The sequence below is a fragment of the Embiotoca jacksoni genome, unplaced genomic scaffold (genome assembly GCF_022577435.1).
Source record: "Embiotoca jacksoni isolate LCO1_2020_lvr unplaced genomic scaffold, fEmbJac1.0.p SCAF_3, whole genome shotgun sequence".
In the NCBI taxonomy this organism is placed as follows: Eukaryota; Metazoa; Chordata; class Actinopteri; family Embiotocidae; genus Embiotoca; species Embiotoca jacksoni.
In genome coordinates, this window is record NW_027185381.1 from 9568350 (window position 1) to 9640438 (window position 72089).

At 41.4% G+C, this 72089-nt stretch overlaps 2 protein-coding genes across 3 annotated transcripts; one reads left to right on the forward strand and one right to left on the reverse strand.

Annotated features, from left to right (window-relative positions):
• Positions 1 to 2115: 2115 nt before the first annotated feature.
• appl2 (adaptor protein, phosphotyrosine interaction, PH domain and leucine zipper containing 2) lies at positions 2116 to 17247 on the reverse strand. Of its 2 annotated transcripts, none has more exons than XM_069163276.1 (21): positions 17170 to 17247; positions 15415 to 15513; positions 14641 to 14700; positions 13879 to 13950; positions 12812 to 12899; positions 12604 to 12645; positions 12456 to 12514; positions 11864 to 12010; positions 11208 to 11290; positions 10800 to 10952; positions 8500 to 8688; positions 8360 to 8402; positions 8050 to 8106; positions 6483 to 6577; positions 5392 to 5547; positions 5097 to 5149; positions 4806 to 4980; positions 3880 to 3916; positions 3582 to 3737; positions 3427 to 3474; positions 2116 to 2914 (listed from the first exon to the last, which is right to left on the reverse strand). In XM_069163276.1, the coding sequence occupies exons 1-21, from the start codon at positions 17224 to 17226 to the stop codon at positions 2783 to 2785; spliced, it is 2001 nt and encodes a 666-aa protein (XP_069019377.1). In that variant the 5' UTR covers positions 17227 to 17247; the 3' UTR covers positions 2116 to 2782. The 2 variants fall into 2 exon arrangements, with proteins under 2 accessions (XP_069019377.1, XP_069019376.1); XM_069163275.1 differs by having other exon boundaries at positions 6459 to 6577.
• A 5202-nt stretch (positions 17248 to 22449) lies between these two features.
• Positions 22450 to 32904, forward strand: LOC138206365 (overexpressed in colon carcinoma 1 protein). The gene is made up of 6 exons (XM_069163006.1): positions 22450 to 22819; positions 26098 to 26122; positions 27742 to 27777; positions 28519 to 28598; positions 29968 to 29998; positions 30111 to 32904. Exons 1-5 carry the CDS (start codon positions 22777 to 22779, stop codon positions 29970 to 29972), a joined length of 189 nt encoding a protein of 62 aa, XP_069019107.1. The 5' UTR covers positions 22450 to 22776; the 3' UTR covers positions 29973 to 29998; positions 30111 to 32904.
• The last annotated feature ends 39185 nt before the right edge of the window (positions 32905 to 72089 follow it).

Here is a 72089-nt window from a genome sequence, read left to right on the forward strand (position 1 = left end):
CACGACTGGATTGCAAAGTTGGAGGAAATCTTCTCACCGGCTGAGCCTCCAATCGGCGAGCAAACACTCGTTTAACTCGTCAAACTGGAAAGACTTTTCTTCGGCCGACGCGCTGAGCGCATTTTGTAGGCATTATTATAGTTTTATTAATGGTGTGAGTGAAGCGGCTCAATCATCACCGGAGGAGTGAGGACATAGGGTGAACAAAGTTTTCTACACAACATCGGATAACCCGCCAATATGCATTTACATCAGGCAACAGACAGAACGTTTGACATCTGGGAAATGCACTTATTTGCTTTCAGGCAGTCAAACAGTTAAGTTACTGTTCACTCGTGGCTGCTGGGGGGGGGGGGGGGCTCCACGAGTCACGTTCAGGGAATCAAGCCACTTAAAAAAAAGAAAATAAAAAGAAGCAAGGTTGTCTGGACGGCGGTTGTCGTCTTCGTACTGCGAGAGAAGCTCTCCGACTGCTCCAGTGAACTTAAATGACTGCACTCGGCGGTGCTGACTTGGCACACCTCTGCAAGCCTTTTCAGCTGAGCCGACAGGTGAGCCGCTGCCCTCGTTATGCGTTCACGCCTCAGCCGATAACTGGCATAAACATCCACACCATCATATTAACGGGCTTTCAGGTTTAAGACGCTGCGTTTTCATTTGGCCTGTCGAGTTGCTCCAAGTGTGCCATCGTTCTACGCGGCGGTCGGAGAGTGTAAATATTAAGCTGCATGATTCGCCCCAAAGGAAGAAACGTGGGCGGCGCAACCCGCTTCAATTTACTGAGGAGATAGTGACGCTGTAACGGCACTTTGGGGGAGGCTATCGAGTGTAATATTCTGACAAGAGCATCTTCTATTTATTTTTGTTTTAAATGAAGCTCCGCTGACTTGTGTGCGTAAGCGTAGAAAAAAACAACAACAACTGTTCTCGCTGTCAGACGTGTTGGTTGTTTACATTTGAAGTCGATCGACTGCGACGCTTCCAGCTGGAGTTCGACTAGGAAACGCGGGAGTTGAATCAAACGCGCAACTAATCCGTCAGTAACCATCGTTTAAACACTTGCTGTCCTTTCTTGTACACAAACGAGCTGCAGCTTTAAACGAGCGAGCTGCAGAAGTGCCGGGTGACTCTTTTCTGTGACTCCTTGTCAGAAAGCGAATAAGCGCACCCCCCCCCCCACCCAACCCCCAAATAAAAATACAAATAAAATAATGGACTGTTCCTTTTAATTACAATGTGCAGTGTCACGAGCAACCCAACATCAACAGAGCGGTTGGAATGAAAGGTGAAGAGACACACTTTGTCCTTGTTGAAGACGTTTCTGCCTCCGAACAGAGAAGAAGGAAAAAGAAACAGGCCGACACGACGCAACCTCTCAGCATGGAGTCCGTCTGCCCGCCGACGTCAGTGCTGCAGCTCAAACACGTCGAAACGGAACGATTTCACAGTTCACTATTAATTCTTCTGCCTCGAATAGCATACGTATGAGGAAAAGAGCAAATCGCTTCTCCTCGGGTGCATGATAACCTCTGCGTGGTCTGCCTACATGCGTTACTCTGACATTTCAGTTGATTTTTATTTTTTTGTTCTCTAGTATTACAGCTCAGCGCTCAAGAGTAGAGGCTTCAATCTTCTGCAAAGGGACGCCATTATTTAATCATGCACCGCAGCGGGCCGAGCGCATCGACTCTGATTAAACATCGTGCGGACACTCGGATGGATCATATTTACACGAGCTATCGAGAAAAGCGAAGTGGTTTTTTTTTGGAGGGCGGCTCGATGAGGACCTGACACGCAGATCATATAAAGACTTGTCATACAGGTAGTGGAAGGGAAAACAAAACAAAAATGTCAAGCATGACTTTAACTCAGTTTAGTGGGAATGCTAAAGTCAAGTCTGTAAATTCATAGTAGCAAGAATGAAGAAAGAACAACAATGACTCATGCCAGCTGGGTCCGCTGCTTCAAGACACGTGATCACCGGGGGTAACGTCATTAAACAATGCGACGGTCAGGAACTGACGTCTTTTACGTCCCTTTGTTGACTTAAAACCCTTCCGATTTCTCAATAAGTGCATTCTGTAGTCACCACGTGTTACTGAACCGATATAAACCTCCGAGGTATAATCGCCTTTTTTTTTTTTTCTGTACATGAATAATCAAGAAATAAATGCCAAAAGTTGTTGCATAAGAGCCTCGCATACGAGTTAACAAGTAAAACAAAGTAAAAGGGTTAAACACGCAAAAACTCCAAACTATGTAAACCTAAATATAAATGTAAACCTAAACCGAAGCCAATGATTCACCACCTTCTGTTCGCTGGCCTGGGATATTAGAAGACAACGAGGAGTATGCAAGTACCAGAGCGGTTGTCCCTTTTGATGCGCGTGCCGCCTACAGTGGCGCAAAGACGGAACTCCAAACCCAAAGACCGACGCGGCAGCGTGACCACGGAAAAGCAGATCTGATGGAGCAGCCGCGAGATGTGCTTTTTAATGGTCCTGCCAACCCCCCCCCCCCCCCCCCCCCCCCCCCCCCCTCCACCCCAAACTTACCTCCACCCTGCCGTCATCTGCCTTTTAGCACAGCGAAAGAGATGGAGATCTAGTAACACAGGGTCAACTACACTCTCTATTGTTGGTGTTACAGTACCAGAGTTTTAGGATGAGACCGTCATCCGGGGTCAGTCTTCCCCTCCTGGAAAAAAAAAGCTGGACAGTGGCCCTGGTCTTAGTTTTTTTTTTTTTTTTTTTTTTTTTTTGGGGGGGGGGGTTTAGTGGGACTAGGCCTCGGACTCCAGATCTTCTTGTCCTGCTCCATTGGTCGCGTCGTCCGTCTCAGGCTCCAGGAGCAGGAACTTGCCATCGTTGGTCAGAGGCATGTTCTTCATCAGCTGAGCCAGGGCCTCTGGATCCTGGTAAAAAAAAAAAGAAAAAAAAAGAAATAATCAGAGGCCCAGCTGAGTAAGAATGTACTTTATTCATATTGTGATTAAATTCCTCAAGTTGCGACGTTAAATTAAATTCTAAATGTACCTCCTGCTACCTTTATGCCACCGGGGCTGTAAGAGGTAAAGCATTTCCTCTAGAGGGTGAGTTTCTACTTATTTTAATAGTCACAAAATAAAAAAAGGTTTATTGTTGTGAAATGAAAACAGACATCAAAAAATTAAACTTGGCAATGATGACAATGTTTTTTTTGTGTGTTTTTTTTTTTAATCACAGAAAATGCCATCGATCTTCCTTACAGGGCAATATTACCGTGAGATCACTTCCTTGTAAAAAAAAACACCTAGATAATTTATATAATTGTGTTACAGTGTTTATGCCTTTAAAATAGTGTTCTGCATCAAACTACCAAGTAAATAGTTTTGACATTAAATGCAGATGGATAACCGTTTTGAGTGCTTCTCTCTGATGACGTTACCTTCTTGGCTTCTGTAATGTCCTTGGCCAAGTTTATGGTGTAACATATCTGTGAATAAAGACAAAGAGACGCAGGTGAACATTCACTTTGTGCTTTCCGCTAATACGCGTCATCTCCTTTTAAAACTTCAGAGTCGGCGATGTTGGTGAATCGACCTTTTCGCCTTCCGTGTTGCTCTCAAAGACGAAGGCGCTGAACGAAGGCTCTCCCTCCTCGTCTCCGTCACTCCAGTCTCTGCCTTCAACCACGAATCCCATCAGCCTCCCGTTCTCTTGGTGGGCGGCAAACTGACACACATCTCCCAGATGAAACTTGAGAAATGAAAGACGTTTAGAAAGAGTTTTTAAAAAACTTTTTTTTTATTTTTTTTTTTTTTATTAAACTACACGCATCATGACCTCACCCCTTAAAAAAAAAAAAAAAGTAGTGACTCCATCTTCTGGTGACACTTACACTTATTCTTGTGACTTGAGTTTGCGGGTCGATCAACCTGTTGAGAAGAGAAAATAGAAACTTCAGTGGAAATATACAAACACCTCGGGAATACTCGTTAGTGAGCTCGAGTCTCTCTTTCTGATTGTGTTCAGGCATGAACAAGTTTTAACAGCAACTTTCGGGGATAATCATAAACCGTGTGACTTCTCCTTCGTGTCTTAATATCATACGAGAAAAACATTGCTCACGCAAGGTGAAACTTCTTAACAAATATGAAAATCAATCCCGGTACTATGGCAGCTCGACACCCCGTCTGAAAATAAGTTCTTTGTTGCAAATATTAGTGTTTTAATGAGACGGTTCGAGTTTCACTGTGGTTTCGTATCTTGGGGCTTTGTGATTCCCACCACTGACAAGACCATAGAACTACGTGAAGTGGGATCAAATGTAATATTTAAAAAGACAGATTTAGCTCTAAAACCTCCTTTAAAAATGATTTTTTTTTTTCTTCCCCTGCAGCGCAGCATGATGCGGAATGCTTCAGGATTTTAGGACTATCAGCTGTGATCAAGGTCCAATTTAGACACATTTAAGTTTTAATGGAGGAAATGTAATTATAAAGACAGTTTTAATGATGATCAAAATAATGTCTAACTGAAGGCAGAGAGACGGTGTCAGATGACGTTCTAGCTATTGAAAACTTACAGGAATATCATTGGATAACTGTCTGTCGACCGGGCAACAGGACCAAGAACTTACTAAGAAATCCCAAACAGCACTAAGAGGTAGCTACAATGGTATCAAATTTGACTCCTGCAATATTGTAAAGAAAACAATAACTGAAGCATTTGTTTAGACATTTTCTATCGCTATAAATGGGGGATCACACCGATATGTCTTTGTGGTATTCATGTAGAAGTTCCTGAACCTGTGTTAAGTTCTACCTGAGGCTGCTGCTGGTGACCATGAGGTGGGACTCGGTGGTCCTGAAGATGTTGTGGATGGCTCGAGCGGCCAGCACCTGCCTCATGGCCTCGTAGATCACCTCCTGGTTGTTGCCACAGCGGACAGCCATGGAGCCCAGGAAGCGCACCGCGAATACCTGCTGCAGGAGGGAGTCTGCACACCCGCGCGCACGCACACACACACACACACACACATAATACATAATACTTTAAAAGCTCTTGAGAAAGAGTGGACCATTACAGTGCATTTGGGTTATGGGGAACAGTTACCATCACTCTCTGTTGAACAGTCATCATCCGTTTCTCCAAATGGATTTGTGCGTCTGTCAGGATGGGACCACAAACACACACACATAAGCAAAAAAAACAACAACAATTAAACCCCATGCGTGGAGCTATTGGGAAGCATTCAGCTTCCTGGAAATGATATAATGACCACAATGAGGCCAACGTTTAGGAAATTATACTCTACCCACTGGTACCCGCATCACTATCTGGTTCTTACTCATACACAAACAAGCACTCACACCAACGTCCCGCCCCAGCCGTCCCCCCTTCCCCTCACCTCCCACCACCTCTGTTCTGGTCCTGAAACTCGGAGGCTGGCAGCATGATGTCAAACTGGATGGGCGTCCCAGGGGCGATCAGGTCCTCTGGCTCCGGAGCAGCGCCTGTTTTCTGGGAACCGCTGCTGGCAACATGAACACCTCCTGGCTTTGCTCTGCAGGAGCGAGACACAGAATAAAGATGAGTTTTCCGGAATTAACCCCTAAAAAAACAAAAAAAAACATCCACTGCTCAATAGAAGATAAGTGCACATACTGAAAACAGGAACTATGAAAACATACACACTTTCATCAGACAGCAATAATAACAGCCTCCCCTCACCTATGCTGGAATTGCTTTAACAAATGATCTCGTTAGGGCAGCGCGAGCAGGAGGAATGATTACAGCAAGCAAAACCTGTTTGATGTCGAGAGCCGACTGTTGTTTTCAGACAGACTTGAAAAGCAGAAGTCTACTTGTCAGAATGCGACGTTAGCCGAGCAGCAGATCTATCAATAATACAGAGCGTACATTAGACGACCGGCCGGGCGACACGAGGGCCCCTTCAGTGCTCTGCCTGAACTAGAACACAGAGCTTCATTTATCGAACCGTTCTCTGAGATTTAGTACTGCCGGCTGGCCAACTTCGAAAATGAACTGTAAAAATCGGCCTTCTGTTTTTATGCATTTAAGGTTCGGAACGAACTTCCGCTGCAAATGAATACACCGACTTCTGCTGACAGTTTTAAGAAATAGCTCAAGACTTACTTTTATGAACTTGCACGTTTTTTTTTTTTTTTTTTTATTGCTGACTTGTGTGCAACAAAAATGCAGCTCAAAGCGCTTCACAGACGAAGGTAAAAGCAAAGACATGAAATCGGATAATCCTGCAAAGCACTTTGAGTTGCATTCTACGCATGAAAGATGCTGTACAAACGAAAGTTTATTTTTTTATTATTATTAAAGTGTAACATCCGTGTTCAACACGCAGCTAGCAAAGCAATGACGAGTGACAGTCTCGTCACAGTCAGATAATGAGCTTTGTAAACTTCAGGAGACGACACGGTGTATGTGTAGTGTTCTTACAGCAGCAGCAGCAGCGTGCCTGACCTGTCGGGGTTGGGCGAGCCTTCTTGTCTCTTCTCGAAGCTGGTGATGGGAGTGACGGCCTGGATGGCGCTTTGGTTCATCCGGATGGCCACGGCCTAACATCCAACAAACAGCATCGGCAGGCGAGTCGTTTAGAAAGTGTCTAAATATACCTAAAACGTTGGCAACCTCTTCACCATCTCGATCTCACGTTTGCTCGCTGTAACATAAACGGGTCTATTGACCAGCATCGATCCCTCAAAAAAAAAGCAGATTTCCCTTTTAAGCCTTTCAATTGAAGTCGGAGTCCGTGCTCATGTCATTGAGGATAGGATTTGCGGGAACTGACTAATTTATTAGTGTTCAAAACAAATTGACGAAGTAGTCAGGTGGATACAAATTGGAAAATAATTAGAGCTAATGCCTTAATATATGTGAGAAACGGTCATCTATTGAAGGGGATGTTTTAAATGAAGGGGTTATTGGAGACCAAGTTTGGTCACTGCACGGCACTGGGTTTATATAATCTAATTCGTGGAAACAACACCTAGACTGTATCAATAATGAAATCACAGAGACCAAAGGAGGCGCAGAATACAGATCAATAAATGAGACAACTGAGGGGGAGTCCGGGCTGTTTCCCAAACACCCACGTTAGAAAGAGAATGAGGGCAAATCGTTTTAATTTGAACAATTAGATAATCTTTGTTATTGTGTCGGCAATCATCCTCAATCTTCTGCTTGGTGCTTTATACTTCATTACCAGCGTATCTTGTGTTTTTCCTTTGTGTGTTTTGTTCATAATCTTTATGTTGCATGAACTGGAATGACAGTCTGCATTTTCTTTTTCTTTTTTTTTATTACCGTCACTGCACTGTCTCAATTCTGTCTCGTGTCCTTAACAATTGACAAAATAAAACAGTATTCAGCAGCCTCTGTACTGTGTACAAACACGCAGCTGTTCGCTTAAAATCCTGCAGCGCTGTGCTATTTGCTCCTGAGGTGATAAACGCATAATTTTCAGGTGACAGTAACTGATGTAAACCCTGATGATTAGTGTCTGAAATCTGTAATAATGACTTATTTTGATGAAAAACTACACGGTGAGGAAATAATTAAGTGAGGGAGAGGGTGATTTTGGAGGCAGTTACAGGAGAGTTGTTTCTGAATAATAAACATTTCATAGAGACAAGCCTCCGGCAAACATGTAAAATCCTGGGATTAAGTAGCTGTAAAGGCAACGACAGCTGTGAGATACAAGAGGAAGGAGGGAGGGGGGAAGCGGAAGGAGGAAGGGAAGGAAGGAAGGAAGTTGGACGGACGGAGGAAAGGAAGGACAGAGGGAAGGAAGGAAGGAGGGAGGAAAGGAAGGAGGGAGGGCTACATAACAGCACTGAAACAAAACAATTACTTTTTGTTTCTTAAGCAGAAGATAAGTTCCCTAAACAGGCAGAAAATAGTCACCGACTAACCGAATGACAGCAACATGGGTAGTTAAACTACCGTTAACTTTTATTCCGTCTGGTTTACTTTTTTTTTTTTTTAAACTTCCATTGTGTATCCGTGCGACTGGGTACGAAGCTTTTACCTCTGGGTTGTCAGTCAGGTAGATCTGTCTGGAAATGTTGTTCACAGTGCAAATCCACTGAAAAAGAAACACAAAGCCAAATTAAGACTTCCGCCAGCTCCGGCAAGAAATCACTTGACTGAAAGCAGCTGTGACAGGTCAGTCAGATGTGTCCAAGCACAAGATCCACATATGAAAACCACACAAATGAGTCTTGACAGCTCCTCCATTGTTCTATGACAGATACTTGTAGCAGCAGATTTCTTTGTGATGAAGATGTGAAAGAACGAAGATCAAACACAGCTGTTTGAACGGCCTTTTTCACACTTACTTCTTCATACTCCTTTTTGCTCTCGGCTTGTAGAATCATTGACCTGGAGACGTGAAGAGAGTTTAATAAAGCACATCCAGTCACTTATTCATGTTTCTGCATTGGTCTAATTGTTGGATGTGTGGAGAAGGCGGGCGTACGTCTTTCCTGAAGGGGACGCTATCTGAAAACAGTAGCGTCTGTCCTCACACTCCACAGCCATGACGGAGCTGTTGTCCAGGTCCAGCACCATGCCCCCCGCCACCGCTCCACGCGGCTGGCACATGAGGTTCCCCCCCTGGGTGAAGAAGTATAGTCGGTCCCAGGCTGTGGTCACCAGGCCTGTTTTACTGAAGAAGAGGAGGAAAAGGTGTGTGAATCAAGGCAGTAAATACACAGTCCAGACCATAAGTATTTAAACGGTTACATAGTTTTTGTTCTCCCGGCTTTGGATAAAATCATTTTTGCGCACACGCATGCGTGTATACGGTGTTTTAGCTTTGTGCAAAGTTGTAAATACACGAGTTTCTGTCAGGCAGACAACAGCTGAGAAGTGCAATACTGATCAAATACTGCATGGACCATCTGTACCAGGCAACATGGAGCATGTCAAACACAGAGCCTGATAAACATAATGTTCATTGACCAGCTATGAACACACAAACACTGCATGTATTTCTTGCAAAACCATCAGCGTTCATAACATCCACGGCTCCGGGGCGAACAGCCCTCTGAGCTGAAGCAGGTACACTTCTTGGAATGATTACAATTTTCTTATCGTTACTTTTTCAATCAGTGTAGTTGAAAGCACAAAAGCAACGTTTCATGTCGATCTCCCTTCTCTTGTTGGGGAGTTTTCTTCCCCCCCTTTTCTGTTCTTGAACTACAGCACTGTATATTGGTGAGAAAAGTGCTTTTGAAAAATTATAAAGGCGACAGTGAAGTTGTACCTTTAGTATATAAAATGTCTCTTCATCATCATTTCAGCCTCTTAGACATTTGTCATAAAAAACTGATAAAAATGTTTTGGTCATAATTAGTGCACTAATTCTACAGTTATGATCACAAATGAGTTTTGTGAGAACACAATTATCTTTGACCATCAAAATCTGTTCATCCTTTTGTTCAAGTGGACGTTTGTACCACAGTCCAAGAAATTACTTCAAGGCATTCCTGAGGTATCACGTTCAAAAGACTGAGGCAGACAGATGGCCAGACAACCCAAAAACATAATGCCTCTTTTTATGTCGCATACAAATATGGAATTATTACATTCAGGTTGTGTTTACAAGTCATTGTTTGGCATCATCCTTTCTCTTTGATCAGCAGTCTGGTCTTTTATCTTGCATAACAATATCTATGCATTTACATCTTGTTTATGGTAATGAACGGTGTATTGTTTATTGTGAATCCACATCTCCAATTTTACACCCCTGATCAAATAATGTTTGTGTTGCATAAGGAATCAGCCACATTACTTATTTAGATACATGATTTGATATTCAAAATCTAAAACGGAAATTACTTTTCATAAATAAATGCCGAGTGTTCCTCTGTTTTTTACTTGTCATCTGATTTTAAGGGCGTTTTGGTTTTAAATTTGTTTTGTCGAAACATGACAATGCAATTTCAACCCTGAGTCACTTCATTCCAAACCCAGCTGCTCCGTATGACTCATTTGAATTGCTTATCTGGAAGCCTTCTCCTCATACAGTCTGGTCACAAAATATTCCCAGATAAATTTGCCCTTGATTATTATGGCTCACGCAGCCCTGTGTGACTCAGACCCTTAATATTGGGAAACCATTTGAAATAGCAAATGTTCTCTGGCCTCGGCTCCATTTGACAAGCGTCTGAGGCTGCTGGCAGTGTGTCATTAAACAGGATGGCATTCTGTGGAAACCTTTTTCTCTGGTGTCACGGACATTTGTCAAAGACTTTGGATGTATATGAGGGAGAGACAGAGTTTGACAGCTCTGACATTTCACTAAATCACAATGTGAGCTACGCTGCAGTTTTATCCCCTGAAGCCATTAAGGAAGTTTCCCCTCTCATACATCTACTCTACAATAAGCTGACAGCGCACACTGTCAACATGTTACCTGACCCACCTCGTCTGCTGTGACAGACCTTTTGTTTACGGAGTTTGTGCGGATTTGAAGCGACTCTAGCAAGAGAGGAAAACAATTATTTTTCGGTTGTGTTTGGGTAATTTAGACATTCATATTCTTCTGTAGCCACTGTGTGTTGACTGCACCATGTATTGCGCCACATTTCATTTCCTGACAAAATCCAAGATGTCAAACAAGTGAAACAAGGACAGATTTAAAGCTTGTTCCACAGCTGTTCAATGTGTTTTCAGTTCAAAGACACCCTTTAACATATTGACTGTGAAACACTACATGAATAGGAAGTGTCCTTGGATTTCAGATAGGGCCATCATGATTGTAATTAATCTTACTTCCTAATGTTTAGGTAGCCAGCCTTCTGGATAAGTGTGCGATTGACAGGCTCGTCGTCCTTATCTGGCATATAGACAGTGTCCTCCACAGACAGAAGCTCCCTCTGGGCCATACGCATGGCCTCCGCCTCCGAGTCCAGCTGGGCCTGGATACTGGACAGAGAAGAGTTTTAATACTGGTGACATCTGTCTAAACAGACGTTCAGAAATTAGATTATGTTTTTTTCTACAAAAGCATTCAAATACAAGACAAAATCATAAAGCACAATGTTGTAAAATCAAAAATATGGGATTTTGGGGAAATCAGAGCATGACATTGAAATTTGTTTTGTTTAGAATCCTACCAAACAATCACTTAATCACTTCTATGAGACGCATTAAAACTAAAGTTAATGAAATATTCTTTACCTTTGCGTCATGTTGGACACAGAAGAGAGAAAACAGTCCATTTTCTTTGACACCAGCTCAATGCCTTTCTTGAAGAAGCCGATCTGAAAGAAAAGACATCACAGCGAGTCGTTCATATGATATTTCATTTCATTTTTACAGCTGTCACACATAGGGCTGCAAGTGACTATTATTTTCATTTTTTATTTATCTCCCCCTTATTTTATCAATTAATCAATTGTCTGTAAAATGTTAGACAGCCAAAGGGGATGTATTTAAATACCTCCTTTATTAATATTGATTTAACAGTCATAAACCCAAACACATTCAGTTTGCTCTGATATATGAAACAGAAAAGCATTAAATCTTCACATTTGAGAAGCTGGAAACAAAGAATGTTTGGCATTTTCTTCTTGAAAAATGATTAAAACCATTGCATCAGCATAAAAATAGTTCCAGCTTAATTTTCTTCTGATTGACTAATCAAATAATTGAATAATTGTGGCTTAGGACAGTATCAAAGTAGTAGTAGTTCATATTCTTTCAACACGTTACACACTAACAAGTGTCCTTTGTAAACCAATGAAGAAATCGGGTCTCATTTTTAAATATTGACTTTGAATACCGATATGACGACCAGGTCTGGCTCGGTTTATATGTGTGCGGTAGCTCAGTACCTGTGCCTGAGTGTAGCCCAGCATCGGTTCGAGCATGGCTACTCTCTTGCGATACTGCAGGGCGTTGAGGGCGCAGTAATACTGCAGCGAGGCCTGGTGCTGCTTCCTTCTGGTGTAGGCCACCTCCTTCACCAAGTCGGCCTTCAGCTGTCCGGACAGGAGAGGGTTAAACATGCAAATGTAGAAGTGTTCGGCATAAAACGCACTATCAGGCTCTGCACACGCACTCATACATATGCAAACATTTGTCCTGCTCTCACACGCATACAAATAAGCAACAAAGTCGCATTATCCTGTTTGTTTAAGAAGACATGCTGACACGCTCAATACACGCAAATAGCAAAAGAACCTTATCTTTGCAGCCATGATAATGTGGAGTGTTGGTAAGGTTGTGTTACCACGGTGAAGCCTGGTAGCTGAGGATTATTTCATTTTTATCTCTGTGCTTTTTCCAAACGCTTATAAAACACTCCAAGTGCATTAACACTGGCATTAATGCACTGCAAGTCTTTTTACAGCTTGTAATGGATGAGAAAAAAAAAAAAAAACCGCTGCATCATGAAGCTGAGAAAGCACTTTGCAGTTACTCTACCTTCTCATTCTCCTTCTTCTTGGGCAACCGGCTGTACTTGACCATAGCTGCCTCATGCTCTGCACAGCACAAGAGAAAAGACACAAGTGTCAGATAATAACTACTGCCTTTCATTTATTTTGTCAAACTCATAAAAGTGTGTACTTACCATCAGTGGCGATGCCAAATATCTCCTTCAGTGTACTTATCTCTGCAAAAATTCAACATTTAGCACATTTTGTTAAAATATCAACAACAGATGTTTAAAAGTTCATTATCGTTTTGTTTTGTATCTTTATATTATCTTTCCTCTACCGATATGAAGACATGCACTATGATAATGAGTATTTTTTTTGTACATGTCTGTGCGACTCTACCTGTGAGGTCTTTCTCTCTGAACTGGATCAAGGGGAAGACCATGCCGTCAGCCATCTGGTTGGCTAACTCGGAGTGGAGCGAGTTCAGCTGCACCACACAAAACAGATTACACATATCTCAAGCACCGCGCAAGGACACAAACAGCAGATGAACCCCTGCCAAACATCTTGAGGGATTTCAGTGTATTTTAATATTTACAGAACCATTTCCTGCCAGCAAGCCGGAAAATTACATCTTCAGTGAAATGTGGCCATAACGGCAGACGATGCCTCCCCTACATCATAATAAACCCATACTGTGGAAGAGCGCATTTCATAAAGAGAATAATAAAACTTACTGTTTACTCTGATATTGGAAACGGGCATCGCACAAACGAGCAAATCCTACAGTTATTCCCTGCAGCTATTCCCGACGCTTATCAACAAGCTACATGGCAACGTCTAACGAGCCGACATCCAGTTTAATCTGAATGATTTAGCAAGTGCTGAAGTTCAGCAGATTAGGTGAAGTCGTGGACCTAATTCTCACTGTGAAATGAGCTCTCCTCTGTAGATGATGAGGTAAAAGGTCAAGCAAACAATCAGCCTGTGTCCTCTGAGCAGTTGTGTGTGTGTGTGTGTGTGTGTGTGTGTGTGTGTGTGTGTGTGTGTGTGTTTCCTGAGTGCTGACTGGGCAGGCTAGTGGACCCCCACGGCTGACAGAGACAGGGCCCATCTGTTCAGTCTACATTCGTGAGCCTGCACAGCCCCACCTTCATCTACCCATCCAATAACCTGCTGCTGCTGCTGCTGCTTCATCCATCCGGGGTGATGCACATCATATCCACCCCACCATTCCCCTCTCAGACACTCAGTTCTGGTCTTCCAGGGATGATAGTCCTGAGGTCTTCTCATTGAGGTCATTCTCTCCAGCGTGCTCGAGTAAAACGGGTGTAATATCCTTTGTAATGTGATAAAAGGACCAACTGCAGACTCTGCGGTAGTTTATCATCCCTCTCTTCTGCTGTGCACGCACCACACCTGAATATACACACATGGAACAACAACGTCGAGAGCACAGGCCTCACCTCCCCGACGGTTTTGGCGAAGTTCTGCAGCGTACTGATTACCTCCTCGTCACCTTTTCCAAGGGCAAAATTCTAGACAGAAACAAAGACGTTTTAGCCATGAAACTGCATAATGTTGCGTCAAGCCAGCCCATACTACAGGCTGAGAAGTTAAAAGTTCTGCCAGGATTTCTGGCACATCACCGAAATGGAACGAGGCCAAAGATGTTAATGAACCCAGTGCTGAGATGCTGAGTTATAACCCTTGTTAAATGAGCTAAAAGGTTGCAGCAGTTGCACATCAATGCTTTGTTTTTTTTCTTCTACAACAACGTGCACTCAGTATGTCCAGCATTTGTCTTTCAGCTTGATCCACATATCATTTTTTTTCCTGCATGATTTAAAATAAATGCTGCACTAATTTCAGCAACTATTGTACTCTTTGCTTCTTGTCAGCTGCAGAAAACATCATAGATTACCCACAGAGGCACTTCTGCAAGTTTTTTTTTTCATGCAGAGAGATTTCACAGAGATCCACATGCAAAGATGGCGTGAGGCATACTCACATGTTAGGAGATATTCAGCAGACATTTATTATCCTAATAGGTGTGTCACGACAACCCATCCTGACACGGCTCATGATAGAAGTTCTATTTGCTTCATGCAGTCACATATGGAGTATAATTGTTGCAGCACATTTGCAGAGTTACTTGAAGGATTTCGCCAACACTCGCCATGAGAACACATCAAGGATTAAGTCACGCTGATGCTACCCATACTTACTTTCTTCTCGTAGTCCAGAAGTTGTTGTGAGAGCTGCTCTGTGGCCAATCCCATCTCACTCTGTCGGGGGAACAGATGGAGGGACAGCGACATGTTAACAGACTGGATTACTTAGGATTTGTCTCTTGCCTCTATATGTCATTTTGCTCTTCAACCTTATAAATGAATAAAAGGAAGCGAAGGAATAACGGGCGGATCAAGGCTCATGTCAAATAACTGCCAGTTGTACCAGTGGACTACGGTTGGTTCAGAAAAGGTCTAAAGCCATGTTAATATACATTTTTAGAGCAGCACAATGAAACATGTGATGTAACGGCAACAAGTGAGCATGCTGCTCAGTGAAGTCTCACCAACAGCTACACAATACACTTACTGGGGAAATGTGAGGACAAACTGACACCCTTTCAGTTTAAAAACCGCTTAAAATTAAATTTTCATCTTACTGGACATTTCAGTTTATATGATTTTGTTTTACAAAGTTCAAGAATGAATTTCGATACTCAAACGTTTCTCATCTGTTTCTACAGGGTGAGGTTAGTGTTTGATATCCTAGATGGGTATTTGTCTCATCAGAAACTAAGACTGAGGCGCCATCTTCAAATCAAAACAAAACTGTACTGGAGTTCACTGATGCAAATATGTCCAACCCAGAATCATCTTCGGTCAGGCAAATAAAATGAGGTGTGAAGTGTGTGTGTGTGTGTGTGTGTGTGTGTTTCACAGTCACACACAGCTGATGTGAGTGTGTCTGTATGTTTGTGTTTTGTTTAGTACCTGGGCTCCAAACACTCGCTGCATGGACTGGAGCAGCTTGTTGGTGTAGTCTGTAAGCATCCCCGCATCTTCCTCAAACACGCTGAGCAAAGAGCGAGTCTGTGAGACAAAACATTCACACACTCTTTTGATCAATATGATAAAGGCAGGAATAGATGAGAAAATAGTTGGATAACTGCAGACAGAACAAAAACGATTATGGTCCTAATGAACAGAGAGACAATTATTATTTTGAGAACTAAACTCAATCCTGTTTTTCTGGTTCCCAAATGTGAAGATATTTTGCTTTTTTTTTTTTTGTCCTACAAGTTGGTAAGCTGAATGTCTCTGAGATCAGGTTCTATTAATCAGACGTAGAAAGTCATTTGAAGACATCTTTCTGGTTTCTAGGACATTATAATGGGCATGTTTAGCTGTTTTCTGACCTTTATAAAAAAAATTACAATAAAAGCAAGTAGTCTAATATAATCTGCAGATGAACCAAACCATGAAGTTAATTATTAGCTCCAATTATAAATACTGGATTTTAACCACAAGTGCTAAATGGTCTGCACTTGTATCGCGCTTTTGGTTTGGTTGTGAACCCGTCATCATGAAAACTCAAGTTTAAAAACATTTTTTTAGAAGTTGAAAGAGGACATATGTCTCCGAGTGAAAGAAATGAAAGTGGCTGCAATATTGCAATATGCACACTGCTGTGCAGCTTTGAAGTGAAACTAAAGGCGTAATGATTTCACTGCAGGCTGGCTATGCAAACTGGGAAAATCCTGTCTGGGTGAAGCTTTTTTTTTTTTTTTTTCCATAAACAGGTGCAGCAATGCAGGGCAGATACGAAAACACCCATCAGGTAAAGTCTGTTTACAGTTCACTCCAGTTGACTTTCACCACAACGGGGACGGTGAGTCATTTCACATCGAAAAGAAATAACCATTGTCAACCTCGGCCATGTTTACATTTCACTGCAGAAAGACGCAGGGCCTTTCTCAGGAGACGTTGCATTTTGAAGGACAAAAAAAAAAAAAAAAAAAAAAACTCAAAAAGAGAGAAATGGCCCTGCAGGCATGAACCATCAGAGGTCAGCCCTGTGAGGAGGGAGAGTGACGCAACAGACGGCAGACAGCAGGCCACAACAGCAACCACCGCCTTTGGATTTAACATCGGCATCACTGAGATTCATGCGTGAGGTCTCAAGACTTAATGCACAACTTCCGTTCAGCATTACAAACCTGTGAGCATCAAATACAGTGTTTACTTAGTGATTCCTCCCTGTTGCAGGCCGGTGACTAATGCCAGGGGAGTCCGATAATGGAAACCCCTCCCACATCCAGGGAATCAGGCTCGGTTGACGAACAGGGTTCAGCCCCAAAATATAACTTCATAACGATAGTAAGAAATAAAATGTTCGTAAGAGGGTTGTCGTGGTTGTGAAGGAGGCTTGTGAGTGACACCGGTCTGGAGGCACGCCTGAAAACCGCCTCTGACAGTGGGAGGAAAACCCCGTCACGGGCCGGTGGCTTCCCAAATACAACAAAGACGTACAAAAGCAGATGGTGATGACGTGCTGTTGTGAATTAAAACAGCGTTTTGCAGGCTGCCGGAGGATTACATTCCCACAACAAACCGAGAGCTGTCATCGGCCGGCGGGAAGAGCCTGCACCGGGGAGCTGGATACCGTCCGGGCTAAGGAAGCTCGCTTTCGGCGCTCGTAACGCCCTTAACCTGACAGTCGGGGTCCCTAAACGTTACAAGGCCTACCTGAGGACTGTCCTGTAAAGCGTCCTCCAGGAGCAGTTTGTGATGTACGGCCGGCATCTTGTTAGCGGTGGAGGAGAAGGGAGCGGGAGCTGGAGCGATGGAAAGCGTGGACTCTGTTTCCCAGAAGTCTCCGCGCGGATGAGAGGAACACGTCGCAGTTGGAGGCGGGGCCAAGAATCAGTCTGATGACGTCACCGTCAACAGCAATTGGTGAGATGAGCAGTAAAAAAACAGACATATATATATATATATATATATATATATATGGTAAAAACAGCCAAACTCAAACTCTGGATTATATATTTGTAATTTCATATTTAATTTACTTCTGTTCTAAATATGTGATTTGTTTACAGAAAAACTCTGACGCTATCGACGAACTAAAGATGAAGTCGGGCTGGAATGTTTTCCATTTTACTGTCAACAGCGACCCTGTGCGGTCACATAAAGAATTGCAGCGTTTAATTTCAAAATAAGAAATTCTCCTCTTGTAATAAAAGTCACGCTCTTACAAAAATGTGTGATTGCACGTCGTTACACTCCAACAACCTTTAATGGGTTTTTTTAAGGTCCATAAATTATTGTTTGACCGATTGTGAGAACAGAATGAGTCTTCACTCAGCAGCACTCACATCTTTTACTGAAGCAAATTTATCATTAGAGCCAAGTAAAAATATTTAGTTGCTCGTACAAATTCTGGATTCAAAATGATATTGAAAAGAACAATATTACCAGAAACATCAGCGTATCAAAATAATAATTGAGGCAGATAGGCCTTGATTTTTTTCTTCAAAATTAATTCATTTACAAGCTTCACTTTCTGTTCAATCAAATCAAACAAATGTTAGTGGACAGCAAAAGTTCTGTTTTCTCCTAGAGTTAAGTTAAAAGAGTTATGTTTCTGTCAATCAATTAAACAATTAATAGATCTGATGTTTCAGCGCAACATCCATTTATGTTTTTTTTTTAATTTCTTTTTAAATGGGATGTCAACATTTTTAGCCTGCACAGTATTGCTAAGGTAGGTATAATATGATTGTTATAAGGCAATCTGGGAATTATTTTTGGCAATATAAATGGATATGAACCACAGTTGAGAGGGAGCCACATGTCTCTCAAAATCACACTTAAAAGTGTGGGAAGTGATCAGCTCTCCTCTTGTTCTACCTCAGTCATGATTCACAAATAATAGGCAGAACATGAGATGTGCTGAGTATTGTTGGAGCTACTGGTTCTCTAATTACATCACACTTCCTGTTGAGGCTGCACATGCACGCATGCACGCATGCGCACACACACACACACACACACACACACACACACACACACACACGCCACACAGACACGCACACACACAAAATGAACCATCTTTGATTTATTGATTTTTATCCCATCTTGGATGATAAAATCAGTCGTCACCATGCTGTTTTGCTTCTCAAATGTCAGCTACACTGATAAAGCGTGTTCTCTAATCCCATGCTTCCTCTTTTATTTTAATGTAATCTGATCTAATTAACACCCACCAACATTTGAACATCCTGTAAGAGCGCATGGTTACATCTGAATGACCCAACACAGCTTAAATGTTTTCTACTGTGAAAGAAAAAAATATATATATGTGCAAGAAAAACTGAACAATCAGACATGAATATACAGCATGATTCATTCAATTAAACTGATTACAGTTTAATTAATTAAATTTAATTAAATAAGTGAATTATCACTTATTTCCTGTCAACCGTGTCTTTATATTAGATTGTTGCCTAAAGCATTGCAGTAACTTGTTCATCAAGTTTTGATTCGATTGTACTTCTAATGTGGAAAAAAAAATAATTCTATCATTTGACTAATAAATAAGCAAAATAAAATAGCCTGTTGACATCAGATTACTGTATCTATCGTCTACATAGCTTTTGGTAATAACAATTAAAAATATACTTTTATAAGTGTGTTTCAGGATTTACCTTGAAAAAAGAATATAGTTTTTTTTTTTTATAGGCTGTCATTTGTGTTATTGATATATACATATATTTGATAAGGTAATCTAAAAAATAAAATAAAATGATATATATCCAAATACAAAAAAAAATAATACAAAAACAGCCTTACCAGTTAAAAACAAGGATGAGGTCTGAAGCATTATGTCAATATTTTTTGCCATTTGAATTTTTGTGATTGTTACATATATTCTATCACAGTACAGCCCAGATTTCTACTTCTTTGTACTAGAAATTGCTCATAATGCTGTTGTAACAATTAAAGAGTAAAGTGCAAGTTATGTGGGGTCTACAGACATAGAGAGAACAAAAAAAGGCTTCATCTGTGCTTCATGGACCTTTTGCTTTAAATAAGAGCACTCAAATATAATAACTTCACCTGTTTCAAATGCAAGATGATCTTTTTTGGGAGCAATTAAACATTGTTTTTTGGAGAAAGCTTCATAATGTAAAATTATGTTTATTTTAAAGAGTTTCTTAAAAGGAGACAAAATAGAAGATGTAAAACTCAATATTTTTCTTGAAGAGGTTGTATAACAGTCTTTTGGACTTCTTGTTGTGTAGTGTCTTGATAATGGAGGCAAGCCGCGACAGGCAGTGGCTTCTCATCAAGCTCCCAGGTAGCCTGAGCAGGAGCACATTCTTTCCTCCCCAGTGGACTTGCGCTGTTTAATTGGTTAAGTTGTGGCTCTAAATCAGACAAGGCTTTTCTTTCAGTTCTAACTTTGATAATTATGTTTGCAAGCTCGGCTAAGTCTGGTCTATAAAAAGACACGTAACCAACTTAGATTAAATAAAGCAGGAATCACTGAAAGTAGAAATGCTTGTGACTGGGACAGTATATTAGATCATCTTTTAATTACAAGTCATTTACCTTCACCTTCAATCTGTACCTTTGAGAGTAAATGTACCACATTTGGTCAAAATCTACCTTTTCCTAGACAAAACATGTCATATCAGGCAATATCAAAAGTCAAAGAGTCTACAGCAACTCTGTAATCCTGTGCTTTATTACAGCTTTGAGCAAAACGTCAGAATATGCTAATGTGCACAAGCTGTAATTTTGTACCATTTTCATCATTTCATTAATTTCTTCATGTTAACGTGCAAAAATTTTACAAAGTACAGCTGAGACGGATGGTTTTACAGATAATGGTCCCCTAAGTGATATGAAGCTGACATCACACTGTTGAATTTTGGGTAATGGGGCATGTTTAGGGGGTCCTGCTGCCTTTCTCTTGGTGAGTTGAAGCTAGGAGTTGGAGGCTATACAAACCTGAAGGATCTTTGTTATGCACACACTGTAGGACTAACCGCATCTCCATCCATATCCACTCAATAGATACTAACCAGATACTAACCCTATCTGCCCACTGCAAAGAGAAAAATAAACGCATTTCATAGACATATTCTAATGAATCCTTTAAATAATAATGTGACTGATCAAACTCACTACCTTTGACTCAGTAAAATAGTGACATGGCTGAATATTTGTGAAAGTTTTGTATTTTGTTTGGTTCAATAACTGGGCCGAAATAAGGAGTGCCACGTTACTTATTGTGAGTATGAGTCTGTTTGCTGCTTTGTGAATTAGCAAATATTACACCGTGCCACAGAAAAACTCATCATGAGCTTCTCAGGTTTTGTAACATTTAAAATGTATGCACTCAGTTCAAAAGTTACCAGATATATAAGTGTACATTGGGGAGGAAGTTTGTAATCCAGAATTGGTCTTCCTAGTCATATTTTTAATTAAAATGAGTTTGTCTGAATAGCGTTGCTTCCCATCGTGATTCAGTTTCTCCTGGTAGAATCCCTTTTCTTTTTCTGTTCCCTTTTCCATTACATTTAACTGTTTTTAACCTTTTACATAATTTTTCTAGTAAAGGGCTCTGGTACCATTGTGCGGTAAAACTCCTCACATGGTGCCCTTACCTCAACACGCAGCACGGTATGACGTACCTTCATGTTTCCTCTTTCAGTTCATCCTAATGAAGACATGAATGTGTGTTTCAAATTGTATGTCAATTATTCCTGTAGTTGTTATTAGTTAATGGATGAACATCCATGCTGCTAACAATCACCTTTAATCTGAGGACCCTCTGCACCCCTCTCTCCTCGTGTGGAGGCTGGCATTGCTAGAGACATTGTGGCTGCGGTAAAAGACTGTGACATCTTCTTGTCAGTGGGAAAACTGGTCCAGCAGTGGAACCATGACACTCTGCAGCACCAACACTTCCATTTGGTAAAGCACAACATCCATTCAAAGTAGCCACAGGTGGTTGCCGCTGGGTCTCTTTGGACTTCCTCATGACTGTTTGCAAGGTGGGGAATCGGGTGAACATCTGAGTTTCCAGCCGGCCTTTGGACATTGGCAAGATGTTACCTGTCTTTGTGCGAGGCTAAGCTAAGCTAACAAGCTGGCAGCAGCAAATTCATTTGACAAAACTACTTTCGTCCGACATCTCTATACTTTCGAGTCTTTAAGACACATAAGCATTTTGTTACATTTCATGATTTGATTCACCATTAAGAAGCACAGTGTACTCACTAGCCTGTATAGGAGCCTGTGGAAACCATAATTAGCCTGTCTCGCAACAACAGAATGATCATTTCGGATGTCATGTTTCTCATACCGGAGAATTTGTCACTGAAAACTCCTCATTAGACATCTTAACATTGTAATATAACACTACTGAAAGGGTAAAATGATTTCACTGTTAGGGAGTGGTAATGTCGTGCGTCCTGCCATCTTAACTCCACTCATATGATTGCACGAGTCTTGTATACAACGGCGTGACTGAAACAAGCAGAAGAGATACATTGAGGATTACTGACGGCTATAAACTGATCCAAGCACGACCCTCGTGGTTTCATACATAGATTGTTCAAGACTTCTCGGTCTCATTCATAGGGAAGAGCTCAAAGAAGTTAAGCTCTGGGCGAGAGTGTGCATGTACGCGTGCTTCCCGCCCATAGAGAAAGCATGAATAAAGGTGCTCTATGTTTTTGCACACAAAAGCAATTTGGGCTTGTTACAGAATGTCACACGCACATAGCCTGATATATTAATGCCTTTAAATGCATTCAATTTTTTTACACCTTTATATAAAAAGGAGGCTCCCCATTGGTTGAGTGTCACTCCACCCTCCGCCTCCTGTACCCTGGTTTCCTGGGCAACCATGTCAGGGTGGAGAAAAAGAGCAAATCGTGTGAGGGCAAAGCATCTGTCTCTGTCTCTCCCCCCTCTTTCCCCCCTCTCTCATTCTCTCTCGGAGTGTGTGTGTGTGTGTGTGTGTGTGTGTGTATGTGTGTGTGTGTGTGTGTGTGTGTATAAAAGCCTCTCTCTCCATGCTTTCACTCCACTCTGAGCTCTCCATTGCATTGCAGAGAGGATAGACGCAAGAAACAGGGGAGGGGGATAAGACCAGAGGGATCCCTGTGAGACATTTCTTTGACCTTCCCTCTCTTCTTTTCTCTCTCCCACTCTCATCTCTCCCTCACTCTCTCCTCTTTTCCCCATGTGTTGTGGATCTCCCTCCTTTCCTCCTTATCCTTCTACTTGTTAAGCGCCTTCGCTCTGCTTAGACGGTGGCTGCATCGATGCAAAATGGGTTGTGGCAATTCCTCAGCCACCAGCACCTCAGGAGGGGGTGAGTGTTTCAGGAATCTCTGCATGCATCTGTTTAAGTGTGTGTGTGTGTGTGTGTGTGTGTGTGTGAGAAGGTGAGAGAGACAGTTGCCCTGTATCTGCACCAAGTGGAGAAGGTGTTTTGAATGTAAATGAAGTGTGTTGAGGTTACCAGTCTGTGTGTGTGTGTGTGTGTGTGTGTGTGTGTGTGTGTGTGTGTGTGTGTGTGTGTGTGTTGGGCAGGAATTCTTGGTCACTTAATTTTATCCGTAAATCAATAGACTGCAGTTTATTATAAAATTTGTGTCTTCAATTGATTGTAAAAACAAACACAACTATTTTGTGCAATTCATTCCATACTGGCTCCCAGTCTCTAGTGTGTGTGTGTGTGTGTGTGTGTGTGTGTGTGTGTGTGTGTGTGTTTGTGTATGTACCTGTGGCGGTCTCCTAAACCCATGGGTGGTGGGTCGATCATGAAGGGACTCCCATATTCTAGTAAAAGACACCTTAGGAACATAGCGCTTTGATAACGATGACAGTGAACGTCTACACTCAGAGTCATTCTTGTCTCTTTTATTCTCTCTCTTTGGTGTGTTCATGCTGGTTTCCAAGGGTGTTTGAGGATAAAAGACAAGCAGTTTCCCTGACATTCACCCATCTTTGTCTCACCCATTTGACTGCTGCTGGTTGTGTCCTGAAAGCACGTAGCGCTGGAATTCCTAATCAATGGTTTCATTTGCAAAGCCTAGAGGACACATTTAAATGGAATAAATAATGCAGGACTTCTCCATGTATTGTGCTTTTTTAAGTGGCTTATCCCCAAGTAACACATCTCTCTCAGTTGATTTAGGCTGAGATGATACATGTTTTAAATTACACTCAGTAAATCTCTGGGCACTACAGTCAAATTAAAGTCATAATTAGATTGAAGTATCTGCAAGATTACCTCACCACCACCACGGCCCATTAAAGCGGTGTGATGTGTGTGTTTGGTCTTGTGTAGATGTGTGTGCGAGTGGGCTTGCAGGTACCTAATCAGTGCTTGCCAGGCATGTTAACAGAGCCACAGACAGCTACCAGGAAACAAAACACAGTGGGTTTTTTTTTCTGGGGCTTTAAACGGGATGTACTTTGTGGTTACACTGTCTGCAAACAACATCTGAGTAGATGTTTGAGTTTTCTGTAAGTGTGGCTTATTTGACTTGTTTGTCTATGAAGGACAGCAGCTGTATTTTTCCCTGCTTCTTCTTAGAGGTCAGTGTTCAGCACAAAGTCAAGGACAAGTGACATCCTGTCAATCTAACAAATGTGGACAAGTGGCTGCTCTCATTTGTCCATACCAGCTGACACCAGGCCGGAGTCAGAGGACACTGTTTTCTGCACCATTATTGTATGTAAAATAAGAATGGAAGCACTTCTTGCTCATGTTTAATACTAAATATATAATATATCTATCTAAAAAAATATAGTTGTGCCACAACAAATTTGTTTTTTGTTATCTTAATTTAACCTCACCTATTCAGCTTCTATAAGCAGTGTGTAAACATGTAATAAACATATAGTTTATAGTATAATATAGTATAGTTGTATAAGCAGTGTTTCTGAATATGTATCACAAACTATGGCCCTTCTTGAAAGATGATACTCATGAGTGTCCACCTGTGGCAGTTTTGTATATAGATAGATAATCTATAACAATATAGTAAGAAGAAATAGATGTGCTCATATAATCTATATATTACTGGACTGTCATAGAAGAAGTTATGATTTAACAGTTAAAAATGTCTTTATATTTACATTATAGTGTGTTTTGAACCATTTTTTGAATCTTTATGTACAGCTTATACATGTTAAGTTAGAGGTTTAAAGTAAAGTGTTTCCATTTATTTGAAGTTGTTTGCTTCTCGGAGATAACCAAATTATAACCATCAGTCATTCAGGAAGCCTCAGAGTCATACAAGAATGTTCCAATTTCAAGCTACGGTCTAACCAAGCTCAAATGACTGCCTCAAATGATTGCTCTCTATATCTCTCTATGACATTGCTCATCCCTAGTCTTATGCACCCAGATGTGCACCCTTGGATATGAATGAGCTTTTGTCAGGCCACTGAATAGGCCCCTGTGTCATGTCAGCAGACTCAAACATTCACCGTGCAAAGCCTTTTCGTCTACAAGGGTGAAATTTGCTGTATTTGTGTGTAATGTATCTTCTCCAGTTTTTTACTATTACATGGGGATCTTGTAGTGTTTTTCTTCAGAGTACAATTCTGCACTAACATAATGAGCTACGGCATGAAAAAGCGATTGAAGAGCAGAAATTAGGCTTTTGTTCTTCCGCTGTTGTCATTGTGATACTGTACATTCAGGAAGGAAAAGTTCAATTATCCTCTGTGTTGAAGGTATTATGATCTTATTACAATTCAAATCAAGGCCAGTATACTGCCTGCGGTTTGGAGAAGAATGAGCTGTGTTCGGTCCATAAAAGAGTCAAATAGCATTGGCATGATCACAAAGGGTGTCATTGGCATTGAGTCATTTTACAGTATGTTCTCTGTAATCCTTCAGACTGAGCTGAGATAACTGAACAAATCTAATTGTGCAGAAAGTATAGGAGTAGCATACATACTGAAAACAACTACTGCAAACTTAAGCAAAGTCCATTAGGAGTTACAGTGATTATACACTAACAATACCACACTAAAGTGTAAACTCTGTGTGAAAACTTAAATGGTATTTTTACTGTATCTTTGTTTGTGTTTTGTGTTGTGTTGTGGCATTTGAAAGGCCATTAGAAACATAAGCCATAAATGCTGTGAAATGTGGCATTGGTTTGTGTTGTCAACTTGCCCCTGTAAAGATTAACATTATGAATTGTGTATTTTCATACTGAAAGTAGCTATATTAATATGTTGAATTGTGTCCATAAAGAGATAAACATGATCGGCAACAATAATCAGATAATGATTGATCAGTATCAAAGGGCCCGAAATGTCTCAAGAAAACATTCCCCACACACAATACACCTCCACCAGCAGCTTGGACTGTTGATACAGTTGCTGTTGTTGCACTTCATTGTAATGCTGCTACATCACTGGCTGATTAGATAATTGCATGAAAAGGCAGGTGTACAAGTGTTCCTAATAAAGTGCTCAGTGAGTGTAGAGTTCTGTTGAAAAAAATACTCTTGTATGGTCTACTGATTGTGAAACGCACAGGGATTAACTGTTAATGAGGTGACACACCTTTAATACATTTCATAATGAAATTGAATTAACTTTCATCTTTTCATGTGTTCTCAGGGCCAGCAGAAGCCTCCAAAGATGTGTAAGTACATAAGTCATTTTCCAATTGTTTAAAGTAAAAATGAAGCTCGTCGTCTGCTGCTTCTGAGACTCATTCACATCACAACTTAATACATACGTAATATTATGAACACATATGATACATTTAGAACTGTAAATATAGCATTGTAAAGGCATTTTAGATCCAGTGATCCAGTGATATCAAATTTGCAGTTTATGCAATTAATGTGATTTACTTCAATTTTTTGTAATATTCAGTTTATATTGACAGATAAAATTTAATGATAATGTGTCCGAGCCTAAATAATTTTGGAATGTCCAATATTGAGGATGGACAGTTAATAAAAACTCAAATTATATGCAAAAAAGTCTCAAGTTACAATGTGATATTGATTAGTATAGCCCTTGTCCTCATGACCTGCATGACAAGTATGATTTTGAGATTTAGTATTTGTGTGTCTGAGTGGGTGTGGATTGTTTACGCACTGTATGATGTTGGCAGAATGAAGAATGCCCTAAATATGTACTGTTTTAGCAATGCAACGGAAATGTTTAATTCCCTGTAAGTTGTCTGCTTAACAAAATCTACCCCTGGTACTGAAAAACACCAAATTTATTGTGAAAAATAGATTGACAATAGTTTAAATTCATACATATTTTATCATGACACCATGTCCCCGATGGCTCTGCTTTTGTTAAATCATTCTTTTGGTTAAAAATAAAGAAACGTTTCTTCTGGCTTCAGAAAATGTGTCAGTTCAAACCTTTATGTTTCTCTCTGAAGTGTCATGCAGAGGATGAGCTGTCCTTTGCCATCCACAGTTAGAACTTATCAAATCTTAGGGAGGGGCAGCATTTCTAAAACATTTCCTGGAAACAGAGTGTATGTGTGTGTGTGTGTGTGTGTGTGTGTGTGTGTGTGTGTGTGTGTGTGTGTGTGTGTGTGTGTGTGTGTGTGTGTGTGTGTGTGTGTCGCGCGCGCGCGCGCGCCAGTGTTTGTGTGTACTGTATACACTATGCTCCTTGATAACCATCTGAGCAGCCAGCATAGGGCCCACGAGAGCTGACAGTAGGGCACTGACTCACTGAAGCTAATCACAGCTTCCTAAAACTGCACTCCACAGCAAACTATCACACACAAACACACGCACGCACACACACACACACACACACACAAACGCACAAACAAAAACACGACCAGAATTTGGAAAACACAAGATTAAGTGAATAACAAACCCCCAGAACTGAAATGTACATCATGTCACTGTTTCGTTTGCACTGCTAAAACAAGTCAACAGAGAGAATAAGGAGGTGTAGCTTGGTGTCAGCTTCCTTTTAGCCCTTAACAACCAAGCAACAATAAACCTGAGGCCAGTGGAAACTGAGTGTTGAGTAGTCTGACTGAAGACCTGAAATGAAAACTTTCAATTCAGTCTGCCTCATCATCAGTTGTTCCCAACAGAGAATTATCAGTATTCCCAGGGCTTAAAGCAGCTCACCTCAAATGTTCTGCAGCAAAGCAAAAGTGCCTCCACAATGATGGATGTTTGCTGCTTCTCATTATTTTGTATGTCTGTTGGTTTCTAAGTCCTCTGTGCTCCTATAAGAGCTCACCTGACCTGTGCTTCTTCTCTCAATCAGGACAGAAGATCCTGCGGCAGAAGATGAGAAAAGAAGGTATTTTGCTCATGTCTTCTAAAGTAATTACGGCAGTTATAACTACTGTTCAATGCGTGCGAATTATGAAATGTGAATGACATAATAATAAGCTTTTTTTTTTTAGAATCTTTTTCACAAGATAAAATTTTGATGTCACAGTAGGAAAAGCTCAGATGTGAATAATAGAATTAATGATGGCTGAATACCATTTAGCAGGTTGTCAACTCACTGAGACATTAATTCCAATTGTAATTGGCGAATACTGGTAATAAAGCAGTCTAAATAGCTGTTCTAAAACTTCAGTTATCAAATTTGTCCTCTTTTTAAGGATTGAATTACTCTTTTTTTTGTTTTTATCTGTTTATCAAGTATCTTAATGTAATGATTGTTTTAAGGGCAAAACTCAGAAATTAAATTAAAAAATACGCAGAATTATCAGTCAAATGTGTAACAATATTATAGTTATTATACAAAGGCCATTATGTTAATTGGAAAAAAGGGTAGTGTCTTCCAAGAGCAGTGGGAAGAAAAGATGATCTATCCAAAACACAAATCAATATGGTTTTAAATTGCTGCCTAGTTTTTAAAAACGCACCTCTCCTCTCCTCTCTTCTCTTCTCTTCTCTTCTCTTCTCTTCTCTTCTCTTCTCTTCTCTTCTCTTCTCTTCTCTTCTCTTCTCTTCTCTTCTCTTCTCTTCTCTTCTCTTCTCTCCTCTCCTCTCCTCTCCTCTCCTCTCCTCTCCTCTCCTCTCCTCTCAGAAACTATGGAGGTGTATACGTAGGTCTACCAGCAGACCTGACCACTGTGGCTGCTAGTCAGTCCAAGTCTACACTTAAAGGTGAACATCTACAACACATATTGTATTCTGTAAACTGAACATCTGGCATGAATACTAAGTACAATGTCAGTGTGGCACACCATAGGCTATAACAAGACCGTTTCTTTGACATTGATGGGCGTCTTGTAGCGAAGCATCTCAGAATGGACAGAGAAACAATCCCTGGTGGTTGAGCCACCACCCCATGAAACCACCTGCAGCGATCTTTGGGTTTATTTGACATTTATTTTTACTGAATATTGATGAGAAACTTTCCCATTGCTGTAGGGAATCCATATGTATGAAGACAAATATAGTTCACAGCAATCATTTTGACAAAGGCAAAGTCCAATAAATGGATTTTTAATTGACGTGTGATTTATGAGGGGCATTTAATTTTGTATTGGTTATTTTTGAAATGTTACACGTTTAATAATATTAACAACAGTCTTATTCATTGTATCTGTTTACACACCCAGTGTGACTGTTAACAGAGTATTTAATAGGCAGTTATCATCACATATATGTTCCACATATATGGGCTAGTAGGGGACTTCTAAATCTAGTAGGTTCAGGAGGTTGTTATCAATGACATATATGACCATTGAACAGTATAAATGACAGGCGTATCCAGATATGGATATTGCTGCAAAGAAACAAAATATTTTGAAATGTGGATGGTTCACATGCATATTTAATCCTGACAGCAAAGAAAATGTATACGATCACCACGATTTCAAGATGGACACCCTAGATTAGTGTCACCAATTTAGTATGTGACTAAATGTGAAATATGGTCACAATCCCCGACTCCGATTCTCTCAGATTCTGGCCCACCACACACTAAAGTCTCAGACATATACAAGGTGCAAAACATAAAAGCAAAAAAGAAAACACAACCACAAAAATGAGCAGCCCTGAAGTGCAAAACACAAATAAAAAAAAAATTAAAAACACAACAACAAAAACTTACAGTCCTGAAGTGCAAATCAATTTTTGTATTTGCGCTTTGCACTTCAGGACTGCTCATTTTGTTGTTGTGTTTTGCACCTCAGTTCCACTGCAGTATTTATTGTGAACTGCACTGAGAAGTTAGTGGAAACTGCTTCCTCTCCCTTGTATTTTGTAGCCCTTCTGGCCTTCTTGTGCGCTTGTCCTTGTGCTTACTAATGTTAAATATAATAATGAATTGATTTGTTTTTGTATCCTCTGGCATGATAAACATTTGATCTTATGAAGTCTGGCAGTTCAAACTGTTGGGAAGAGTGTGTGGGTGTTTTTGAACACAGTCTTGACAGTGAGAGAGAAACACCAGAAAAGAACAAGAAAATTGTCAAATAATTGTCCCGAAAATATCTGGCCACTGAGTCATCTTTTCTCCTTCTTGCAGACTAGCAACGATCGAAAGGAACACAACACAGGTAGGTGAAAGAAAAGCTGCTGCTTTTTTTTTTTTAACATGACTCGCTCTGTGTTTTGTCTCGGTGCAAAGGCAGATGTGAAAGCCAACCACTTGTTTTTTTGTCTTGACAGGATCCTGCATATTCATTCACTTAGAGACACTCACATTGCAAGCAGAGAGCATGTAAGTGCTCCGATTCGGGCTCACCACACACTGAAGTCTCAGGCTTTAACACTCGTACTGAGCGAAGATGTGGACAGCTACCCAGGGCTCGGAGGACGTTGCCTCATGGAGTCATGGGTGGCACAGTGACGCAGGTATGCGCACTGGAGGTCTGAATGCGGCAACCATCATTACCGTTCACTTTGCCAACAAAAACAAGAGGTAATAGACGAGCACCCACCCTGGGACTAGCAGCTGGGGGCGGCGGCGGACATTGTGACAGCCATCTTGGCTTAACGGTCACAGCACTGGAACATTCTCGTTCTCGGGAGGAGACTGCGGATCCAGCCAACTTACTAACTAACTGCGTGGGACTCGCACACACTCCCACTGGCCCTCTGCAATAATAATCACTGCTCACTTATTTCTCTAAAACGCCATCAATGATTCATTGTGTGGCGGAGCCAGAGCGCTAGAGAGACAGAGATAAATCGGAGTTTGACAGAAAGCAGCGAACACATTCATGTTGATGGTTGACAGTTCATCTCAGTGTTATTGAAAGTAGCATTGATTCAAATCAGGGACCTGCTGCTGCAACAGAAATAAACTGAGATGAAACCAATTTGAACAACTAATAAACTGAGATGAAACCAATTTGAACAACTAGCTCGAAATGCTTGTAACAGCATTGGTGAGTTAAGTGAAGGGTGTTTTTACTGATGTCCCTAAATGTCCTGGGCGCACCATCCAGGTCGTACCTGGTGTTGGGTCCCAGGCTGATTATATAACATCAGCATATGAGTCATGATACTTAGAGGAGCTCTCTCTGCCTCTCTCTCCCTCTTGCTCGCTCTCTCTCTCTCTGCAGCATTGTTGTCCCCCCCCCCCTCCCTGAACAGCTCTGATTATGGTGCTTCTGGGTCATTCACATAGCTCATACAATCTCATACTATCTCAAGGTTTCCAAATGCAGAACTGTCACATAGTTTGTTCATAGCTCACAACACACATGTAACAGCAAAAAAAAAAACATGTAAACGAAGGAAACATTATTAGAGGAAATGGCAGCAGTGGTGAATTGGTTTTCACTCCCTCTTTTTTCCTACAGATGATTGATATTGCGTTGATTTTATTATAGCCTCTTTTATACATTATGTATCAAACGTAGCTGTGAATGTTGTTTTTCTGTATGTAATCCTTACAGGGAAATGTTGTGTATTTTTCTGATTGTCAACAAATCCCACGAAAAGACTAAAACCAACAGATTTTAGAAAAAAATTCTCATCAGAGTAACTCTGTACTGTCTCATCTCATATCGCATCCAGCTCCGAGCCCATTGGTTAACACTGAAGACATCCATCTTTCTATAGAAATCAGCCATGTAAATCTTGCAAATATGTCATGTCACTTTACAAAAACATTAGCAGTTTCCTAAAACAACTGGACACTGCAATTTTTTAGCAAATATTATTTAAACAGGAGTAAACAGGATATTTTTTGCGGACTATTTTCAGCTGTAGATTAATACAAATTTGGTGCTTTAATGAAAATTCACAGCAGCAGGATGGTGAATGTGAGATTGAGACAGAATAAACTACTATGCCCCTGTTCATTTTAGTGACGGAACATGTTATTCAGTCAACAATGTGTTTTTGGAGTAATACGCTGTATCAGACTTTAGCTATAGATATTACTGCATTAGTACGATCAAGTCATTGTTGGCTTTGGCCTATTGGCGGGGTTTATCGACATGAAGAAAAATGCACAATAACAACAGCCTTATTCTTTAATGGAAACCCCTCCCCAAACACCATAATGTCCCCAGGAAAGAAAACATATTACAGCTGGGCGGGTGTTAGGGGCCAAGGTCATTCGTCAGCAGGGCCCTTGACAGTACTCTCCTCTAATGAATGTACAACATCCTCCACTCACCGGGACCCTAGAGGAGGGTGGAAATAGGCCAACTTTAAACACTTGAGATTCAAGAGATGTTCTCTCTGCGCTACACAAAACTCTTTATGCGCTTGTGTGTGTGTGTGTGTGTGTGTGTGTGTGTGTGTGTGTGTGTGTGTGTGTGTGTGTGTGTGTGTGTGTCTGACCAGTCTCATGAAAACAGGGACTTATTTCACCACGCCTGAACACAAGCTCACTGTTTACTGTTTGTCTGTTTACTTGCGGGTGCACTTCACAATGACGCCCACTTGCTGCAGAGCCGTGTCGCCAGTTATCGGTCGCACTGGTAACCCAGGGATTTCATGCAGTGGCTTTTAATTGCAAGCCATTTTTTTTTCAGCTCACAGCGTAACAGTGTTCACCTGTGGTAGAGGTAGAAATATACTGCAGATACAAAGAGCCGGTTTATGTGCTGTGTAGTTTACAGCGTGTTATGGAAGGAGCTGCAATGTGCCTGCAGCACCACAGCGCCGATTTGATCAGTAACTTTTTTGCTGCCCCTTTTCTTTGATGTCTACATTTTCTCTCAGCTGCTGCTTCGGCTTCCCTGCGTCATCCCCGTCCAGAGGCCTTCGGCTTTTACGCCGTGTTGTGCAACCTGTCTCTCCCTCTTTTTTATCAGCATCGCGTCGCCCTTTATGGTGGTTTCTCCTGTATATGATGAATGTCGTTGCCTTTGCCCTATTCAATCAGTTTAACAGGGACAAGGGGGCAGAATGTGGGTGAATAAAACCGTCTGATGTCCTCTACATTAAAATGCTGCTGTAGCTGCTGCAGCACAGCATGCAGTTTGAATGTAGCAGAGGGGGGGGGGGGGTTGTGCTTAGAGAAGTAACACGTGGAGTAGTTTAACATCTTGGGGAATATTGTTTGGCTTTCTTTTAGCAGGTGAGAGGAGATGAGTGATGCCTCTTTCATGTCTATACGGTATGAAAAACTAAGCTAACTGCCAGGTAGTTTAGCATAGCATAAAGATGCTTGTCTGGCTTTGTCCAAAATTTCCCGACCAGCACCCGTTAAATTCACTAATTAACACGTGATATCATAATCCAACAAAATTATGAAAAGGGCACATTGTTGTTGTTTGGGAAAGAAAGCAAGGAAATGAGAACATTTCTCCAAAATGTAAAACTAATTCTTTTAAGTTTTAAAATATAAGATCCTTCAGGTTTTTATGGCACAATGATGCTGAAAATTGTGAAAACCACTTGATTTCATAGCCATTTTATTTATTTACACACTGAAAAAAAGACCTGGAACGACATTAAAAAGCCGTCAGTGCTGTGTAACTTCATTATTAAGGAAGTAATGACTGAGGGGATCGGGTTGTTTAGTGATGTTTCACGTTGAAAAACTCCTTTAATAGGATATTTCTCCTTTTCATGTCAATCTTTCACACATATAGACTATAAATCACACATTACCTGTTCATCTCTCCTTTCCAATCACTCACCTAATTCATCAATGATGATGACATGAGGAGAAAAAGGAAATGTGACTGCCTCTGTGCAACTTATCCATAATCATCTGATTCAATTATTTATTATTAAAGACTTTTATATTGTCCTCGCACAGCTGTGGTTATTGACTGGTCTTTGCTGAAATGTATCTGCCTTTTGTAATCAATAGTTTTGAGACTTGAGGGATTGCATGTGTTCGTAGAAGCTGTCATAGACAGACTGCCTGACAAAATCAAATGAGCATTGCCAAGAAGAACATTTGTCCTTATCGAACCGGCGGCCTTTGTGTAGTCCGCCTGCAACACGATCAATCACAGCTCCATCTCAGTAATTGACTGTGTTGGGAGTGCATGCAGGACAGGGAAGGAGGAGCAGGTTGTGTTAACGGTCCATTATCACACTGCACAGAAATAGTTCGAGCCTCTCCTGTGATTCCACATCGCTGTAGGTACAGTAGCTAAGGACATTGAATAATACCCATGTCTACTGAATGAACTAAAACAGGCCTTCACTAATAAGCCACCGAGGGAGAGAGAGCTGTATAGAACACATTTACCCTATCCAGCCTATACATGCACATACAGCACCACAAAAAAAAGGATCCTATTCTCTATGAAATGTTGTGTCTGAATTGTTTTGCAACAAGATGTCTGTCAAAAGGCTGTTTCAAAAGAAAAAATTTGAACTGAGTGTTAGTGGTTTCTTGTCATACAGATTTGTAGTTTTGTGCGCTGACAGGTTTTGATACATCGATCATTCAGAGTTCTGCCTCCACTCCACCTTGTGTCCTGATGAATTACATCTATACTGAACTATTTCTTGTGTCCAAAGCCAACTTACAGTGCAAGTAGAGGAAGTGGGGTGCCATATATCTAGCTGGGCGAACAGCAAGGGTGCGGAGGTTGTTGTGGTGTATAAGCATGAAACATCTTTTGAAAAGATGTTCTAATGGAGCAACCTCATTCTTATTTGTGGATGTTCCTCTTGAACAGAAATGTCAACGAAAACATTATATATTCTATTACCACATTGGTTGTTACACAATAATGTTTTGCAGACTGAGAGCCCCCCCTCAACAGTTCACTGCAAACTAAGGCACTGACTTTCTATCTCTCTTTATAAAACAGAGTTTCCACAACATGGCCCTCCTTTCTGTGATGAGCTGATCATATGGTGTACTTTACATCGGGCACAGATAGAGATCTTTCTGTGTGTGAACTGTGAGAGGTACGTGATCGAGCGCATGACCCTAGTCATATCATGTGTGCATCTGGCCCACCACGACATCACAGCTGTTCTTTTTCCAGCTGACAATCTTTAGTAAACACTTGCGTTTCCGCTGACACTCTGCTCTGTTGTTGTAACACCTCAAACCAAATTTACTTTCAAATGTATGTAATGTAATGTAAAAAACTATGATTAATTTCAGCTGAACTAATGGTACTACACATACAGTATAATTTACATTTCATAATATTCTTTTTTGCTGTTATAATAGAAACCAATGTGCTTTGCAGTTTGGATCTTTGACACTCATGAATGAACACATTTGTCAATATTTGTTTACAGGGACAACTAAACTTAAAGGTGCAATATCCATTTCTTTTAGTTTAAAAGATAACAAATTAACTTCATTATCCACAGAATGTTAAGAAATAACGGTGTTGACGTCAAAGAAATCAATGTATTGTGCTGCACAAATGTCCACTGAAGTTATCATGCCAACCAGCTAGGCCCGGCCCACCCCCCACCTCAACAGGCAATGATATTGAGTCACTGTTGCGTCCAGTCTGCCCTCAGTCCGAGATGAGAAGAAGAAGTAGAATTGTAAACTCCTGTTATAATGAATTAAACAGTAAACTCAACAATGGCTGGGACATTTTGGAAAATAGAAGCAAAATCAGAATTAATGTTGGCAATTCTTTCCACTGTGGAGACATATCTTGAGAGTGAAGGAATTAAATTTGATGCTTAAGTCACAACGTTTCTTCTGGACTGGTGAGTAAACAGCTGTTAATGATACCGTTGGCTATACAGCAATAGCTTATAAAGGTAGCTAATTGTATAACAGGCCATCAGAGATATCAGGAAAAATCTAGAAAGTTTTTACTTACCAGTCTCAGACGAATAGTGGTGGTCCACCAAAAACGGATTTAAAGCTATATTGTCCAATTTGTAAATGTGGACAGCCGCTTTTATCAGGGTCAAAAAGTCCTCAGTGAGGAGCTCCACTGCAGCAGATTAAGTTTCACATCATCCTTTAGTCAGTCTCAATTGGGATTAACACTGTATATCAAAATATAAGAGATATAGCAAGTGATTTTCAAAAAGGAGACTAAAAAACTACTGTGTGGTTCACAACAAAAAGGACAACAAATAACTAATTGAGTTGCTTTATTATTCAAATTACACATTAACTGTGTTTGAGCATGTTCTTCAGCCCTTTTTGATATAGCGTCCAGTATGAAGTGGCATTTTTCTTTAAATTTCTTCACTCATCATTCACACATCATTTCACTTGAATGTGTTCCATGTTGTTACCTCTGCACAAAAAGAAAGAATCAACAAATAAAGACAACTACTTATAATCAGTGGGGTAGAAAACAGTCCTGCTCCAGTCATTATTTGTGCTTTGTTTTCAAATGCTGGTATTGTGGTAGAAAAAAGAGTACAGCGTTATACTTTGCTACTTTCATGAAGTTTCATGTAATATCTGTAAATCCAATTATTACCAGTAGATGTCGCTGCAGCACAAGCCAAGCTTCAAACCTGGAAACTGCAACTAAGATCCAGGACACTCAAACACCACATTTTGTTATCTCTCCTTCTGTTATCCATGAAAAATGAGAAGCATGTTCTCTCTCCTGCTCTCAGTGCCTCTGCAGCTGCTTTAAGGTCTACCCTGTGATGAAATGGTTAAAACCAGCCAGAGGCTCAAACAATCTTCTCCATTTGACTTGTGAGGCCATGGGGTTGCAATACTCTTTGGCGCCAGAGTTGCTAATCTACCCCAATAAGAGTAACAGGGTGCTAATCACTGTTTTGGTGGAAAAAAATAAACGCGTGCCAGATTTTCCACAGCAATCAGGCCATTTAGAGGCCCTTGTGAGATTACTCTGATGAGTTTACTACCGGTGTCAGGCTCAATCAAGGACATTACTTTATGGTTTCTTGACCTCACTGACAACCACATCCACCATATTATTTTCAGACGGTCAATTAATTCGTTAGATTATTAGAAGAATTCAAATATTGTTGAAATATAACTGGAGTGACTGCAAAGGCAATTCACAATAGCTGTGTGCTGTTTTTACACCACACTTGAGATGTGTAAAGTGCCACCCGAGCTGAGAGTTGTCAGACTATTGACGAGGCGGTTATCATCATACATCTGAAATAGTTTGGAAGGTGAAGGCCCTAAACCTATTGGGCAAACTGCACCAATTAGTAGGCCATTAGGTTACATAAATCATGACTTCCAGTTGCCCAGCAAAAGAGGAAGTCGGGAGACAAAGTATAAATAGTGACTAATGTGACATGACGTACATAATGTAACTTTCGGGAGTAATGTACTTATTGTAACCCAAACCTTAGCTGTGGCCCAAATCCCGTACTTACCGTATTTAAACTTTCTATATCAAGGGCATATGGAAACATGCATTGCCCTATGAGTACCTGGGTGGTATACTCATACTGGGCCACAAATTGAGTATGCAACGCCGGACACATTTTACCCTCAACGATCACCATTTTGGCTAACTAGCAGAAATGGACCAACCACCAACCATTTCTAAATGCAGTGGTCAATAAAGCTGCAGCTGTTGCTGCACGATACCAATGCAAGTTGAACACAATCACACAAAAGAGTTTATTTCCCCTGTGGAACAAGGTACACAAAAACAAATTAAGTTTTAATTACCAAACAATATGTTGGTGGGTGATACATTCTAATGTTACGGTCATTTCCGGTAAGTGCAGAATGACAATTGTGTTTAATTTTATACAACACTAACTTGTTGAAATTCACCATGATAGGCCTCCAGTTGCACCATTACAAAATCACATCAAAGGTGCACATTTTAGACTGAGATTTAAGATGAAGTATCAACATTTGAAAAAGAGCATTCAAACCTTCATGTTGGGAAATAAAAATTGCTGAATGTGACTATTTTATTGATAAAATGCTCAAAATAATCAAAATTATTTTGGGAATTTGCAGACTTTATTTCCCTAAATTACTTTGGTCTATAAGAGACTCGGACCCAGTACCAGTACCCAGTATCGTGTTTCTAAAAAATACTGGCTACTTTCCTGCCAAAAACTAAAGCGTTATGTTGAATGTATAGTGTTCTCTCCCTCTGGATATCACGGAGCAGTTCCTACCTTACATCGCTGACAGACATGTTAAATTAACGTGACTGATGAGGTTAATAAATATCATACATTCTTCCCTTATGCAATCTTGCCCTGATAAAAAACAGTGATGTAAGAGCTGGTGCTCCTTCTGCCTTGCGTCCATGGCCTGTCCCGTCCAGACATCACAGACCGTAGCGAATGAACAGTACAGTACCTCTTGTGTTCTCAAAGCATGTCAGACTCGGTGTCAAGGCCTCCTTCCTCAGCAAACTCTTAACTGTCACTCACATTTAAATCCGGGGGCTTGAAAGACTCGCAGGACACACGATACAGTCGTCCCATTGAACTGAATTTGACATGTAATGCCAGGTCAGGTAGTTCAATAGATGCTCTCAGGCTGTGCACTGTGGCCTCCCACTTGGCCTGGACCAAAATGTGGCACCCCAGACCCCGAAAGGGAGGGGAGGCTGGGTGGGAGGAGGGAGGGGAGCCCTGTCGGTTGTGTCGACTCCGCTTTACTTTTGACTTCACTGTGCATGTGCTTCCAATTACAGACAAAGGAGAGGCGGTCCTGTTTGGCATGTGGTTCCATTTAGAGCAGGTGAAACAATGTAGGAAAATAGATCCGTCATCTGTCGCATTCCAGAGGGCAGTGAGAAACAGCGCTAAATCATAGCAGAGCTAATCCTGAGCGGAGCGGGTGGGGTGACGGCAGTAGAGGGTCCTGGAGGCATCTTCAACAGGGGCGTGCTCACATTAGTCAAACTGTCCAGCACTTCAAGAGAACTCGATAGAAACATCCCATTTCTCTTTTACCTTCTGTGTTACTTTAGATAATAGTGTTTTCCTCCAGTCCCCTGTTATCAGTGTGGCTCTTTGGCACTGTCAGCTAGGCCCATACTTTGGTCCACACTGATATGTCTCAACAACTATTAAATGGATTGCCATGAAGTTTTATACAGACATTCATGTCCCTCTTAGGATGAATTGTTACAACTTGGAAATCCTGAAGTTTCAGTTACACTGTGACTAAGTAAAGCCTTGCAGAGCTTCCTATTCATGGTGCTCTCTTTGACTTCTTGTTACTGAGGTGTCCAGTGTTCCCGCCCTAAACACCTGAGGAACTATTTAATATTAGGGCTGCAACTAACAATTAGTATGAGTCTCCAAATGATTTTCTTGATTATTAAATGAATTGTTTGGTTTATGATGTGTCAGCAGATAATATGAATTTACATCTCATCATAAAGTCTCCCAACATATCTTTAAATGTCTTGTTTTGTCTGATCTACAGTCCAAAACTCCAAAATATTCAGTTCATGATGATAGAAAACATTAAGCAAACATTTGCTTAAAAAAATGCCTATCTGATAAAGCAACTGCTAGTTTCAGGATTATTTAATGAAGTTTGAGGCCAGACAAGGCTATGGTGCCAGTGTTGTGGAGAAGAGACGGCGTGCTTTGACTGCTCTGTGTGCAGGCGAAGGTCAGCAGCTGATTTTATCAGAACTATCCATCCATCTGCCCTTCACGTGAGCTCTCTGCTGGGGCCTGGAAGGTTTGCCTCTTTTCAGCATGTGGTTGTAGTCGGATCATGCAGCCACTCCACTCTATTGGAAAGAATGTAGGTTAATATAGCAAGTGGGATCTGGACATCTCGCTCTCATTTGCCTTTTATAGCCCATAGGAGCAAAGGCATAGCGTGTGCTCCAAGCTGTAAATCAGTGGATGTTTGGCATCCCACTACTTTACAGGAGGGGGGCTGCAGGCCTTAGTTAGGCCACGGACCAGCAGCACCCAGTAAAGCTCTCACATGCAGAATGAAAAGGGAGGAGAGATGAAAGAAACTGGGACATATTTTTAGCTTGGGTAAAAGCCCAGTGAGTCTCAACTGGACTCTGGGTTAACAAGGACGTGTTTGGGTGATTACTTCACAGCTCACACGGTTTCAGAGGGATGCCTTTTTCTGTGCTTCCGCCAGTGCCCACATTATGGGATATAATGAAAAAGGTATAGATTCCAGGTTGGCGTTCGGAGAGCCCTGCCAAAATAAATCAATCACAGTTAAAAATGTGGGAGCTTACTTTCCATCATGTGCACGATCACCTCCATTTGTCTCCTATTCTCAGATTCCACACTCTAATCTAGGTTTTGATGTGTTAAAAACAGAAATCAAAGTTGACATTCATTCCTTCCTACAATTCATTGTAGGCTAATGAGCAGGATTTTCAAAATCTATTTGTTTTTTTGCTTTTTTACCCACAGGCCTGACACTTTAATTTAATTCAATTTCAAGACTGGTAGTGGTTAAAATAAGCAGTGTAATACAGCTTCTATTCTGAAATGTGTTTTTATAAGGGCACCAATTACTGTACAGGTTGATTGCTGATTGCAGTTAATATCAGGAAAGAGAAGATTTCCGTCCATTAGGCTTATCCTCCAGGATTTATTATCCCATGTCTCATTCTGCCGCCCACAGTCCATCCCGGCCTGTCACTGCTCAATCTGTCTTGATTTGGGTTACACTCTCATATTCTGCCCTACTTGATCTCTCTTTAAAAGCCAGTTCACTGAGTTTGCAGAGACACAGATCCACTAACTTACCAGTGATAACCAGCCAAGTTTTGGTTTTAAGTGCCCAAGGTTTTGAAACATTAGCTTAAATTTCTGCAGCTGACCCAAAACAATACAGTTGGTCTAAATTTTGTGTCTGTGTGCTCCATTTAAAAAATATAAAAAAAAAACCACCTCTTTACAAAGAACAACTTTCAAAGAGAGATGTGTGCAGTTAATTTGATGGTCTAATGTGGTGTTAATGGAAACATTAATTTTGTTAATATATGCTTCTAGCCACGCTGCATTGGAGATCATTTCCAGTCCATGCATCCTAATAGGCGTAGACCTCAGGTTAACTGTTGGAGCAGCCACTAACCAATCAGCATTGACCATCTTATGAGCACACTCAGCACACTGTAAACAACAGAGGCCCTCCTCCTTTGTGAGCAGAGTGCAACGCCATGTCGTTAAATGAGCATTGCAAGCTTCGTAAAGTAAATTCAAGGATACAAGAAACATTGTTCTTGCTATGGCTTCAATTTCCCAATATTTGCTAGTATTGCTACAATTTTTTCCTACTGCTTAATCTAGCTCTACCACTGCTAACGCTGCTGGAACTATGTTTAGTAACAAACGCTTGACTTCAGTATCATCGCACTATGCCACCCCTACTGGTCGCTGACTGGTCCATCCCTCAGAGTGGCTGAAGGACCTTCATGTGAACACAATTTCTAGACTATGACTATGACTATTCAATTTTGATAGGTCTTGATCAAAGTTCAAAACAGTAGATATATCCCAAGCCTTGTATATTTGGGAACATCAAGATTGTACTTCAGCAAAACTAACAAAGCAAAAGATTTACAGAAAGAATCCCAAAAACTCGAAATAGAATCCAGAAAACAAAGCTAAGCATATCAACTGCAATGAAACTATTACTGTAAATTCTATATTCAAATAAATATCTCCAAAATTGATCAAACAGACCCGTTATATGTCATGAACAAGCCATGCAACCAATAAAGCTTTAATGACCAAAATCTATCATTTATTATCAAAACTGATTCCGATTAATGTTCTCTTTATCGACTGATACCACTGATTGTTCCAAGTCTTATATGCAAATTTCTCATAACTAGATTTCTAGATGTGGAGATCACATGCAACATATTGGAAAACCACCATACTGCAAAAACCTGTTATGGCTATTCCTGCATACATAAAGAGACTCACCAACAGACCATCCAGGGCCACGATCATCAGAAGGCTGTTCGAGACCTGCAGAGCTTTTCCACTCCGCTTTAAGGTGGACAGACATCGTGCAGCTGGTCAGCACAGGAAGTCCTCCAAACAAATGACACTTAATTACTGCACTAGAGCAGCGTCAATTCCCTGGCCTATAACCTTTCCCTCCATGACCCGCAGTTGTTCAGGGAGGGGCCGAGAGGGAGACGTGAGTCCCATTAAGAAGCTAATGAACTGTACGCTACAATCTGATAGCAGGTGAACCCGTAATCAGACCACAGCTTGCAGCCTGCGGGTACAATTCCCTCTCACCCAACAATTAACCCTGCAATAAATCATTCCACAGCTGCACCATCACATGGGGTCCATCACCCCCTGCAACCCCTCACTCTGTGATAGGGGTCGGTGAGAGAGGGGATAGCACCCAGAGGTTGGGGTTACAGAAGGAGTGTTTGAAGTCTGAGATGTTATGGTTGGTGTAGGAGGGAAGGCCCCCCCCCCCCTCGAGAGGCTGTTTAGGGTTTGGGATGAGAGACTTGAACAGTGTTTTAGATTAGGCTTCTAATCCCTCTAATGAAGGCCAACTTTAGTGCTCCATTGTTGCGTAAACTGTCGCACTTGTAATGCCCGTGCGGCGGTGACAGAACCAGCTCCTTGTCTTTCATCAGCGCAGCACAAGAAGCTGTTAATCAAGTCAAGCTGATGGCGAAGGACTGGTGGTACGCATTTGAACATGCACACATATGCAGGCAATCAGCTCCCAGTGTGCAAAAGTGTGTCTGCGCACACTTGTGGCAGTGCGTGCGTGTGCAGTTGTGAGTGTCTAATCTGCTCTTCTGTAAACGGAAATGGCGGAGCACTAAATTTGGAAGCGGCATGATTATGCTTTTGTTCCGAGGAGAAAATCGTTCTGCCGTTCACAGCTGAACTCCGCTAAGTGTTCACTTCTTATTTCCTGAACGCCGCCTTGATGTGTGTTTAACCGCTATCACGTCCACATTCTCTCGTGGAGATGTTATGATTAGGCTACTGCATTCGTCTGGTGTTTACTTAATGGAGGATTTTCAATCAAACTTTTCTTTGAGAGTTGTTTATAAAATGTTTCCTGCATTTATGATGACACAAACAGTACAGATCTGAAAATATTTAGACTGTATATCTTTGTTTTCAGATAGTAATTACTTTTGAAGACTTGTTCAATTTACATGGTATTAAGGAGCTGTAAACAAACTGCTAATCGGATCGTTTGGAACTTTTACTGTCTTGAGTCACACTCGGTGTTTTTATAATGTCACGAGGCCACTGTACGCTGCTGAACAACTACCTAGTGAACGCATTTCACAGCTAAAGAGACAGATATTTCCCTCCATAGTTGGTAAAGTGCAAAAGAGAACCAAAAAGAGAGTAAATATTGGATTACATTTATCAGATCACCACAAACACGACTCCAAATGAATGATAATGCTGCTCTAGTTCCACTGGATGCGCAGCATATATACTTGAGAGGTGATGATACGTCAGATGTCGTGTTCATGCTTTGTTTCTGCTGCACCAAAAGGGGCAAATCAGAAATGAGTTTGTCATGGCGGGTTGCTGCTTTTTCAGCAATTCATTCACATCAGTTATTGGCACAAACATCTCTTAAAACCTTTACCATTCATGATGAGTCAGAAAAAATAGCACTGTGAGTTGAATGTACCTGGACTCGTATAATGTTTTATTTCCTAGGGGAAGAGAAAAACAACACTCTTACACACACATACATGCACAGACAGTGAGACGGCGAGGCCTTTCTCTCTAATTATGCTATTCCAGGAGCCATAATGATCACTCCTTCTTTCACTCTCACTCTATAAAAACCCTCCAGTGCACGCCTATATAGCATCTCCAGCCAACGAGGGCCGACGCTCACCCACAGTGATTTGTGCCAAGCCACGACTGTCCTCCCCACATCCTCTCACCTCTCTCCTCCTCCTCCTCCCCTTGCCACCCGTAGCCCCCCTCGAGCAGAAGCCTCAGTTTACACAAACACAATCGCCTGGCAACTGACTTGTCTTCTCTGCGCTGTAGGTCATCGAGCTTGCCGTGGTCGTGCTTGGTATCGATGTAAAAAGATAGAAAGGGGGATTTAAAACGAATGAGCGTTGCTGACAGACGTGGTGTTTTGGCTTTGTTTGCAGACAAAAGCTTTTTTTCTGTACCGAGCTCTGCAGCGGAGGTGGCGGCTGGATAATTTAAGGAGGTTATGTAAGATCAAAGATGCCACTCTGGCATGAGTGTTGGTTGTGGCACTGAGAGCTGCTGAGGACCTGTCAGCATGCAGGGAAGTGTGACGTCCCTCAGGCCCACGCATGTACATTGCACAATCCCTGCTTCTCTTTCAAAATGAGTTGAAGTATGGATGGGGTTACTTCCCTTTGGAGTCATTTCTGTTTAACTAATTAACCCTTGAAATGCTTCACAAAGCATATAGCAACGAAGCAATGAGAGGCAAACGTGTGGAGGAAAGTCACTGTCCAAGATCAAAGAAGGTAGTTCAGGTCAGAAGTGCAACCGAGAGTGTGCTGGAGGTTTTCTGTCCAAACCGAGTTCTACTGTGACGTCCTGAAGTGTCCGAGGCAAAATGTTTGGCGCAAACAACTTGAACTGTGGCATGATGGCACTTGAGTTTTCCAACATGACAATGCATATGAGGTTCTTGGCTGCAACAACACAAGTGGCAGGGTTTGGCTCCCTGCGGCTTCTGTCTTTCCCCAAAAAGAAGTTCAAGCCGAAGGGTCGCTGTTTTGATATTGTGGTAGTGTTCCAGAGCGAATTGCACATGGTGTTTGACACGCTTGCAGAACAGGACTTGCAGGGGGGCGTTCGAAACCTGGCAGGAGCATTGGGATTGGTCTATCGCTGCACAAGAGGACTACTTTGAAGGGGATGGCAGACAGATTTAAATTAGGTGCAGTTTTAGGTTGTTATAGGCACAGTCTCTGACCTTTTTCATTGTACCACGTAGATGCGGTATAATTGCAAACTAATGTTGCGATTCAAACAATTAGGCTACTTCTTTATAATCATATATATAATTTGATTATTTTAAAAAGCATGCCCTACAGTTTCAGATTTTTTTTTTTTTTTAATGTATTTTCCACTCTTCTTTTTTCAGGTCTGTAGAGCAGAACAAACTCATAGCAGGCCCTTGAAATCTGCACGCACTCCATAACAATGAATGTCTATCCGTCATTAAGTTCTGTCCATTTTACATTTTTCATTATGGTGACTGGTGGTGGATTATGACAGTGACATAAATTAGGCAAAACTCTGCAAAGATTTTCATACTGTGTGGAAATTAATGGAAAGATGGACACAAGAAACTATTGAAAAACACATGATGCTGAGTATGTGGCTTGTAGTAAATAGGATTCAACATTAAAAAGGTCTGAAATAATCATTTAGGTAACGCAGGTATTTTTAGTCACACTTTCGCAGTATGTCCACTACGGTCAACTCATTATTGCCTCAGCCTAGGTCCTATGTCAGGGGTCCTGTTTGCCGTGGAGTTCAAAGAAGCTCTGGAGATTAGGAGTGGTGTGTGTTTACAGTCGGCAGGGTTGCAGACCTGAAGTACTGTGGTTGTACCCTCACATGGGGAGCTCCATACTCTCCCAGCATCTCAGGGACTAGAGCTTTTCACTGCAGCGCAACTGAATGAGCTCTGACAGGCCCTGTAATCAGCAGGCATATATGAGATGTGTCTGAGACAAGCTGCTGGACAGCCTGCCCCCCTGATACATAACCAACTAAACTTCGGGGTCAGACAGACATATAACACAAGCAAAACCTGGCTTGCTGGCTGCGACTGTGGTCCAATTGGGAAAGGACAGAGTTAAAAATAGCATACAGTGACGCTGGTGTCTCATCATGACATCCTGGCTCAAGATCCACACACTGTTTGTTTCACTACACATCTGACATCACCATGAGGGAAATTTCAGAAAGAAAAAAGTGCACCACTAGTTGGGAGTGTAGACTGTATACAGCATGTGGTGGAGAGGTATTTGTTGCTAAGTATGGGGTGGTTTCTGAATGCACCATTTGCACTCTTTTTCTGAACTGAGGACACAATGTGCCAGCAGCATTGTTACCACACCCTACTGAGGTAATGCACAGGATCCAGCTGGATGTTCTTACATACCTGTTGCCCCCCATGAAATTAACAGCAGACCAACACAGGTGGCTAATGTTAATGTCTTCTGTCAGAGTTAATGCATTTGATTCACGTGGCATTTCTAAAATCTGTTACATCAATTCTCTTTCTTGCTGAATGAATGCAAACATACTCAACTCTCAGAGTCTCTGAAATTACTGAATTTAAATCAAATTTTTAAGTCTTTGTTGATTTGTCAGTTAGTTTAGTAAAATTATTAATTATCAAAAAGAAGCCATATCAATTTTGTTCAATCATTTGGTCCAATAAGATCTTAAAAATGTTGCAAGGCTGTGGAATTATTTCATTTAATATATTTCAAGTGGGCTGGGAGCCAACAAGAAGTCTGGGAATATCAGTTGTGCATGCTCCGTGCACGCTCGACTGAGAAGAATGCTAATGAGCGTGCTCCATGGGCCCAAAACTGGAGAATGGATTATCTGCAATCTTGTAGACGATATACACCACACACCCACTTTACTTCAGGATGCTCCAACTTCATTACACGTCACACTCCCAAGCCCAACCCATAGTCCTAACCCTAATCACTGTTGTAGTAGTGCTATGCAGCTGGATATACTTGCCAAGTTGTGGAAACTCATTTAAACGAATGAGACGCCATCTTGTAATCTGGAATCTAGATCTTCATAACAATGGCCTCGGGCTTGACGATGAAATGATATTTGTAGAGAGTGAAATACTAAGTAAAGAAATTTATGAATATTGTAGACTGTTTATGTACAAACACAAAAAGTGAGAATTCAAATTTAAGGTCCAAAAACCCCCCCAAAAAACATGATGTTTTTAGTTTTGTTCTTTGTTTTGAAGTGTGGGTTGACCTTTGATCTGACCGTAATGGCTAGAGGTCAACAGGTTTGCAGACTGGTTGGGAACTGCTTATATAACCGCACAGCTGCTGTTTGACTTTACTGCGTATGGGCTGACCTGTGAGATAGTGGCTGAAAGATCCGAGCTGAGGTGTGAACATTTTTGAGTGGTCGACAGCGAGAGACAGACGGATGGAGAATGTGTGAGAAGGTTGAGAAGGAAAAAGGCCTTTTGTGACTAAGAGTACGTTTGTGTGCGTGCAAGCGTCCCTCTGAGTTAAAACTGCCTGTGCTTCTGTGCGTGTGTACCTGTATGTGTGTACAGTTCTCTGACAGCAGCACCCTGTCATTACCACCCTTGACTGCTGATTACTGGCACTGCATGGCCTGTGGAGGTGCACCTGGGAAACTGCTCACACCTGTCCGGCCCTGCTCGGGTCTTAAATTGATTTAAGGGCTCGTGTTGGCCCCCCTGTCCAAGCTGCACTCAGCTGACTACTCATTTCCATGTTTTATAATGTTTTTACACTCATGAATCAGCATGTAAGAATGCTTTACCCTTGTCTGAAAGCTGTTATGCAATGGCACAGCGACAGCATGTAATACCTCCTGGTGTACAGGGTCTACACCTGTTGGGACATGTTGCTGTTGGCTACAGTGTGTGTATCTATTGTATGTGTATTGGTGTAATGGATGATAACCATCATCACCTCTAATCCTTTGTTCTGAGAGTTATGGCTCTGTTTGAAGTTGGGTGATTACATGCTTTTATATTGACAGGGTGTTACATTACACCTTTCTCTGTCGCATATAACCAACAGCAAAGGTCAATAAGAGGCAATAATACAGTGCAAGTTTTAATACAGCTTAGGCTGTGTTATATTTGTTTTTACTGCTGATTAACAAATGCTAACGTGCCTACATGCTAAATTAAGCATGTTAGTATATAAATCGGTCTGAGGAGGAAGTAAATTAATTCTGGCACAAATTTTGTGACCATAGTTAAAAAACAAATGTGCAAAAGTGTGAAAATAAAAACCACAACAAGTCCAACTCCATACAGCTTGCTGAGCCTGTTAGCATGTTAGCTTGTGTGTGTGTGTGTGTGTGTGTGTGTGTGTGTGTGTGTGTGTGTGTGTGTGTGTGTGTGTGTGCTGCCTGAAGTGAGCCCCAGTGCAGTTGTTACCTTTCGGCCTTCTGTAACATGTCCGCCTGGTTGTCTGACTTCAGCCCCACCTCTAAACTAAAGTTGTTCCGTACACGTATAGAAAAGAAAAGAAAACCAAAAGAAAAAGTGCTAACCTAACTCCCAGTTCACAAAACAGGAGAAAACGGGTTGAAAAGGAAATGCCACCCACCACTACAACAACCCGAACCTGACGATGAATGAATACAGTGATTTTAACACATCCTCCACAAATGGACATGTTGGCTGGCTGGCTCAATAGGGAGCGAGGAGAGGTGAGAGCCAGCAGGAGCTGGCGATCTTCGGCCTTTATCCTAACAGCATCCAATCAGCTTCCTGAAAGACACTCACACAGACACACTCTCAATCAGTTCTCTTGCAGCCCATCACACACTTCAGCAGAGGGAGAGAACAGTTCACCATCACCTGCACAGGTGGAATTGGAATATACAGATATAAACAGACACAGGCCAATAACCTTATGACCTTGGGTGACAAAACATGACCCTCACCTCCCTGAAAGGTGATGGGTTTGCAGATATATTGAGTGTAATTCAATTGGGACATAGCTACTTGAAGTCCAAGTGGAGCAATAGTTTAATGTTTTTAAAGGCTTATTAGATGCCAGTTGTTGCCACTGCATGGCAAAAGTCTGGTTCAACTTTTTTGTTGTTTTGTTGTGGAGTTATGGAACAAAGCTGCATCTTTTTTTTTTTTTTTCAAAATTTTTAAATTTGACTGTAGTTGCTGACATGAGTCAGTCTGAGCAAGTCAAAAAAAAGGCAGCACTCTCCGGTCTTCTGCTGACATCTGAAAGAAGTGCACGTCAGTCGTTTTTGACACACTGTTGAAAAAGGTTAGAGGTCAATACCATAAGAGGAAGCCCTTTAAGTCTGCACCTCCATGTGACAAAACAGTAGATGATCCCTGAGGCTTTTCTTTGAAAGGTTAGACATTCATTCTTTTTCCTGATGGCTCCTGTCTGTGTTTTCCTTCTGCAGAGCTGATTAGAGTTAATCCTCAGAGAGGGTGTGGATCATTTTATTCTTCTCTCTCTTGCCTTATCATTGTCTCATTTTCACTCCATCTCCAAGCTGCCTGCCAGACTTGTGAGCTGAACATTATAAGCTGCCTCCTCACTCCACATGCATATTGGGGGTTGAAGTGGGAATTAGAAATTGGCTTACACTTCGAGAATAAAACGTCTACCTCAACTCGCTTCACCTCTCCTCTTTCTTTCTTCATTTTGTGACGGCTGATTCCTGGGCAGGACTTGGGGTGATTTATGTCCTCTTCTGCAAAGACAAAGGCAGCACACAGAGTGAGGGGTGAAAGGCTACTCCTTGTACACGCAGAGGTATGCAATGCTGCAGCCCCCTACAGCCCCCACCCCTTGGTTTGTCCTGCTCTCCAAAAAGCCCTGCTCCATATATCATCTTGTGCACCACCTCGAAAGTAGGTCAATAAAAGAGAGTTCGAACTGCAGTTTGCAGAAAGTAAAAGAGGTAAAAGTCTCAGAAGTAGTCCAGTGTGCAGTGTGCCAGTGAGCATGACCTGTTCTGCTGTGGCATTAATATTTCTAGGCCATGCTCTGCATAAAGGAAGAAGAAAACATGCTCAATTTACAGGTGTCCAAACTTTGTTACAGTACCACTTTTAAGAGACTGCAAATTTAGTAACAAAATAAATCTCAGTTTATTCTATAGCTGCAGCGCATGGTGTGCTCATTCTTATTTTTTTTGCATTTTAGGGAAATATTTAGGACGTTTTTTCACATTTGATGCCACTTCTCCAGCATGCACTTTGCAAACAGACTCAAATGAAAACAGAACCTCACACCAACATAAAAAAAAAAAGCGGCGTGAGCACAAAAATACTGCAAGTAAGCGACCCTGCAAAGTGACAAGGAAGTGGATCCAGTGTGGTATGCAGTTTCCAGGGGACTTATTTCTGTGTTTACTTTCATAAGACTCAAAGATATATGTCTGTCTAAGCTACAGTATGTAAGGCTACACCACAGCTTACACACAGGCTACACCACAACGTACACACCAAGCTACCAACCGAAAGGACTTGTGTCTTGATTTCAGACCTGCTGTGACAGACCAGAAGCGTGTGGCTATAATTAGGAGTCCAAGCACCAACGGTGGCGGAACCCTATTGTTTTTGATATTTACAACAGAATTAGCACCAGGATCTGCAGATCCCCTCGGCTTTTGAGAGGTTTTTAGCTTTCAGGTCAATGTTTAGCTGTCCGGGTGGCACCTTTTCTGTTGTGGTCAAATGTTGTTGTTGTGGTCAAAAGTGAGACACTTTCTGCTACATCAGGTCGCTGTTTTCAGCAACAACAAAAAACACTCTACCTACTCAATACCAAACAACACAGGATTTTCCCTTAGGAGTTATAGAGACCAAAAACAGAGGTAAAAGAAAAGTAAATATTGAACAACAGTGTCAATTAATTCAGTGGTCAGAACATGGACACAAAATGAATGTTAATGTTGCTCTGGCACTAATGAATGTGTAAGTATGCAGCATATGCCAACAAGTTCATCATATCACCTGATCTGACTATTATCAGACTATTGAATAGGCGGTAGTCATCACAACAGTGATAGTGCTAGTGGAAGATTACTATTGACCTTCAGGGCCTGAGGTACAAGGCTAAGGAAGAAGTCAGGTGACAGTGTAAAGAGTCACAAAGTCTGCGGCGGGAGGAGGTCAGGGGTGGTTAGATGGATCAAACACAGGACTTTCACCTATGGAGTCCGTTGTTTGTGTCCCGTGTAAAAACAAATACTAATGTGGGCTTGTTTTAAGTTACAAATATAAGTTAACTTAAGTTAAGTTTTTAATGTACAGTATGTGATCTTTTCGTGAGTCTAACCTATTAATGTTTTACCAATTTTTATATTATAATTGAAGACAAAAGCCCGGTATGTCTGTCGCTGTTATTGTTCGCCGATCATATTCTAATTGATAAGAGCCTCCCGAACTTATTAGAAGATTTAGTGGGCCCGTACTATACTATAGAGATGTGTGATGGTATAGCTGCTCATTCAACTGTCTGATAACAGGCAAACCAGGTGGTCATATCAACTAATAAGATGACGATAAGTCAATATTGTGCTCACAACTTGTTTATGCTTCCCCTGAGTGGCCAACAAAAAAAGCAGTCACTTGAGGTTTAACAATAGCTTTGATCGAAGCCATAAATACCTTCTCTCAATGCACAAGTATAATACAGGTAAAATGGAGCCCAGCAGAGGTCAGTTTGGCCTTGATGACTCGGTTTCATGCAGCTCAGTTCAAAGCTCTCCAGCATCTCCAGAGGTATGCACCATGAGCTCTCACATGTCTGAAAGTCCACAGGATCGGATGCCTCGGAAGAGAGGAATTAAAACAAAAAATGAAGGGTTGAACGAGGGAAGAACATTGGAACGTCATAGGGAAGCCAAGACGCGCATAAACATCACACATGCACACTTCCACCCATGCATACCTATTAAATGAAGGCCAAGCAGGAGTGTTGGTCTCACACAGGGAGAGCTGTCAATCTGTTGTCCTTTGGCGGCAGTTTGAAGAGGCATGAGTACATAGATCTGCTTTTACTAAAATAAGAAATATATCAAATTACCTTGCCACCCCCACTCACTCCTGGCTCTCTTTGGTGAGTCAGACTTGACATAATAACATTCAGTGGAACTGATTTAATAAGGAGAGAAGGAGGGAGAGAAAGAGACCAAAATGACATGAACAGGAAGCTGCAAATGAACATCACAAAAATGTTTACCCCAGTGTGGGAGGAAAGGACAAGCAAGTTGATGAAAAAACTCATGATTCTTTAACTGCACAGGCCCATTCATTATGAGTAATATCTTAGCACTCTGTTTCACATACATCTTAGCATCTCACGCTACACTGACAAGGTGAAAAGAGGGGCTTTTACAGAGGCCATCTTTGCTGTTTTAAGCTCAAACCTGATTGGTGCTCCTTAATGCGGTGTGGAGGAGATGAGGAAAGGATGGAGAGGTGAGGAAGTGAGAGGGGAAGAAAGTCGGTCCCATCTGGGCTTCATTGAACAAAAAGAAACCCGAGTATCATCCCAGTTATGCAACTCAGTTAAACCAGCTTGGAGGAGAATCACCAGAAACATCTTCATATGAGGTGATCATCCAGGAGGTCACGCTTCAGAAAATCACCGCAACTTGTTGGGGGAATGGGTGAGAGATTTAGTGTCCTGGTTGGCGCTGTGGGTGAGCTGAAGGTTAACAGCAAAAAGTTATGGGTCTAGAACGCGAGGACATGGTACAAGGTCTTAAATTATGGGTCAGGAGTTAATGTTTATGAGTTGGAGAAAGTGTCTAGTGTTTAGAGACTGACTCCAAGTCCGGAGACTATAGCGGGATCCCTCTCCACGGGCCCCAGGAAGCGACAGAAGAGGTAGTTGTGTTTTTGAGATCTGAAATGAGTTCTTCCTCAGCGGCTGTGGGTTTATTGTTCTAGCGAAAGGGGAGAGGATTGATGCCTATAGGTAGCAGGGGAGAAAGCCGTGTGCGGCCTGAGTGTCTGGAATGCATTACATATTTGTCTCCCAGTCGAAAAATACCTCACCTCACAACATCGCGCTCCCCATGTGGTCCGGCTCGCTACACGGGCTTCATGTTACAGAGGGATCAAGGAATCGCACGCTAACAGGCAGTGGAACAACCAACGTTTGGTTCCGATCTGAGAAGAGTTGAAATATTTTTGAGGCCAATGGAATATTGTTTTCTTATGACTGTACAGTCTTCTCAGAGACATACAGATCCTTCGGTGCAAATCTTTCAACTCAAACGCTTGAAAAAAAAAACAACTCACAACATGCAAATAATTACAGTAGCTTATAGCACAAACTGAACATCTACAATCATGAGGAAAAGACAATAAGAGATTTACTGTATTTGAGTCATCAATCAGAAAATAAATATCTAACAATGGTTTTGCTTTAAAAAGCAGATCTGTGATATGAATTCCATTTCACAATAGGACGAATGATATGAAAAAACTGATGTTCGTAATGCATTTTGGCTTTAAAATAAAACATGTTACAAAATCCTTGAAACCTCCTAATTACATTCATTGCAACACACTCTTGTCTCATGCCACAAAACAAATCCACAATTTATTTTTATGCTCATTGTCATCATTATCGTCATTATGTGAAATCCCACATGATGCTTACATTTTCTTAGTGAGAATTAACTCCTTCCATCTCATTGCTGGTTTCTTCTGGGTGTTGAGCCATAATTAACACAAAATGCAAGGCTTTGTCAAGGAAACTGGATTCACAACAGTAATAAACTAATTAAGTGGGCTACACAAATAGGGCAGTATACATTTTAACAGAGTAAAGTCAAAGGAACAATAAACAGGATAGGGCAAGGAATAGAGTTCAACATTTTGGGAAACATGCTTTTTTGACTTCTGTCGGAGGGCCACGGGTATCACTCTCTTGTGTGTTCATTGTTGCTAAAAGAGTTGAAAAGTGACTCCAAACTGCACCAGCAACCAATGAGGCGCTCTGCACAGACGTTTAGGACTGAAAGTTAAACTGTTGTTTGTCAAGACACAACATACAAGTTATGTCATATTAGTTGGTGTTTGGAGGTTTTTCTAAAATGTATTTCTAACATAGCAGAGAGAGAGAGTTTGTTTTCCCTTCATAACACCACACATGCAAAGCTAAGATAAGCTAAACACCATATATATCCAGGGCCACAATAAACAAAGGCATGAGAGTGATTTTGATCCCGTCATCTCACTCTATTTCTTGAGTGCACTGTGTAATATATACGTGTATTTAAGCCAAAAGGGAACTGGAAAACACTGTAATCTTAAAAGAGTTACCCCAAACAGAACCACCAGGTACACCTTAGCCAGAGCATTCTTACGATGTTCACTTTCTCTTCATATTTTTATAGGATCACACAGTATTGCACTTATCAAGCTGATGTTGTGGTGATGTGTGTTGAATTTGAACACTATGCAACTGGATAATATCAAAAAAAGAAATTAAGCTACATTGTTTGTTGAACACAAACTACTCACTGCAGCAGAACATTCACTTTCTCACTGAATAAAAACACTCATATGCAAAAAGATCCTAAATATAAGATAAAAGGAGAGGGTGTGTTCTCAGAAAATCTATCTTTTCATCTATTTACTGCTGTCATTGTGGTTGAATCTATAAAACTGTCTGAAGAATTGACACTAGTCAGCAGTGGGTGATAAAATGCATTCAAGATAAAAGGCAGATATGTTTCAGATTTATCTTTGGTGTCATCTTGCAGTGCTCACTCACACAAACATTTTATATTAGACTGTGTATAAGTTCTAGTGCCGGTGGTTTAAGACAGCATTACGAAGAAGCAGCTGTATGCCAGCTGTGAACGGCTCCGTGATAAGGAAAGAGGATGTTTTAGAGAGCTACCTGGCCGTGGGCAGTCTTCATCTCCCCTGGCATCTCTGGAATCCCTTTGTACACAAGCACTTCATCTCAAGCCAATAAAGTTACTCTATTGCCTCCTTTTGCCTTTTCAAACTGATTTTATGGCAGCCCATGTAAAGCTATCTGGGCTAAAAAAAAAAAAATAATCCAGCCACAAAGGCAGGTGATCTCTTTTGAGTCTTTGAACCGTTCATCACAAACCTCTGTTGCCTTTAATTCCACTTCTTGCACGTTCTGCCTGGCACACAGTATTTATCTGGGTCAAATGTACAGTATGTACCTCCAAAACTGCATATAAATGGCTTCATACACACACACACACACACACACACACACACACTTAGGTTGAGCCCCATCTGTGTAATGTATAGGCTCATTCTAATCCAAACACCCTCTCAGTGGCTCAATCAGTACTCATATTGAGTGCCAATCCTTTCTTCAAAACATGGGGCCCAACATGATCTAAAGGCTACCAGCCTCTTTTGATTTATCATTGTGGGAGTGATCGAGTCTTAGCACACACACAGACACACAGAAACGCAGACACACAATAACCACATTTTCGAATGCAGCTGCACAGACGCCAAGTCAAAAGAGTTCTCAAATGAATTGGTCAATTGTTGGTAATCATGAGATCTATATTTTCCCTGAAGCACCAACAATCTGGCTCACATTAGGCTGTCCAGGAGTAGAAAGAGCCCTGAATTCAGAAGGACATACCTTGGGAGTAAAATGGCTACCCCGTCCACATGTTGCCTGGAACTCTGTCAAACAAAAGACAAAAGCCCTTTCTGTTGTCCTTTGAAACGCACGCCCCTTTTTTTTTGACCGTGCCATGTTAGAGAGACTGTCTGAAGAGCATCCAGATGTCCGAAGACTAAAAGTCAGAGCAGCCCGCCATCAACTGTGGGCATTGGGTTATTATAACACAGCTTTGGAAATTGCTCCATTATTAAAGCTCCCGGCTTATTTGGGGCTTCAACAGAGCTCCATGTCTTTGCCGCAACAGGGAAGATAGTGCGTGAGAGTGAGGGACTGCATAGTGCATGAGACGAACAATGGAGCTTTTTCAGCTTTTTCAGCAAAAGTAAAGTCCACCACTGATGAAAATTTAAAGGCAAATCCCAGGTGAAGCATTTGGGTGACAGATGAGAAGTTACGTCTAAACATTAAAACATTTTAAAAGTTTCCTTTCCACTCCAACACTGTATATCATTGTTCCCCTGATTATGTCCGCAGCCTGGACCTCCTGCATTCTCCCCCCAGTGTCATTTGGTGGAACCTGTCTCAGCGGGAAGCCCATTGAGTTTCCTAACAGGCCTTTAATTGACTTTAATTGCTGCAGTATTGGGGCTTAATGAGCCGTGCTTTTACTAACCAACAGAGAGATCTGGAACAGCATCAAGTACATTTACATTTTAAAATATGCTATCCAGAAAACTGGGCTTTCAGGAGCACAAGCTGTGCAGACATTTGTGCACCCGGGGTGTTAAACGCTTGTTTCTCAGCTGATGAGGCCATGTTCAGCAATTATTGCCTGATATATTCAGCACAGCAGGGAATTAAATGAAACTAATCACAGCCAGTGAATTAAACACCTGGCTCTTGTCCAATGAAAAATCGTATCAGAGGTCCAACACCAATCTGATGGCTCGAGATAATTTGTAGGGTAGGAAAGACAAAAATAAATAAACAAAAATCGCTTTATTGCTTTCACTTATCCAGAAAGAACTACTTGAAGGATACACGTTTCTGGTTGCGAGGCCATGTATTATGATGATTTTGAAGATCCCCTGATAATGTCTGTGATTGATGTTTGAGAATTTGAGTGAAAAATTTCAACACGTATTGGATGAATTGCTGTGAAATTTTGTTAAGACATTCCTGTTCCCTTTGGGATGATTTATAATAACTTTTCACTTTTCCTCTCATGTCATTATCAGGTCAGAGTTTTAATATATCCAATGCTTTGGTTTATGATCAAATATGTGGAATGCTAGGGACTTGAAATATTGATGCATTAAACATTTCTTACTTTCTTACATTCCTAAAAATCAGCATGTAAGTGTTGATGCATATTTTGCATGTACAGCCAACCCCTTGTCAACGTCATCAAATACTGCTGTTTGGTTATTGCCCGCTGGCGTCTCAGAATTTGACGCACTGAGATTGAGAACAGGCTGGCACGGCCTCACAACACCTTTAGTTCGGCTGTAGATAAAATGCCAGATAAAAATATTTAAATGAAATAATCTAAGGGAGAGAAATCCCTTTTTGCTTGAAGTTCTCACAACTCAAAACTTATCCAATGTGTGACAGGGTTATTTGCTTTTAAAGTCAGCATGAACCAGAAGGTTTGGAAGAGCTGTTGCAGACATGCCATTTCCTTCTTTGCAGTGTGATTGAAAGAACATTTTGTTCCCCTGTGTTTGAAAAGCCTGTGTATTTCTTTAACCATGTATCTATTATCTGCTTTGGATCTACAGAGCCTGTGTTTGGCTGTTGCCTGAATCTTTGGAAAGGTTTCTAAGCCTAAACACATGTGGAGATATCATACCAAGCTGACATCTTGGGTCACCACCATGATCATGTACAATAACAAATATGGCAGTGTGTTGGCAGAAAGACACACATTGACAAAAATGTTTGATACATACTCAGTCAGAGCAACATTGAAACACACCACTCAAATATTACAAAACCAATTTAGGTGCTTGTGGGAGTGAACAGTTGGGGCAAAATTCACATCTTTTTCCTGAACTTTTGAGGGCACAATTGTCTGATTTTGATCCTGGTTTGACCACAAAACACAGCAAAATCCTCATTCCAGCTTAATCTTTCCCCAGGTTTCACCTAAAGCAGTGTCAGCACATCTCAAGGAGCCGAAACCTCTCTGTCCCACCTTCTCATTCCCAGCTGTCCAGGTATCACTCAACACATCCCAGCTTTATCCCCCACCTTCAATTTGGCTTTATTGCCGACCTGGAATGCCTGGTATGTCCACAGGCACACCCATCCTCTCCATCCAAACACACACACTCAACAATACAAGCACATGCCCGGGCTTGTACTGATGGTTTTACAAAACAAAGTGTTGTTCCAGTGGCAGGCCTGGCACCGGCACATGGCGACATGGTCAGATAGGGTTCAACCAAACCTCTATCACACCACCAGCTCCAGGGTCTGCATGTCTGTCACTGCGAGCAGGTGCTGAAGTTACAATCTGAGATTTCACCTCCACTTGCCTTACCCCTGAACTCACCCAGAGACCTCTTCCTTGTGTCGGGTGGCACCGAAGAGTCATGTTGCCGGTTTGAAATATTCATGCAGCGCCAGTCCTGATGAAAAGACACATTCATCTCGCTCCCACCTTTTCTGCTGAGGAAGTGTTGAAGTGGGCCCGCCATGGGGCAGAAACAGATCCAGCCTGTTGATGCAGGGAAAATGTGACAGGATCTGAGAGTCAAATATCCCAAAGAGAGTGATTTTGAGAACGCATACCTTTAGATGTATAGACGCCCACGCAGGCACGCACACATAAAGCAAAGAAAAGCATTTTTCTTCATGCGCACGTATTCATGCTTTGCTCGCTGGAAATGATGGATGATGTGCATGAAATTCTCCTACACTTTGCAGACCTTTACCTCTCCTACATCACCTCACAGTGGGAATACTCTTACATTTTAGCTGTCTCATGGGAAACGTAAAAAAAAAAAAGGCCTAACATGTGGTGCGCATAACAACTCCAGTCGGAAGTTTACTGTCCTAATAATATGGCTAAACAAATGCCAAGTCAAACAAAGCGCTCCTTCTGTTTTGAAAGACAAACAAACAGCTCTCATCTGTTGAATGTTCAGTGAAAGGAGGGTAAACAGTGTGAACCCTGAAGGTACCCTGATCTAACCTTCACCCATTCTCATGCATAGACAAACGTTTCAGTGAGTTATGAAAGACATGTGGAAGGGTTCATTGTGGGACACTTGGACTTAATTGAAAATAACAAGACATAAAGATTGTTTTTTGACCATTTTAACGGTACACTCAAGCGCAGCAGACGAATGCTTAAATTTTTTTGAAATGACACAAATGTAAGAACTCGAGATGTCTGATATCGAATGAGGATCAGAAACAGATAACAGGACCTGAGGATAGTATCGGATAACCTTTAAGGAACTGTTTGATTATTGCTGTTAACAAAAGTTTCAGTCCAGTTTCCAGAGTGTAAGCAGACACTTTATTTGTTGCACAGCTAAGTGTTTGTTAATACATGTGTGCATTCCTGTGCATGTTGACAGTGTCCTCACAGCACCTCAGCTGCACTGGGAGGTGCTCGCTGTGCTCTTTGTGCGCCGTTGACTCTGAAAAGCGCCACTTCAGTGGAATAAGTCTAACCTGTCATTAGTGAGCATGGCATGGGCATGCTGTTTAACCATTAGCGAGGAGTGGAGCTACAGTACCAGGCTCTTCCAAGAACAGCACTGCTGTGCCACGAGGACGAAGAGGAGGAGAAAGGACCTTCTGGATGTCATAGATACAAATTACTGTATGTGTGTGTGCAGCACATTTTACACTCATTTTGCTTTCATATGGGAAGTTTGACGCTTGCCTCACGAAAAACGGTCAGACTGTAATTCCTTTCTCTCCATAACCGTTCCTCGCGCTCCCCATTCTCCCCATTTTCAAACCACACACTCCGCATTGATTGACGGCCTGTAGGACCCCGGTATCCAAGAGCAGCCATTCAACATGTTTCACAGGGCTGCGGGCGACGTGGCGAATACGGACGAACGCACTTGTGACGCAGACTGGCCAGGGGAACTGTGGAGTTGGTGTCTCTGAATTACAGAGTACAACTGATGGCACGCTGCTGCAGCTAAACCACCTCATTAGGTCGTGGTGACTGCATTTAGCCGGCATTTCCCCCCTCACACATCCAGAGAGGCCGCATCAGACATGGTGATTAACTGCAGAGTAAACACGTCCATCTCAGGGGTCTCACGTCTCCACCGCGCAGCACGGATGGCAACACAGTTTACTGTAACAACCAACCAAGAAACACTGGAGCCCCCCCATAAGTCATAAACCACGCTTCCCAAGGCCTGGAGGATTCATAACATTTCATCAACACTGTGTGGCAAAACATAAAAAACACAAGATGTATGTTGTCAGTTTGAGTTCACCAGCAGTTTAATATGAGGTTGCTTCAAGTGTTTTAAGCTGTTGCCTTCAGTAATCGAACTCATTCTTTGTTGAGGCCCAGAGGAAGGTTGTCTTTGACCTGTCTCGACAATTACCCAGGAACTCAGGAAAAACAACAGCGAAGTAAACTTTTAAGAAATAATGGCAAATAACGTAGAAACGCACTTCCCAAAGGAAATATGCATGAAGGTACAGTTTAAAGTTTTCCTCATCTGGAAAAAAAAGTGAACTGAGACTACTTAAAGTCCCTCATCTGAGATTGACTTGGCCAAGAAGGCAGAATACCACGGCAGAAACGCGTGCAAAGGCTAGATTAATTATTGCAATATCTTCAGCAAAGCAGGGCTAATTTGCTGCACACTTCATTTGGTTTTACTGCCCCTTGTCTCATAGGGTGTTGTAACAGAGTTTACCCTTGTCTGGCGGAGTCTTTTTACCCACCAACTGATGCTTGTGCTCAGTGGTTTGATTTTACTTGGGGTAATATGGAGCCTCTGCCAGGGCGTCACTGTTGCTTGGTGGAGAAAAACAAAATAACAAAAAAAGAAGTGGGAAAAAAGTGAGAGCACTTTTTTGCCGTTACATGGGTGTTTTATGTACTGTAAAAGCTATGCCCTCAAATTTAGGCTTAATTTTTGGAGAGCAAAATGCATTTTTAGTGTTTCTCGTGTTTTTACAAGACACAATATATCGTGTTGGCATAGATCCCGTAAATTGTCTGCAGTGCTACCTCCTCTAGACAACCTCCATGCACTGTGTGGGTGGTTTGGGAGAAAACATGTAGTTGTGATGTCAAGGTCGTGCTCAGGTCATGGATGCTGCGAAGAGAGGAGACAGAGGTGTTGGGAAAGAGCTCTACGCTGCAGGCTATGCGACCTACCTCTGGAGCTGCAACTCAGCTTTGCAGAGACAGCTGTAGACACCCTGTCTGGATAAACAGCTGGCCAGGATGTCTGGGAGAAAAGGAGGGGGAGAGAGAGAGAGAGAGAGAAAAGAGATACCAAAATCGAAAAAAAGAGGAAGGTAAATGATACATATTTAAATAAAAATGGGAATGTGGAACAGGAAAGGGAGTGGAAGGAGAGGTAGACAGAGGTGACAAAAAGTAATAAACTGGGTATAATACATCCAGAAGCTCCAGAGAGGGGCCTCTCTGTGGGAAAAGAGTGGTAGAGGGTCATAAATCTGCCTGGGCTGGGCTGTCCTGGCTGCCTGGTTCCACACTGGGTTTGTTCAGGTGGCTCTCTCCATCAGGCTTCTCCTGGTGCCGCGGCCGCTTGCTCAGTGTGCTAAAAAAGCCCCGCCGAAAGAGAAATGTGTCGAAGGGGAAGAAAAAGAAGCACTTCACGGATTTATGGTTTCCTTGTCTGTGCAGGCACGCTGGCAGACTGAGCGACATAGGCTCAGAGGCATGACCGGAGAGTAGAAGTTTGGATGACAAAGAGAGTTATGGGATTGAACTTTGTGCTGTGAATTTTTCAAACCTCTATTGTTCTGAGGAAAGTTTGGTGCGTATACCAGACACATGCAAATACATCTAGGCTTTGTTCTTGTAGACATAGAGTGTATATAGAAGATTTTGACCTACCAAGACAATTTTGATTGGAGAAATATTCATGCTGTAATTTAGTAGTGCAACTAAACTATCAGTCAGTGGTTTGATGGACTTGATGGACTCTTCGAATATTAAGTTGGAATGTAAACAAACTTGGAAAAATTATCAAATGTGCTGAAAGTGTTTGTACTTTCGCCTCTCTTGCTTGTTAAATACAAATTTTCTTATACATTTAGTTGAAAATATGATTATTTTTTGGTTGACCCAGTTCTTCTCCCCTTTATTCATATTTATACACATTCATGTGTAGGGATGCCACATCTAAAATCAAATACATAAAAAAACAAAAGAAACCGCAACAATTAAAATAGAGCCATAAATATTAAAAAGGATGTCACACACCTCCAAACACACATTTGTCTGGGGAAAAACTGGAGAACAAAAATGGATTGAATATTCACATAATGGCTGAATGTTCAAACTTGGTAACAAGTTCACATTCTTCAAATACTTCAGTTTGCCACAAACCCTAATAGACTACAAACCTGTAATTTTAGCCATTTTCAGGTAGTAGTAGTAGTAGTGACCTTTGAGGGTTTGCACTGTCCACAGATGCAGTTTAATTGTACCCATTATTTGCAAACGTAAATGAGGGTTCTTTGGAGTCTAGAGTTGGACCTGATTTTGTGAATATACGACCCACTGAGCTCCAAGATGAATATGACCCATTTTCTACTGTAATATCCACTAACTCTACCAGCCAGCATAGGGATTCAAACCTCCAACCACCAGCCAGAAGCTGGATCCTCATGAAGCTGGCGGGTCTACCGAGTTCAAGTAGGGATTTTTCAGCACACACCACTGGAGCCAGAAAATGGCCTCTTCATGGCTGAACTCCAGAGACACTGGCCTAGTGGGCAGACTGACAGTGGAAGACGATACAGAGAACAAGAGGCAAGAGGGGAACTGAAAATGGAGAAAACAGACAGTTCGTACAATTCACACACACAAGAGAATCACAAGCGGTCTTTCAGTGGATCCACATTCATAAAGATCACGTGATAAAACACAGTCTGTTTTACATTCAGAAATAAATAAAGGGGGACACACAAAAAACACAAAACATATCAGAAAACATGTAACATGAAGCAGGCAGAGCACCACATACTTTTCCACTTTGGCTCACGTGCGGGTGAGAAAGCGAGCGAGTGGGTTGTGTAGACAGGCCCCATTTTTCTCAATTCCTGTGGCTGAAATGTGTGACTGGGGATTTATTTTCGCAGCTCTCTGGAGGGAGGTCACTGTTTTGCTGAATTTGAAACATTTGAAGTATCTGAGGCCCCCCATCCCTGTTCCACATTAGAGAAATGGCCCTTTCATTTGGACCTGTCAGAGTACATAATGGTTCTCAGATCGCGTCTGCTTATGACGCTCGTCAAACTGGGTCACACAAACACTCTGGCCCTTGATCTCATTATGTAATTTACCTTTCTCTCTTGCACTCAGTCTCTGTAAAGGTAAGATCTTCTCTGACAAAAAGTGCGAGTGATTCGCTACAAGATTAGACCAATGAAATCAAATGGCCTCACCTGAGATACAGTACATGTCAGTATGTGACAGGTTTCTTGCGTCAGATGAATTGTGGGTAGTACTTCGGGCTGGGTTGTTTGACACAGGGCTGTCAAGGCAAAAAGGAAAATTTATAGAAACTTCTGTCACTGTCAAACAATGTCCGGGAGTTCAAAGAGAAACGTTACTCCAGCGACGATCCAATAGGACAGAGATTGCAGGAATTCCCGATTTATTGAAAGTAGAAAGTTAGTGATAATTTGCCATCGACAATGTCATTGCCGTGTCGAGTTGTAAACATTAACTGTTGATCACTCTTGTTGTCTGTAAAAGTCTTAATCTCAGTCGTACTGCCTCTGAGCGCAGATTACATTTGGGGAGGTAAAGTGGGTGTCTTGAGTTGAAATGTGAAACAGACCCATTCATTCTGAGTCTGGTCCACTTAAAGTAATTGAATTTGACTCTCACATTTTTCTCCAGTACTCGCTCACTAGCTGCTACACTATTCACTTTAAATTCAAACAGGGAAGAGGTGAAGGCTTCATGTGCTTGCTTCCTCACAAGACCAATAATATCTGTTTCAAAGTCATGTGGAAAAACCACAAGGGTGCAAATACACACACTCACACACACACACACACACACACACACACACACACACACACACACACACACACACACACACACACACTCAAACACACGTTTGCCCTAAAAAAAGAGCAGTAAACATTGAGGCCAGCTGCCCTTGAGTGAGGTGTACCAAATTAGAGAGGGCTTGTTCAGAACTAGGCCAGATATTCTCAGCCTCACGCGTGTTCCCACTCCTCCAACCACGAGTTTTTGTTTGTGTGCTGACATGACCCCAAAATGACAGAGATGGGTCATTCTTTAGTTACACCACCTCCTTCTAAGAGTAGAAAGAGGACATTTCTCTGTTCAGCCACACTGAAGGTGGAGCTCTGGGGAAGGACATGTTGGGCCACCACTTTGGTCCAGACATAACTTGGCATCTACGAGATTAATGACTGCAAAACTTGGCATTGACATTTATGTTTCCAGGCAATTAATCCCAGCAGTTGGTGACCCCAACGTTTCACAGTGTCATGCCACCATGCAGTTGACATTTCTGGTTCAGAATAAAATATCTCAACAATTACTGAATTTTTGGCACAATGACAAATCTCCCAGCTCATAAGGAAATATTTGAATACGATGAGGTTAAACTAAAAGGGTGATCATGGTAAACAGTAAACTTGCTAATAATCAGGAGGTTAGCGTCATTATCAGCTGGTCAGCATGCTAAACCAAAACTGTGCTTAAATGCAGCCGAAAAATACCAAATATTGATTCTATGATTTCTCTTTAAAGCACTCCATGGTCCACACATCGTTCCAATCTATGAACCAGGACGATCTCTCAGTTTAAAGTGGAAGGACAAAAACTTTCAGTGAGATTTTAGTTTTTGTGCTCTGAGCCGTTGGATTGGCTTCCTGAGGATCTAAGAATAACTGAAAGTGTTGATATTTTTAAACAAATTTATAACCCTAAAATCTTTTTTGACTGGCTTTTAATTTGAATTGTTTCTCGCTGTTATTTGTTTTATTTATATATTTATTTGATTGTATCCATGTCATAAATGCTATCTTTACCATATGTGTGTATCTATCTATCTATCTATCTATCTATCTATCTGTCTATCTGTCTGTCTGTCTGTCTGTGTGTATTTCACATCCTCAAATACATTTCTTAGGGAGATTAAAAAAGAACTGTTTGGTATAAAAGTGCCACTGTTTTGGCATCAAAAGTGCATCAGTAATCAAATTCAAAGACGACACTTAAAACTAATATGCAGTTATTTTTTTTAGACTTACAACTAAATAATCCTTACAGTATACAGTATAAACCTCTCGCACTGACAGAACCCATCATTTACCCCAAAGACGTGGTGACAGAGTCCATTATGTTACGTTAACACAGGTTTTGCTTCACTTGAAGTGGGGTAATTAACAGCACACTAAGTGCATTGGCCCTTTTTTATTGAGCCTTGGTGAAGTTGAAACCCCTTTTTACAGGAGTCAATGGTTCATCCCCAAGCTTTTTGGGGGTTGGCCAGACAACACAAGGCTACTGACAATGATGAATGGGGGGTTTGCATGCAGAGAGCCTCTCACATCCCATCTTCAGTAAAGAACACAGACCCGTTCCCCTCCTCGCTGTGTTCACCACCACAGAAAGGCAGCTTGTGTGCGTCTCGCAGCCGTTTAAGTCGAATGGTAGGAGTTGACCAGCGGAGATGATAAAGTGAAAAGTCCTGGTGCCGTGAAGTGTGCAGGTGTGCAGGTGACCTTTTCTGTTTCTCTGAAGCTCTGACCCTCTAACCAGAATGTGTCAACACTGTGTGAGTCACCTATTTGCCTGCAGCCCTGTGTGGAGCTCTGTCACTTACTGCTTGTGCAGACATGTGGTTTGTGTGCGTCTGTGTTTATGTAGAAGTGTAGCATATGTTTGGACTTATATTTGAATTCACAGCTGCTGAGGGTGCCTCGCTTAGTGACATGCAGCTTTTTCACACACGGGGCCACTTATTTTATTCAAATTAACACAACTTTACGGCACATTAAAGTCCCACTTGTCAATGCACATATATGTTTTTTCTGCTCCCCATATATAAACAGAGATTTTCTAGCTGCCTGTAAAGAGGAAAGTCAGTGTATGCCTACGCCTAAACTCCCTCTTCTTGCACCCACATCTTCTCTGGCCTAATTAATTTTCCAAGTCAGGTTGCTTGTACATGGGGACAGACCATTTCATCACTGGTATGATCGCAGGGTCTGGCCATCATCGTCTGGTGGTGAAATACATAGAATGAGGGTATGTAGGCAAGGCAGTGTACAGTAGATAGAGTTGTTCAATGAGAGCTATGCAAGGTCATTGTCATGATTTACTTGTCAGAGCAGCCAAACGCAGGTGTCAGAGTTAAGGAGGAAGCCGCGGGGGGAAGTGAAGGCCCAGCTGTGAGGGAGTTAGAAGAGGCTGGCGGCAGACAGCTACCACATAAACACCACTCCATCACTTACATCGAGAGTGCGATCAAAGGCAGTATGGATGGCTCCTACATGAGAGGCAATGCCAAACAGCTTCACATCAAAGATGAAATGACCTCATGTGGGTGCACTGGTGGTAGCAAAATCAAGGAGGAGAGGATAAGCCAAGGTGTCAAGGACACAGAGGGGTGGAGGAGGAGGAGTCCAAGTTGGAAAATGAAGGAGCAACCATATGCTAAAGGAGTGCCAGTTTTGTAGTGTCTTGTGTGTAATGTTAAACAGATTTTTTTTTTTTTAAATATCATGTTATATATTTTTTTATTTATGCTTCTGTCCCGGTGGCAGCTGTGGCCGAAGGCTTTATATTTTTGGGTTGTCCATCCTTTTATCCATCTGTTCATCTAATTGTCTGTCCGTACGATCTGTTTTTCTGAATACGATGTGTCAGATATACATTGAGGAAATTTCTTTAGATTTGGCACAAATCACTGGGCCTCAAGGATGAACTAATTACGTATTGGTTGTCAGAGGTCAAAGGTCCCTGCTAACTCACATCTGCCCCATTCTCGTGAACGCAATATCTCATGAACGCCTTGAGGGAATTTATTTAAATCTCTCAGAAAGGCTAAATTTGACTCAAGGATGAACTGATTATATTTTGTCTGTTAAAGGTCATAGGTCACTGGGACCTCACAGCCATTCCGTTCTTGTGAATGCAATATCTCAGAAAAGGATTAATGGACTTTGGCAGATACCCTCAATTCCACTCAAGGATGACCTGATTAACTTTTGGTGACCTTTTAAAATGATCACCTTCATCATTAAATTCTGAAAATTACAATAATAATAAGAAACACCCTTGTTTGCCCAGTTTGCTACATAAATGTAAAATGTGCATTTCTGTATAATTTGTCACTGGACAAAACCTGTTGTAGTGCTAACGTGCCTCTTACCATAATCAAACACAACAGGACCCACAATATAAGGACCAAATGATGAACATAACATTTTCTTTATACTTTCTGATATATTTTAGGGCTGTTTGTCTGTCTGCTTGGTGTGTTGATACTCTGTAACCTACTAACCAGGAAATTCTTCATGATGCTTTAAACTAAATTATTTATGACAGTTTGTTTTTCTAGTATCATTACCAATGAGTGTGTTTAGATGCACACTGGTATCCTGGCTCTCATCAGTATCCCAGCACATGTAAACCTGGTTTCAGAAACTTGGATGAGCCCGTATCCCAGTTTTGAGAATTTTGCGTGTGAAGACATGAGAAAAGGGAAGAGATATTCAAAAGTCAAGACTCACTTGAGTGTTGTTGACCTGTAATAGAAACTGTTTTAATTGTTTACAAGGTGGTTCTATGTTACATGTAATTGTCATATTCTAAATAACCATGAGTAAACTGTTAATATATATGTAAACATATTCAATCTATCAAACTCTTAATTGCGGTGTGGTTTAAGAACTGTTGTGGTCTATTTTGATTCAATGGAAAGTAACTCTCAACTATGAAAGAATGCTTTAATAATTTTAGAGTAAAAGTTACATACTGGTTATGCAAATTAGCCAGAAGAAACCACATTTTGTTTCCCCTTACAATACCACTGATAATGCTTGCCCTTGCTGCTGCATTGGCATGGTGCATTAGCAGTCTGTAAATGTGAAACCAGTGTGGGTCTGGCTCAAGGGTGCAGCCACCACAGAGAATTCCCATTCCTATTTCTTAACAAACTCCACATTAAATTGCTTCAGCATCTGTTTTGTCTTTTTTTTTTTTTCCCCAGACTTACACGGCCTAAACAAGGGAGGGGACTTGTATGGAAAAGAGATGAGATCAGTCTTTCCTTTTCTCGTCCCTTGGGTGTCACATCATCACATGATCTTGGATATGGAGCTCAAATTGCTTATGGATCCCGTTATACCCATCTGCTACTTTTGGAGCCCTGGGGGAGACATCTGAAAGACGGCCACACGGCGCAACACGTAGACCCAACCGCAGGAGAACAAGGGTGGGGAACTGGTACTTTTGGAAGAGGATAAAACGTGTATCGAGAGGAAGGCAGTATATTAAAAAGAAGGAAGACAGGGGTCACATATGCTTGTGGAAAGGGAAGAATGCTGCCCTGAAGATCACAAGCAGAGAAATAATTTATCACTGCTCCCTCTATCATTTCTTCTGGCAGAGACAGATGGCCCGGAGTCAGATTGGATCACTTCTGGCTTTCTTTGGGGTTTTTTGCCTGCTGTGTGTTTTGAGTATAAGCACACGCAAATATTCATTTACTCACACACACACTTCCACAGGAGGAGACTGGCAATTAGCAATGTCAGCTAAATGAGCATCTGCCTTCGATAAGGAACTGACTTCATTTGAACACATGATAATTGTAGAGACAGAACTCAACAGCATGAACTCATGCAAGGTAGTTAATCTTTCATCAAATCAATTCAAGGGTATATTTAAACCAGTTTTCATAGAAGAAGGGATTTAGAGACCCTTTGTTTGAGATAAATTGTAATTCATCATCCTTAACGCCGGAAAAATATTATTTTTTTTGGCTGTTTCCAATTTCCTGCTAATGTTAGAAAGACAACATTTACAACCAGCTCGCAGCGCTGTTTGAAATGTTGTGGTTCAGTAATGGTGAGACGTAATTGAGGAACATTTCGCGTATGACCCACCTACAGGTTTCATGCAGGTTTCAACTTTTCAGTTTCTTTTAATCATCGCATGAAGTCGGCTGTCTAGCTGCTGTCAGTTGGAGTCAATTATTCTTTCACATCAAAAATAGAAACAGAGACTTGAAGGAGGCAGATTATAATAAGTCTTCCAATGGGAATCGTACATACATTAGCTTGAGTCTCTCTTTTCAGTACCAGCTGTTAGTGTTGGGAAGGTTACTTTTGAAATAAAATAGAATACAGATTACTCGTTATCCTGTTAAGGTAAAGTATTTCAACTATTTTAATAACTTCATCAAAATAGGCTAATGCAACTCATTACATTTGAAAAGCCCTAGAAAATAAATGTAAACTAGGTCATGTAAACCTCTCAACAGTACTCAAAACTGAACACTGTCAAGCTTTTTTTAAACATTAGGATTGAAATGTTTTGATTTTCAGAACAACCGCCAAAAGAAATCACAGGAATAGAGATCACAACTGATTTCAGTAAAGAAAAAAATGTCACCATAACTCCAACACTGTGGTGATGTAGAGAAAGACAACTGTAAGATATCTTTAGGATACTAGGTCAAATATTCAATCTAATCAAAATCGAAGGAGATTCCAAACACTCTCATCATCTTTAGTGACTTTGGATGCTACTGAATCAGTTGAATAATGACCTTTAGTAACATCTATTAGAAGCCACAAATAATGTCGCTGGCAGATTTGTTGTCTCAGCACCCATCCAATAACAGCCAGAACTGAAAAAGCCCTCGGGTCTTCACAACATTTAGTATACATGCTCAACTTTGCTAAATTTTACAAGCATTTACGTCTCTCCGAATCACAAAGCAACTCATGTGAGGTGGTGCTGCTCATGCAAATAAGTGTATTACTCAAGAGAGTCTAGTTACACAATTCACATCTGAACCCCGCGGTCTTCCCATTGGTTCGCAGCCCTTATGTCCCTGGATGTGATGTCCACGTGCCACTGGACACTAAAAAGTGCCTGTGCTGTGATGCTCTGACAAACTGATGGTTGCTGATGGTGTTCCAGTGCCAAGGCCCTGTTACTGCATACTGCTGGCACGCCTTAATTAAACGCAGCATCATGAATGTTATTAGGTACACCTGCACTATTCCTGCAATGACAGTTCAAATGTTTGCTGTGCGAAGGTGGACATGGAAGAATGTTAAGGCCTGAATCTTATCCCATTGTTCAAAGCAGACAGTCTAAGAAAAGCCTGAAATCTGTGCAGCCTTGGAGCAACTGGTATTGGAAACCCCTGGTGATATATTTGTGGTTATATTATGTACAATGCCAGAAAGATATTACTTATTGCAGCTGTAAATGGTGAGCTTGCTAAAAGTCCAGAAAGTTAGCCAGTGTGTCACTGCTTTCCCCTGCCTTCATCTACATGTATGAGTGATCACAGCCGCTATCTTGTAAACACACACCCGTAGCAATGTAAACTCCACAGGATATAAACCTTCACAAGGTACGTTTCACCCACAGAATCATTGCTAAAGCATCTAAACAAAGCAGGCCTGCTGCGGTGAGAGGACGCTGTTACATAAGTTAAATTAAACCAGGGAGGATGATGATGATGCCAAAGCACAAGAATGAGCTAATTTGCGGATTTGCTGTACAACAGAAAGTTTAAGCTGCAGTACACCTGACTCACTTCTTTCATGTTAATAGAATAATGCTGTCCATCTGGGTTTCTGTTTGTAAAAGGGAAACTAATTTTTTTTTTTACAGGCAAAGGTGAACGAGAAGAAAACGACCTTTCACTCCCTCTCTGGTTATCTAATCTGCGAACCCACACACATAAAAATGCGTCTTCATAATTTCACGCTGTTTGGGGAAAGTGGGAATGAACTGCATTTTTCAGTCGTGAAGATAGTCATGCTATGGATTTCCACAGCTCCTCCTTTCACAGGTGTTCTCATGTCTCTCTCGCTCATCTCGTCTGTCAACGTGCAGATGAATCACAGATTGGACGAATGAGCATCTCACTGGACTCCAGCAGGATGTTTGTGAATGCTGGAAGGCCTTGTTTTCATCCCACGTCCATTGAGTTATCCTGGCTTTGCATGCACTTCGGTGATGGATGTGCCTACAATGGATGCCAGCAGCAAGTGAAGCGGGAAGGGGAAATATGAGTGGGAATGACTGGAAGGGGTGGAGACAGCGACTGGAAAAACATCACAGAAGGCAGTCACGGTATAGATCTGTTAGGAGCAGCTATCGGCTGTTCGGGCACTGGATTGGGAGATGGCTCATTGGAGAACCTCAAACACCTGCATGCCCCAGTGCTTATGTGAGTGTGAATTTTAAGAATGAAAGAGGTTTAACACACACTCGTGATTTACAGCTCGGGTGCATTCAAGGGTTCTGATTTGGAGATGTGCGTTCAGTCTCGCCCCATCTCATCACACACTTGTGGGTAAATATGTGTATTCACTGTGCACACCTAACAATTAAATAAAGGTTAGAGAGAATATTCAACTCTGAAAGTAATAAAACATAAAAAAAAACTGAGCACAAACCTCAGCCCCCTGACAGGCACATTCATCAGCTGAATCAGTCAAAGTGTGAATGATGCGAGCCACCTCCGAGTGATGATGAATGGAGTGCAGGCTACCATGAACTTTATAATTACAGTGATCATACACGGCTGTAATTCTCACTCGACACTCTTAACACTTCTCAGTCTCACTCGGCTGGCACGGACATGCCACACCAATAAATATACATTCCTTCTCTCGTCTCTCTACAAAGATTAAAGGGAGGTTTTATGTGTACACTGCTCTGAAGCTGACGTGTCTGTGGCTGCTTTTATCAACACGCAGAAGGCTCATACAGTGAGATGAGCAAAGTTTAGAACTACACAGAGGCCGAGTGAAACATGTTAACGTGTTCTGTTAGAGAAGAAAACCTACTTCAAAATCCCACTGACATTTGATTCTTGTTGTTCTGGGTTTTGTACCCCCATGGTTGAAATGCACTTATTGTAAGTCGCTTTGGATAAAAGCGTCAGCTAAATGAAATGTAATGTAATGTAATTTGTGATGTACTAATAACTAAATACACTGGCTTAGACCAGACCAATTGTATGTCATGTGGCTCTCTTCATTTGTCCAGATAAGGTCTGTTTTATTTTGAGAAATGACATAGGCCTATTTGTATGTGTTTTCAGCAGCCTTCTACACCATTACCCACAAACCCAAAACATTTGTAGTCTAACATCATGTAGGAGAGAATTTCACGCAATTGTACAGCTCAAGATAGCAGCTTCTTTTGTATTATTCAAAAATATAATTTCATCGAACTTCACTTCACTGCTGATTCTCACCCAGATCTGAAGATTCCATCTGTTTTAAGCAGTAAAACACAAACAAAAAACAATACAAAGACACAAAGTTTAGCTACATTTCTTTAAAGAATATCATGCTACCTGTCCAGCAAATGATTGATGGCTATTACATAAGCATGTCATAATGTTGAGTGGTTTTACTGCATAGTTGGACATGTGAGGGTTCAAAATACATTACTTGTTCAACATAGCACAATTACATCTATTCATTTTGAGTGTTTAAGTCAGATATATTAGTAATATTAAACTTTTTC

Excerpts from the sequence above, each read along its gene's own strand:
- appl2 (XM_069163275.1), bottom strand. The coding sequence starts at position 17,226 with ATGCCGGCCGTACATCACAAACTGCTCCTGGAGGACGCTTTACAGGAC. Across the intron at positions 4,981-5,096 it reads CTGTTCAACAGAGAGTGATG|ACTCCCTCCTGCAGCAGGTA; the intron begins GTAACTGTTCCC and ends GCGGGTGTGCAG. Across the intron at positions 2,915-3,426 it reads ACATTACAGAAGCCAAGAAG|GATCCAGAGGCCCTGGCTCA; the intron begins GTAACGTCATCA and ends TTTTTTTACCAG.
- LOC138206365 (XM_069163006.1), top strand. The coding sequence starts at position 22,777 with ATGGGTTGTGGCAATTCCTCAGCCACCAGCACCTCAGGAGGGG. Across the intron at positions 22,820-26,097 it reads CACCAGCACCTCAGGAGGGG|GGCCAGCAGAAGCCTCCAAA; the intron begins GTGAGTGTTTCA and ends ATGTGTTCTCAG. Across the intron at positions 26,123-27,741 it reads GCAGAAGCCTCCAAAGATGT|GACAGAAGATCCTGCGGCAG; the intron begins GTAAGTACATAA and ends TCTCTCAATCAG.